The following is a 72,089-nucleotide window of genomic DNA, read 5'->3' on the forward strand; positions in this document are numbered from 1 at the left end:
CAATTTCCCGAAGGAGACCTAAAGTTTTACCTTACCTTTTATATGCATATGTGGGAAGCGTGAACGCTAAAGTTTTGCGTTTCGCTGTTAGATCTTAAAGTTCAACTAATGTGTTGATATAAGTGTGTAAGAATAAAAGATAAAATAAATAAAGTGCAATTATTGTTTTAATATACATTCAAAAAGGAAATTAGTAGCTTAGCTACACTCTTTAAGTGTTTTTTTTTTAAAGATTTATATAGTAAGAAAGTTGCACAAATTTGAGCTTACGTTGTACAATTACACATAATGTACAGTTTTTTGTTGAATTATTAATTAAACTGACATATATCATTAAAAGATGTATTATTAGTATCAATAGACGCATCTCTACTAACAATTAACCTCAATATGAATCCCAATCTGGAAAGATGACCCTGTCTTTGATTTCAATTTATTTTCCAACAGGGATAAAAAAGGAGGATACGACCCAATATTTGTTATTTACTTGTTGAAGTGGTTTAGATTTTAACATTTGTTTTTCTTTTCCGGTCATAGAAACATTTGTCTTTGTTTCCAAACACTCCACCCGGCTCATATTTGAAGTCATCTGAAGATATTCCTCTCAGCCCTCGGAGGAAAAAGAGGATTTCTACAAGGTCCTTTTTTCACTCAACACTCGACTCGCTCAATCACACATCGGCTCCCCTGCTGTGCTGCTTGTCGCTGGTGTGTGGCGAGCTGTGTATTTTTTGAATGTGGTGTGTCATGTGTGAAAAAGAGAATGGGGGGTAAAAGTCAAGGAGATTGATGTCTGCCAACAATTGTCGCGGTCGCGTATACCGACAAAACAAGGCAGATTTTGGGCAACATGGTTGCGTGACGGCAGAGAGAAGTGGATTCATGAGTGAAATTATTTTTAATTTTTCACTTCTGCAGCCTCTCGAAACACACCTTTCATGTCGGCGCTCACTGTCAACACATCACGCCTGGCTATCGTGTCGAGTGAAGTTCAGTGAGGCGTGTGTCGCACACAGTGAAGCAATCTTTTCTGACACACCAACAACTGTGGTCGGTAAAAAAAAGTGTTGTTAAATACTCTTTATATGTCTAGGTACCTACGTAAAGTACTTTTAGATGATTCAGTGTGTTACTTAATAGTTTTATTTTAAGATGTACCTTTTATTTGTTGTGGAATTTCACATTTCTGCTCTGGCAGGGGTCTTGATTTCACCACCATCGCAATACAAGCGTAACTCACACGAGCACATAACCCTTTAATCCGAAACAAAAAGTTCAACTAATATGTTGATTCAAGTGAGTCTAAGATAATTTTGTACTCATCAGTATGTTTTTTGGTACAAAACTCTCTTTTCATTGAAATATTAACATTAGAAAATTTGCTTAAGCCCTGCACACTTTGTTTTTCTGGGGATGGAATCTTGTTTACTCTAACCACGCCCACCCTGCTGTGATTGGTCAATTATAGAGGTTTGTCATCATGGTAATAATTGATGATAGTTATCCATAAATGTACTTTGTTAAGAAACTAGGGCTTGCTATTCCAGCTAATGCTATTTGAAGTATATTGTGGTGATGGACTGATGAAGCTTCATGAAACAGTGTCATGTTGTTTAGAGGTCAGGAGGTGGCGCCATCAATTTAAAAATGATGTGATGTTTTATTAGAGCCATTGTTCAAAACAAATAAATGAATGTGCAGACACCGCCATCTAGTGGACTTTGACAATAATGACACTGCTTCATAAAGCTTCATCAAACCTTCACTAGTATATTGATCATGGTAACCGTTTTAGTTCAGGACTATATGTCCACTGGGACAGTGCAAACTTCTACCAGCTCAGCAGATACGACACTGAATCACAAAATTAAATCTGTGTGTGTCATGATTCTCTGTGAAGATGAATGCAGTGTTTAAATCCTTTACCTGATCTAAAAGTAAGGAAGACGCATTCGTACAAGATGTGGGCAGATTTAAACTTCTGAACCAATTCTTGCTATTTTATCTTTTGCTTTTTTGCATTTTTTTGCATTTTTTTTTGTTGCTTGAGGCGCTTTTCCCCACAGCAGCTTGATAATGAGGTCAGATGAAAGGAGGGGAGAGAAAAAGGTTGCGAGTACCCAGCATGAGGGAATAAAATCCTACTGAGGGAATAAAAAATGAGGATATTCATATAGATGAGAGAATGTTTTGGGTTTTAAGCCGTGACTTATATAACAAGGTACAGTTCTTTAATGCATGCAGATGTTAGAGGCAGGAATATCAACTGAGAATACAAGTGGATTTTTTTAAGATAAAGAAATCACATCAGGAAACGCTTAATGAGAGAATCGGATCAAGTACTTTTCATGCCAAATTGTGTGTGTTTGTGTGTGTGTTTTCCTTGACTAATCCATCTCCATTAGTCAAAGAGGTCCTGAGTGACTAGTGTCCTTTTGCCCTGTCGTCCCGGGAGACGAATAAAACACAAAAGAACCCAGTCAAAATGAAAAAGTTGAATAAAAGTCAAACACAATAGAAACTTTGCTAAAGCAGGAAGGGGGGATCAGGGGGCGCAGCTAAAAACAACAACCAAAAGGACACGCCAATAGACAAAGAAAGGGAACGCGTCTTGACATCACAGTGTAAGTAGTACAACTGGCAGCAAAGCAGCTTTTAAATAATTGAACCGCGTTCCCCTGAGAGCCTTTAAAGGGCCAATTCTCCGCTCGCGTTGTTACCACCTCTGATGTTGTGTATCGATTAGTGGGACATTTACATCAAGGTGAACTCTCAGAATTACACGCTCAGTTGGACTGTTTCTACTCTCGCTGTCCTCTGTTGATCTGAGGTGCTGCTTTAAAAGCTTGCAGCCATTTAAAGAAAACATTTGAGATTCTGGAGATAATATAAAATATTGCACTTTTTTTCATCTATTCATGAGTATTAAATTAAAGTAAAAGATTTTCTTAATGCATTCAGATGTAGTAACGGCTTCCCGCCGCCAGGTCTCAGGTGTTAAATAGTTTTGTCAGCCGTCAAATATTTATATTTATAAAATGCCTGAGAAAAGAATGATAACACTCTGGATTAGGGAACATTTTATATTATTAAATTTCACTATCTTTTAATACGAATAAATACGAGTGTGTGAGGCTATGCTTACGTAAAAATAATCACAGCTAATCGAAGCTTTTAATTAATATTATTATTTTAAAACTGTACTTCCTTATTTATCTGAACGCAGAAAGAATCTTTGAACGTGTCACATAAACCACATCATACTGCAGTTAGAAAGCAGAGCAGCACTGCGCTCTAGTGGTGAATAGGTGATATGACTTTTGGCAAATAAAGTCAAACTGATAGATGATGGATTTATTTATTTGTTGATATGTCTTTACTTCAGGGGTCATCTTTTCTTTTTTTTTGCAACTTTGAGAGATACTCCAAGGACACTATGTGACCCGAAGGACTAGTTTAGTACACACTTTTGAAATAACTTAATATAATGTATAACAGATGATGGATTATTTCTTCTAATAAACTGATCACATTATTGATTCTCGATTAATGGCGCAACATGAAAGGAAACACAAAATCAAACATAATATATAGATAGTTATTGTATGAAAAATATATGTTTGAACTGCATTGGTGTGTTCTACTACACAAGGTGCTCTGAGTGATGTATGGCGGGAGCTGTGACGTCTGTTTTATGAAAGCACAACATTTGTACCGAGCTCTCCCGTGGCGAACCATCCAACTCGATCAATAATTAGACTCTGGAGGAACATTTGCATCATCAGCCAAGACTGGCGAGCAGTCGTTCCTCATCACAACCATCATCTCACACGCTGTAATGGAAGGAAATAAATGAGAGATCCCGTTTAAATGTGGGTTCGATTTATCGGGAACCAGGAGAGCAAAACCAGCAGTTACTCACATGAACACGAGTAGATTACAGTGATGGGGAATCAATGAGACAGAGTTTAGTCAGATAGCCTGATGCTACAGAGAGGTGATTGGTTTCCCAGATGACAATCTATGATGGTAGACTGTCTGTGTGTGTGTGTGTATGACACTTTGTAACGAGTGAATTCAAAGATGTTCTCTTCAAGAGCAGGAGCTTGTTCGCTGATGAAGTCTTTGAAACCGGGCATGTCAAGTCAACATATTGATTCACTATTGTTCTTATGTAACAACACGGGATTTTTAAACTGATGGCGCCACCTACTGACCCCTCAACAACACGACACTGCTTCACGAAGCTTCATCAGACCATCAGTAGTTTAATCTCGTGGCAGTCATGAGTTTTCTCCCCCGGTATGTTGTCCAATGGTCAACAACCGGTTGTAAAAAGTGATGCTTACAATAGCACAATAGCTGCAGTTCATCGAATGTCCACTTGAGGCTTGAGAAAGTGATTATCCATTAGCCAAATATTATTTTATTATAGGAAATCTTTGGACTCCAAATATCTCAAAACTGCTTGTCTGTAATGTACCTTTAAACAAACAAAAACTAAACAAGTCCATATTTTAATCTTGTTTGTAGCGGAACCTAAAAGGCTTATGGGAGGTTATTAACATGATAACTTTATTGGTATTATGGGTAAAGAACACATGAACTGAATATAAAAAACGTGTTCAAATTCCGGTCTTTTGCACTTTATTTCGAAGGGCTTTTTCCGGTTTCTCTCCTAATCATACTTCATAGTGCGGTGAAATGTACGGCGTCACATGTTGACTTCTTCTTCTGACCGTCATGAGGACCTTTGACCTCCTTATCCTCCTATTTTCCTTACTTCTCTAAAATACCTTTTATGGCAATAAAAGACCTGGAACGGATTATTTTTCTGTGGCTTGTCATGTGAGTGATACGGGCAGCAGAGTGTACGGGTGTTAAAAGGTAGCCTCCCCTGGGTTTGGCATCGTTTGTTTTTTTTGGCGTTGGCGTGACATGGAACGGACACTGCCCCATGCTGGGTATTGGTGGAACTACAGCCTCTGCTGAAGGGACATCTGGGGACAATTGTGTAGGTCTCAGCTTACGATCTTTGCTGGAATGTGCTGGATATTTTGGGGAGTGAGGCTCATGCGATGCACGTTTAAGGGTTCTCCTCTCATGATCGGTTGGCACCCGAGTTGTGGCCCAGATGTCTGATTTTTTTTTTTTGGACGTCTAAAGCCAACCTCAGGCGGCCGTTCCACTAGGATATGTCCTTCATCACAATCATGTGTTTTAGACGCGTCTCTGATGGGCTCGGGAAGCACCTCCGGTCAGGCCTGCGTCAGCAGTGTCAGTGTCAAACACATTAATTTGCTGGAGTTAAAGGCTGCGTAGTATGTCCTGCTTTATCCGTCTACCCAGCTGTCACGGTCCAACGTCCTAGTCTGCTGACAGTTTCTTCACTGGGGTGAAGTTAGACCCCCATCCCTCCGGAGTGTGGCTACTAGGACGAGCTGGCTGTGGGTTGACCGTCACCTGCTCACCCTCAAAGCCCACACATAATGTCTAGAGGAACAGCCCAGGACAAAATGAGTCAGAGTTGAAGGAGGCTGAACTCTGGTCTTGGTTGGCCAGCTAGGAGAACTTTGAATCGGGGCCCCCTAAGATTCTTGTATTAATGTGAATAGCGTCCCTGAGCCCTTGGGTCATTCATTCAGGTGAATGAGGGCTCAGAAAACATTACCATTTCTAGGGTGATTGCTTAAGGTGTGTCCTTTTTTTGTATGGGACAAGCTGAGCGACACCCTGGATTGCGTTTGATGGTGAAGGCCCTGGTCCAGTCCAAACAAAGGCCACATGCCTCTAAAGGTTGTTTTTTTTATCCTTGCCGGTGCCTGGACTCGTTCTTGGTTGTCTTGTCTTTCTTTACCTGTCTCCCTATTTGCCCTGAGTGACTTCCTTGGACTCAAGAGGAAGTTGTCCATTTCTTTGCACCCATCCAGCGTTCCATCCGAAGGCTTATCACCTTCTCCTTCCATGCGACAATCCTTTTCAGGAAGCGCCCCCCCCCCACGGCTTCACAGTACCCCAGACCAGGAAAGGCTTCTGTCTAGTGAGGGCTGTGGCATTACAGATCTGTTATGGCAGATGTTTCCCTTGTTTGCAGGCAAATTAACAAGGGCGGTTCCAAACAACGTGTAGCAGAACATGCTAATGAAGCACAACTGCCAGCAATCTGCAATGAGACAACCCTTCAAATACTCGGTGCCCCAAAAGACCCATGTTCTGACTCTCCCTCGTAAGACCTTCTGGATTCGTGATTTTGGTTTATTCCTGGCCTTATTTTGTCAGTTCTTTCTGTTACTCAGTTTTTGTTATTGACTCTTCTTCTTCACACAATTATTTTAGTGGCCGTGCACACACCCTGTTCTAGATTTTTGTTGTTTTTGTTTGGACTTATTGAAAACATATAGACCTGTAAAAGACAAATAACTTATATACTTACATATTGCTGATATCTTGTAGACTTATTAATTATAGTGTGGTTGTTTGTGTAAATTCAATTTTATTTCCTCGTGTTCTCTGCAATGTCTTCCAATTGTGGTATTTTTGTTAATATATCTTGTCAATACTGAAGGTAAGTTGCTTCTTGTAAAGCAATGAAAGGTTTAATTGTCAACACTGAGAGCTCTCCCTTATATTTTCTTTGTTGTCTAGGAGACGCGCCCAGAATAGGTGTCACCTGACGACCAAAATGCTTTTACAGTCGATCAGAGACGGTGTTTTCATACGAAATACTGAGAGACTGTTTCAACTCACCAGGAAGATAAACCAGAACGTGACTTTTATATAATACACGTGAGGTTTGTGATTATAAAAAGCGTAACAACATTGCAGTTACATTGTTCTGACACACGGGGGAACCAGAATTATATTTTATTCTTACGAAGAACTGAATCGTGTGACATGTCCTTATAACAAAATAATATAAAAATATCTTGTCCTGTTTGATCACCAGTCACTCTTTAAATCGCAATGCCTGAAGTTGTTTCTTATTTCTAAGTTGTTCAAATGCATAGGAAAAGTATTACTTTTTATTAAAATTGCTTGTTTCTTGGTCAGTTTTACCAGCCAATGTCAAGCTGTATTTCACCAGTTATAAGTTAAATCAATGAATTACATTACATTCTAGCAAAGGCATATACAGTAACTGGTTTATTATATATTATAAGGATGCTATGCAAACTAGAATTGTGTGCTTTATTGTGTTATTTACTGTGACTGCAGATTTAAAGAATTATGAATCTTCATTTGAGACATATTTACTATGTTCGAGGGGAAATCTAGGGTGGAACGAATATACTTTAGACTTTCTTTTATTGTCATTGCACAGAAAACACAGCAGTGAAACTGGCAAGGAAATGTGTTGCTTGGCAACCGTTAAATAACACAGCAGAGTGAATGTGTATAAGAAAAAGTATAAATATTAATATTAATAAGTTAAAAATAGTGCAATATAGAATAAACAGAATAAATCAAGTTTTAAATATTGCATCTAATAATTAATGTATATAAAAGTATAGTTATAAATATAATGTAGACAAGAGTGTGGCGGATGATAGCATTTTTTGTTTTGTGTGGATCTTTGACACTATAAACATTTTGATGCACACAAGTGTGACCCTGGTTGATGGTTGATCACACATTCATCTTCCAAGGAGCCCATCGAATATAGTAAAAGACAACATTAAATTATTTCAAAAGAACTACTACCTGTTGACTCAGAGCAACAAAAAAAAAGTCGGCTAACGGGAGAAAAACCTCTTAAACACTAGCTTGTTGAATTCCTGAGTTGTTTTTATTTACATTTCAACAGTCACAGTGAGGTTGTTCACTTCTTTACTTCATGGTTTTTGATACAATGCACTTATCATTAAGTAAGTTATTTGTATGTATATAGTGCTTTTCCAGATCAGGGTCACAAAGCGCTTGAACAATCAAACCAATACTCAATAAAATATATACTTAAAAGGTCAAGATAACATCGGGAAACAACACAGGAGTTCCAGAAAAACAAGAAAAAGCCTGCAAAAATAAAGATGTCTTAAGTACTCATTAATTACATTTAATTTATTTTATTTTGTCTTTATTAATTGTTTAATTTATTTTAGTAATTTATGCTAATATCCCTAGAGAATAAAAAAAAAGCGGATCCCCTTTGCAGGATGTTATTGACAACCTAAAAAAGCAACTCGCTAATTCGCCACACGATGGCGCTAGTGTTTCACGTAACGATTTCACACCAAAAATTTTGGGAAACACTTAAAATGTAAATGATATGATGGTTTACGTATGTAAACATTCGATTGCTTATTTATTAGTGAATAATTAATTATTATTATTCTACTATTACTCATTATAGGTGTGGGTTCAAATCTTTTGTTTCACGGTTGGCTTTGGAAATAGACGTTAACGTTCTTCGCGGGAATTGAAACCCTCGCGCGTGCACACACGCACACGCGCGCGTCTCTGGCCGCTGATAGGTCCGTGAAGAAGAGAAAAGAGAATGTATTAAAGCTGCTGCATGAAGGAGACGCGCTCCTCTGACACGCTGCTTCTGCTGGATCTCAACACCAACAGCGTCTCTGCTGGGATTGTTTTCTCCTCAGAACCTCCCTGGACATCCGTGTGCGTGGCCTCCAGCACTGACCGAGATGATGCTCCACATCTGTGTCCAGTGATTTTGGGTTTTGTACAGTTTTTTTTGCAACAATTTGTTGCAGCTCTGTGGAGAAGTGATGGTGCCGGTGTCGCCTCCTCGTCTCGTGTCACCGTGAGAGCGAACTTTCTGTTCTGGGTTTTTTTTTTGTTATTTTTATTTTTATTTTAGATGTTTTCTACTCGGACCGCGATTTTCTGGGAGATAATCCTCCGCTTTCCTTTTCAATTATGTTCACTTTTGCTGCCTTCTGCTACATGCTGTCTCTGGTCCTCTGTGTCTCCCTCATCTTCTTCGCGATATGGCATGTAAGTGTCTTAAGATTACTTTTTAAAAAATGTATTTAAAAAGCATTTTACTTGAAGGACATTAAGGAAAAAAAAAATCAATACTGCAGCTATAATTTTGGGGGGAAATTCTCTGACGCCAGGTGCTCACCTGTTTCTTCGGCTCCTGCTTTTTTGGAGCCAGATTCCTGCAATTTCCTCCCATGTGTGACCTGATTCTTCCTCAATATGGAGCCACTGCCGACTGTATTTAAAAGTCATTTAAAGCTTCACCGTCATAAACTTGTCAGGGGTATTGGGGGGCGTTGACGCTCCATCGTTTTCTCTGATGAATTTACGGCAATATCACAAAAAAAAATAGATTTATGAGCCACAATCCCCTTCTTTTCCGCTCAACTAAACCGGCCGGACTCGACACGGCTGACCGCGTTATGGTATTTTTTGAATAATCTAATTATTTTCCTTCGGCATATCTATATCATTCAAAGACAGATTTGGGTCATGTTTGCCAGCGTAGTGCCCACTGGGTCCGATGTTTAGCCTGGAAACAGAACCTGATTCACTTGGCAATTACGGCTAATAGTGGCTGTATCTACTGGCCCATGTGTCAGCTCAAACAACCGAAATAAAGAGAGACCAGAATAGTGCACTGCAGTCACCAGTGAACTAAAAGGAAAACAGGCACAAAAAAATCCAACCCCCCCCTTTCTTCATCGGCGTCTGCAGCTGATGAAGCAGGACCTCTGTCAGAACTGCTTAATAATTGAGCGACAGAAGCCGTGGCATCAATCAGCGAGAGAAAGGCAATATTGTGAGGCTTCAGCAATAACCAGGTTGTGCGTTGGATTCCCGCCCGAGACAGCAGCGAGGACACGTAATAATAAGCTCCTGCTCTCGGAGTCATCACGTAATATCGGGGAGCAGAGGAAGTGTGCGGCGCATTAACACATGCCAGCTGCCAAAGGCTTGCCCTGGATGTTGGCTGCAACTCTTTCACTTCATGTCGGCCATGTTGGCAGTTGACCATCTCTGTCAGAGATCCTTTTCATCTCCAGGAGCTCGTCAAAGAAGGGGCTGTTCGAGGACCACCTTACGACGAGCGAGAGAATGAATCCATCTTTATCGTTCGCGTGGGAAAATACACACACATTAGCCCCTATAGCACGTAAGATGTCCTCGGTAAACTGACCTGAACATAAAAAATGTTTCACTGCAAAATTGTGTGACCACAGTATTCTGTTGTGCAGTTATGAGTTTGTTAGAATTGATATCCTTAAAGTATGATTGTCAAAAAGTATTGTTCAGGAAGTGTGTTTGAAACTTTTTGATCATAAGGGAAGGTTGTTTGATAAACGCAGAGATAACTAGAAAAGCACTGAGACGTTGCATAACTCCGCCAAGGAGCTCATGCGATTAATATTTTCTTCGTGCCTCGCAAGGTTCACCAATAACATGACAGTTGGTTCACATCAGTGATCGTTATTTTATTTCCTTTTTTTGGGGGGGGCGAGTTCGTAACGGGGAGCATCAGTATTTACAAGAGATTTAAGTGAATGAGGAAACTACAGAACATCACCAGAATTTTCTGTTTCAAAAAAATAAATTCATCCCAGCTACACAGGGTAAGAGGCAAGTGACACGCTGAGTATGTCTCTGATCAGACACTCACACTTATTTACAACGTAGAGCCATAAATTAACCTTTTAGATTGTAGAGGAAATCGGAGTATATAGAGGAAATCCACACTAGAAAATAGGAGTTAGTATGTGGCATCAATCTGTGCTTATTCATGACTGTTTGTCTGAGTTAAGTTAGCTATGATGTTCAATTGCTGCTTGTAATTTAAAAATAAATGGTTGATTTGTTGACACTTATGTTAAAATGGATTTTTTTAACATAAGAAATCAGAAAGCCGGGGGAATATTGATATTGATTTATGAAAAAACAGGATGAGAATCAATGATCCGACACCACGGACTGGAACCAGAAAGCTTTAAGTAGCAGCTGATAGAAGGTTGACGGATTGGAAAGAAAGGAAGAATAACATAACTTTTCATGAAATTTCTCTTTGTTTTTCTTCTCTGATTTTGTTTGTCCTTCTCTTACCCAACGGCTTGTATTCTGGGATATGTATTAATCAAGCTCAAGATAGTTTCTATAATCGATTATTTGAAATTGGTCTTGTTGCGATGTAAAAGCCCCTCTCGTATTGAACTATATTTTTCGCTTGTGTCCATGTTTTATTTTCTTTGACGGTCCCTCACTAAGAGCTCGATATAAAGTATAATGTGGCACTTTAAATACATTTATTTCCCAGTGAAGAAAATAATATAATTGATTTTCCTCCAGTCGAAACAGTTATCGTATGATCTGGGATTCTCGGGATGCTTCCTGGATGCCTTTTCCTGATGAGGCATTCGGAGCCTGTGCGACTGGGAGGAAGCCCTGGGACATACCCTCGACTTCCTGCTGGGATTACGTCTCACTGAATCAGTGTTTTCACTGATGAATCTGTCAAGAGCTTAGTCTGCATTCTGATACTGTCTAAGAAATTTTAAAAAAGAACTGTATTTAACCAACACTGTAGAACAGAGCGTCTCTCCAGTGGGACCACATGTCCATGTTTTAATTAACGTACCCACCTCTGGTGAGTTTTCCAGTGTCACGTACCCACGGTACTTCGAGCCTGGTGGTCTCCAGTGCCAGTGACGCCAAACACCCGCCACACATGCCTTAATGGATTGAAAGAGCCTTGTCGTCGAGATCATTTACTTAACTGTGGTTACATTACATGTCCACAGTTTTGTTATGTTGCCAAGGGAGGCTGAAGGATGTGTGCGGAAGCAGCGAGGCTTTGCTAGCAGCTGCACTAATTGGACAAACAAGTTTATTTTGTAAATATTTCAATGAAAAGAGAGTTTTGTACAAACAGACACATACTGATGATACAATAGAGTCACACATCTATTTAAGAGACACTTAAATCAACACATTCGTTGACCTTTAATACAGAAAGGAATTGCTACTTGATTGCGTAAACATTGGTTTTAATGAAATACGGTCAATATTCCTACCATGACTTTAAAACCACTTATAAAAGTAGGTTTGTTTCAGTGCATTTTAAAGATGTGTTAATATTGCAGCTTGAAGCCGTTCATTAAAAACAAAGGCTGAGCAGAAAAACAAAACGGATGATTCATGGATCAATCCTTTTCACAAATGCAATTGAAGCAATGATTCCTAACCTTTTCATGAGCACATATGTCGTGTCAGAAAAGTCATGTGCATTCAGTGCACATTAATAACGAAAATTTAGTTATGATAATTCAACTACCAAGATGCAGAGTTTGAACTATGTTTCACATGATTTTGGTTTTCCTAAGGGAATGACATTGTTGTTGTTGTTTTTGCACTGTTTTTATTTTTATTATTATTATTATTATTATATATTTTTCCTTCCACAAAGTTTTGTGTATATTGTTTATCCTTATCTATAATCATCAGAGCACTGGCTAGTGCAATAAAAAACATAAAAAAAATGTTGGAATGTTGAAAATTATAGCTTTTTTTGCAATTAAATTCACATAAACATTTATTTCGGAAAAACAATCGCAATATGTGCCACTTGGAATTTTTTTTTGCTTCCACTTAAGATGGTAAATAAAAACGTTAAACAAGCCCATCTTCCTGCCATAAAGTCTCACCAGGTGAAAATCTGGCCAACCGACCTTTAATGAAATACCATGGGAAATCTAGATGATTTTTTTTCTACTTATTATTTTATTGTTGCTCTAAATGATGCAACGTTGCCGCGTCAACACCAGATTGCTCTATAGCCACGGGTTGAAACGGCAGTTGCATTTGTTTCCTATCATTCTGTCATGGCTGAAATACTGAGAGAGATTCTTGAAGCTTCCAGGAAGAAACTCAATCCAAGCCTTTCACTCATTCTGTAAAGATAAGTAGAACATCTTTAAGACAATTAAGAAGTACTGTCTGTCTCATATATTTAATATATCACTCAATATTTAATGCAGGAACACAACTGCAGTTTTGATCAATCTGTTCAATACATCTATCTGGTGTTATTAGTCAGGTAAGCCTTCCTAGACATGATATCAATATTGTTTTAGCTCCCTGCTAGATTCTTACACTTCATTCTATGCAGTCACAACATTTGTCTCTTTTCCTTTTGTTAAGTCGGCCATCATTGATTTTTGAAATGTTGGACGCCAGTCGAGTTCCGTTCATCTTTGTACCAAGTGACTTGGGAGCTGCATTGTGAGGTTCCTGGTGATGAGTTTGCATGATACTTTGACAAGTACGGGGCATTCACAGGTCTGGTGGAGGTGTTGCAGGGAATTATCATTCACAGTGAACAAGCAGATCTCTTCCTCTTCTGAAACTGTGCTGTTAACATGAAACGGCAAATCAAGTTGTTTGAAGAGAGAAAAGACAAGGAGGAAGAAAAGGTTTATCGGAGAAGTCATTACGAGTTTGATGAAATCAGGTTCTTGTCAGACCTAATTTGAAAGATAAGAGTTAACTCCCGATCCTTTCTGGCTATTTGTTTTTTTTAATTCTTTTTAATCGTGAAAGAGACAATTTAGGGATATTGGCAAAAAAAAATGGCAGAATTATTTGTTTTGTGAAATTTGGAAGATGCAGGAGGAATACAAATAAGGCGATGCTTGTAGGCTATATTTGTGTGTGCAGTAAAGAAAGACGAAGACAAATGAAAAAAATAAAAAAATGACAATCTTGTATTGATTCCTGCAACATCTAAAATATTCATGTTTTTGGTAGCAACCTTAAATATTAATGGACTACAATCTACCCACAAGGGGGAAATATTTGGTATTTATAATTTTATGAAGGTCCATTTTCAAAATGCATGATTCTGCCCGTGTGACTCAAATCCAATCCTCTTTAAATATTGGATTTTAATAGAAAAAACTACACCGGATGGGAGTGTAATTTAACAACATTTAAAAAAAAGTTTAAAAACAACCCCAAGTAATCATGTGCCATAAAAAAAGTAATGGTAAATGTTTAATATGAATACAATTATTCCTCTTTGGTTCTTTTCAAGTTCTACAATTTTAATTTTTTTAATGTACAGAGTGTTTCTAATATATGAGCAATATTCATTTTGTATTATTTCAAGATCTTTGGCTACCATACACCACTCTTTTTTTCTTTGTCCATGTGTCTTTGTGGTTCTATGTCGTCACAGTAAAACAATTTAATTTTTGTGCCCACTTCTCTGTTATGTGGTCATGGTGCTTCAAGTGTCTCATAAAGACATCATGGTGAAAAATTGGTTTTCAATTGATTTTAATCTGTGACGCAAACCACCTACAGTCCAGGCATCTGGAGGCTAATAGAGGTGGAGATCAGTGTTTAGCTGAGCTGGCTTAACATTGATCCACATGTGAATTAACACCAGGTGACCTGAAATCCATCATTCTCACCCCACTGGTCCCCCTGTATACATGGTGCATTATAGGGATTGTGTGTGGTGGAAGCTTAAGTCGCAAAAAAGACGTAATTAAAAAGTGTGGCTAGATTGGTTTAGTGCAACGGTTGGCAACACGCATGCGGCTCTTTCTACACTCTGATGCGGCTCACTGAGTTTTTTGAAAATAAGTATAAGTATAGTGTTGGAATTTTATTTAATGTTTCATAGCTTTTTTCCAATGATGCATGAAAACGAAGGGACTTTACAAGGACCGACAAGGAACAGTAACACGCACAACAACAAGCGTAACAGTATTTTACTTTAGTTTGTTACAATTTGTGCAGGCCTAAAAAAAAATCAAGACCTGGTAAACTATAATTTCTTTTAGCCTACATAGAAAAGTCAGTCAGTTACAGACATGCACATTATTACTGTGTAAACTAGGTTAGGTGTGATATCACATCATTTTGTTTTTAATGTCCTTTTATTTTGTATTCTGCATTGTTTAAATTATAGTAATAGTAATAATAATATAATAATGCTGATGATGAAACACATATATTAATGTATATATGACCCTCCAGAGTCACATAGTGCTTTACATATTGAAGGGAAAAACAACCATGACTCAGTTAAACAACTGCAAAGAAAATATACATAAATATACATAACAAAATATTTTTATGATCATTATCAATACTTATAGTTTAAGTACACAATATTCAAATTTTAACGTATTTTCAAGCGATTTAGGCTGCAGTATGGAGGTTTTTTCGATGAAGACGCAGACAACTTGGCTCCAGTTTCTACATTAAAATGAACATACATTTTTGTCCATTACTCTAAAAATGAACAAATTACTCTGAAAATAGTCCCAACCGTTAGTCGACATGAGGTTGAGTAGTTCATGATTGAAGTTTGAATTTTGAGTGAGCGTTCACTAACAAACATTTTAATTATAGTTTGTTTAAATATACCATAAAGACAAATGGAGAAAGTGAACATTATACGGAATTATATTTAATTGTTAAAATCAATGGGTTTTGCGGCTCCTAGGGTTTTCTTTCCTTTAGGAAATGGGTCCAAATGGCTCTTTGAGTGGTACATGTTGCCGACCCCTGGTTTTGTGGTTATGGTTATGGTTAATATGGCACACGATATTCACCTTGTTTTTTTTTTTAGTGTAATGGCACTTGACGGGTTAACTGTGCAACCCCAACAGGGACTTCCTTCTCCGTCCACCGCAGAGTGATACAAATGTGTGCTGACATTCTTGAGAAAAAGGTCAAAAGCCAAGTTCCATCAAAGACAGGCAGTCGACCCAACAGTGACAGGGAAGTTCCTTTTACTGCTAGGTGGGAAATCCCAAAGTGAAGTGAATATGTCAGTTTACACTGAAAAACAGCTCTTACCTCTTTTGAAAGTCGAGCCTTCTTTTCCAAATTCAGTTAGCGGTGTTTAGCCAGAACGTTAAACTGTAAAGGTACACAAATACATATGTAGAGGGTGAAGTTCTGTGAGCCAACACATGTCTTAAATCAAATATCTTATAAGCTCAAATATTTATCTTTTAAATGTGAATTATTATTAGTCTTTTTCCCAGGAGGATTTTTTTTTTAGGGGACTAGGTTTATAAAGTGTTCTGACCAGGAAGACCAGTATCGTATAATGTTCCCAGCAGCAAGACCAGTATCGTATGATGGTCCTAGCAGCAAGACCCCCATCAGAAGGTGGACCCATCAGCTAGACCAATATCAAATAATGGTCCCACCAGAAAGACCAACATCAGAAGGTGGTCCCACCAGCAAGACCAGTATTGTATGATGGTCCCACCAGCAAGACCAGTATCGTATGATGGTCCTAGCAGCAAGACCCCCATCAGAAGGTGGACCCATCAGCTAGACCAATATCAAATAATGGTCCCACCAGAAAGACCAACATCAGAAGGTGGTCCCACCAGCAAGACCAGTATTGTATGATGGTCCCACCAGCAAGACCAGTATTGTATGATGGTCCCACCAGCAAGATCAGTATCGTATGATGGTCCCACCAGCAAGATCAGTATTGTATGATGGTCCCACCAGCAAGACCAGTATTGTATGATGGTCCCACCAGCAAGACCAGTATTGTATGATGGTCCCACCAGCAAGATCAGTATCGTATGATGGTCCCACCAGCAAGATCAGTATTGTATGATGGTCCCACCAGCAAGACCAGTATTGTATGATGGTCCCACCAGCAAGATCAGTATCGTATGATGGTCCCACCAGCAAGATCAGTATTGCATGATGGTCCCACCAGCAAGACCAGTATTGTATGATGGTCCCACCAGAAAGACCAGTATTGTATGATGGTCCCATCAGCAAGACCAGTATCATATAGTGGTCCCACCAGCATCATATTCTGGTCTGACCAGTAAGACCATTGTATTATTGGTCCAACCAGCATGACCAGACAAGTTTATCCATACATTTCTATAATATATCTGCAATACATTTGGTGGGTCTTCCTTTGTCCATGAAACTGCACTCTAGGGGTTTTTCCATCGATACTGGATAAGAATAAGTGCGACAGGGTGATGAGTGGCCGTGCGTGCCAAGCATGTTATGTGTTGTCAAGTTCAATAATTGCTGAAAAGGTTCATGGTGCGTCTGATAGAAGAGCGAATAGGTCAGTGTAACCAGGTGTATACATTAAGTCAAGTCAAGTTCTTTTATTGTCAAATATGCATGTATTAAGACATACAGCATAACATAAGCTCTTTTCATTGTACGTAACACTTCAGCTGATGCTATTGATAATAGTAATTTTATATAGGGTCGTAATGTCGAGGGGACTTAGGGTACGAATGTTTGCTCAAGATGATGACAATAAAGATGTCATCATTATTGTCGCACTTTTTTCTTACTATCAAGTCTGTAGAAATGTATATGTTGGACTGTTATATAATAGTAGAACAAAGCTTGAAAAGGAAAGGCTTTTTTCAATGTAATTGTTTGTTTTATTATGGAAACAATACATCATGGAAAATAATTGTTATATCAATCAATAAAAATAGAAAAAAATACTACTTTAAATTGAAGGAATCTTAAAGTAGACCTAATTTTAATAAAATCAGTTTTTTTTCCTTATTTAAAAAATGTAAATCTGGGCTTTTGTACTCCGGAAAAATTCTGAAATAGTCATTAACATCCCTCCTGTCCCCCAAAGAAATGAGAGATAAAAAATATATAAGCCTCATTCGCTTCTTACATGTCTGTACGTAGATTTCAGCGCGAGCTGCTGCTCTACTGGTTTCTAAACCACTCGCCAGAGGTTGGTGAGGAATGGCTGTGCAGGGAAATTAACCAGTGGGTTTAAATCCTAATGAATAATTCAGACTTAACTTTAAATAATTCAAAAGGAGTGTGTAGTTTGAGTATGCTGTGATTGTTGTCTTTAATCTTAATTAATTCCATACTGATGCCTCGGGACTGGTTATTGTTGGGTCAAAGCCTGGTGCAAATCAGTAAAAACGAGCGGAGATGTAGCGTTAAGAAGGTAAAAACTACACAAAACTGTAATCGTCCATAGTCTGCACAGCAACTGCACACGGTTTATACACAATTCCCCATGCCAGGAAAAAACGGAGGGTGCCAGTTCGTTGGCTGTCACCACCAGCAGACCTTGACTTCAAAGTATTCTCTGGGAGCAAACATCCATATCAACACTTCCAGCTTTGCAACAACAACAAAAAAAAACAGTGGTTGCCAGAGGGTTTTCCTCAGGAATCACACATCGAGGATGACACGGATTCGTGGTCTGCAGCTCTCAGGCATGTTTCAACTTCTGATCATCATGACTGTGATAGCTTCTAAGGTATTTAGGATAAAGTAGAATTTAGTTTTGGGGGTGTACTTTCCTTTAATGGGTCATAGATGATAACCTTTTTTTATTATAAGACGTTTTTATTTGTTCAGGCTTTTCCTTGATTTTCTGGAACTCCTGTTGTGTTATCAGTTTTATCTTGACCTTTAAAGTATATACTTTAGTGAATATTGTTTTGATTGTTTAAGCGCTTTGTGACCCTGGTCTGGAAAAGCGCTATACAAATAAAAAATACTTACTTACTTACTTACAATGTGTTTAATATTATTATTCCTGAACTATTGTCATGAATTTATTTCACTATCTACTGCTCATTGCATCACAATGTAAACAAGCTACTGGATCAAACAACTCGGAACATACTGTACGTATATAGTTGAAAAATGATCTACTGTACATGGACATGAAGCTTCTGTAACTCACATTTCTGGCGTCTGCACGAGTTGTAACGTTCGAAAACTCCATTTGCCTAGATTAATGTCTCCATGAAGGCTGTATATGTGATCCCATCACCCATGAGGAACATGCTGGGAGAGGCTAACACACTGGAACGGGGCGAGGCAATGAGCCAGGATTGTTGTTTGCATCCGCGGGGAAATAACATGTAAAGCGCTGCCTGTCAGAGCGGAGCTGTGGGAAATAACCCGCGATCGCGGCGAACCTTCTGATGTTAATTCCCATCCCGAGCGAACCCATGGACCACAAACGCAGAGATCTCAGCGTACACATTGCATACGAGGCGTGGGCAACGCTGTGATCCAATTCCTTTGACTTCCTTCACTTGCGCACACATTCAGTGTTTCTCCCACCGAGCTATCCTCATATCTGGCTGCCTACAGAGGCTAAACCGCTGGGATGATGACACCTGCCTGGGTGGTGCAGCTGCCTCCGCCGCATGACTATCAACCAGGGTTTTGCACCTCATTTTTACTTGCCTTTGTTGGTAATGGAATCCCACAATGCAACAGTAGAGTGAGTGCGGATGAGAGAAGCCATAGGGGATGGATTCCCTACTATCTTAAATGATTTTTCTCATTTTCTACTCACCGTCATGTCGCCTAAAGGTTGGGATTCTTTTCACAGAAATGTGTTCCTTTTTAGAGTTAAAGAAAAAAATGTATGTCCATTTTAATGAAACAACTGGAGCTCAGTGGACGAACTTCCTCCAAAAAGACGCTTAAAAACATCCATATACCTCCGTCCTGCTCAGTAAAGTAACCATTTAAAGGCAATCTATTCCAGATGAGATTTAAAGAAACTCGTCATTTTTAGGACTTGACATTTCACATCCCGACATTTAGGAATCTTTAAATAACTGTGTGTAGTCAAGGCCTTGTCATTATTTAAAGGATATATGAAGAATTCAGTTTGATATATTATAGGCTGTATTAAAGTACTTGCAGTAAGTGCAGGCAGAACGCTGACCCTGGACTGAAACAAGATCCGTTTGCGGTACATGATGTCTTTGCTGTGCGGGAAATGGAATCTGTGCATTTTATTGATCTTCGAATCCCTGGACTAGCAATTAAAACACTGTTGGCAGATCAAATACTGTTCTTTCAGCACTAGAGGAGGTCTGGTCTAGTCAACTGATCTGTCTTTGCTTTTTTTATTATCATTATTATTTTTTTAGTTTGAAAATGAAAGCATGAACAGAGATGATCCTGTGCCCTTCACACTCATAATCTCTATTTGCATTGATTTAAATTCTGTTTTTAATCTTGGTTGGTGTCGACGTTCGTCCAATCCTGTCTGTCCGGGGGCGCTTCTTTTCTGAGCCCATCAGTGCGTCACTGTTTCTGTAACTCAGCCAATCATACAACGCCGCAAAACATAATGGTGTTACGGCAGTTTGATCCTTACTCTTGACAGTTTAATTTTACTTTTTCGTTTATGATCGTTTTGTATTTGCAGTGTCTTTGTGATGAGTGGGTAGAGGGTGTTTCTGATGGTGCAGAGGACATGTTGTTTATAGTGTTCCTCTAGTTTTGTCAATAATTTGGTTTATCCTGTATGATGCATGTTACTTTAAATGTATTTTTTACTAAAAAAAAAGAAGCATAATAAACATATATAGTTATACATCAATAGTTGTCAAAGGGTTGATTTCTACATGAAAGTCTACTTTTCGAACGTTTCTTTTATTGGTATAGTCTGATAAATGTACTGGAAAAGTACACTACTTTGGCAAGTAGTGTCATGGAATCGCTTTTGGTGTGAACGCACAGTAAGAGTTGAAGATGCACAGTTTGTCATTGAGAGTGAGTTGAAAGAAAAGCACAGGGAGGAGAGAGATAGTAGACATGTGGGATGAAGAATGTGTAAGATGGAGAGACCAGTTAAAAGAAAGGTGAAGAGACAACAGCAAATGAGGCTCACAGGGAAAGGATGAGTAAAGAGGATGATAAATATCGATTAAGGTGGATGATGGTGGATTAAATGGCTGAGAGACGATCTCAACCAAACAACATATCTAACCTATATCAATATATCCGGTTGTTATGGTTCACATATTGGATTGTTGTGCAAATGTGAGTTGTGTTGCTCCTCTCATCCAAAAACCAAAAGGGTGTCATTAGAATTTGTGTTTTGCTGTTGTGAGTATTTTTCTAACAGATGAATTGGTCTTTCAAGATAATTTAAAATGATCTAATAATGTGATTAAATAATCCTCTTCTGAAATGATTTAACCAAATGATTGTGAAAGTGCTTCTATCCAACCATCTCCTTCATCATATCCCTGATATCTCTGTTGTTTTTATTCAATTGGATCTGAACAGCACTGGCACTGAGGCTGAAATTAACCTGGCCTTTCTGTTCACTGTCATCTGCAGATAACAGCTTTTGATGAGCTTCAAGCAGACTTCAAGGTGCCCATCGATCAAGGAAATCCACTCCACGCTGTAAGTATTGGTTCTTTGTTAAGGCCAGATTTGTCATCTATTGTACATTAAACTTCAGTTTATTGTCTAACCGCTTATGGTAATGAAAAGAAGAACAACATATCAGCCTCGACTCCCTGAGATGAATAAATGAATGGGTGAATGAAAGAGAAAAAACAGTCCACATTACTTTTCCATCAATCCTTTTCTCTGCCTTTATTCATTTTCCAAATATGGCAGCTTCTAATTATGTTGTGTACTATTTTTCTTGATGAAACATCTGTTGTTAACTAATGCATCTCTAAATAAAAGTAAGACTAAGAGCAATATATTCCAGCCCAGGTTAAACATGGATCTGCTCTTGTACTAATGCCAAAGAAATATATATTCCAGGCATGTCTAAACTCTGGCCTTTGAGCAGATTTCATGCAACCCACCAATGATAACTGTTTTGTTCAATAAAATAAAATATTTTTTAAATGTTTAATGTGTTTAAAAGTTTTAAACTGTTGAGTAACATTTTACAGCAAGACCATTTGACAACTAAAGACGCCACAAAGTGTTGATGTTAATTCTTGAATCCTGTTAATATTTTTGCCATATGTACTTCAACACATTCTCATTTCTTTGTGGAACTAGTTGAAGATTTAGATGCTTTATATCGTTAGCATTTTTTTTTTTTCTATGATCTGCAGGGTGACAGGAATCTGAGGGAGAGTTCATGTTCACCAAAACCTAGATCAGACATCTCCAAAGCCATACCTGGGGGCCCCAGATTTAATGCAGCCCAAGAGGGTCACTACAACACAAGACACAAGACATTTAAAATGTTTTTGTTTTCTTGTTTTTCATCCCACGTAAGTGAACCAGATGGAAAACGTAGTTAATCAATCAAGTGTTGATGCTAATTCCTAAATTATTTTTCCTTCCCATGAATAAGTTCGACCTTTTGTGTTGAATAGTGTTAGGGGTTTTGTTCCGATGAACCGACCCCTCCCCGGTATAGATACGTGGTGGTGGTAAAGAAGGACACAGACACAGGAATAAGTTTAAGAGAAAATTATAGTTTAGCAAAAGTCAGAGAATAACTTACATGATCATTGGCCTTGGCAGAGCAGAGATCTATTGCAGAGACGTCTTTCATTTCCAAGTGGAAAGTTCTAACGAAATGCTAGATCTTTTATAGTATGGTCAGTCCTGCTTGTGTCATTGGACAGCAACTCTAAACAATTGGCTTCTAAGATGCCATGTGGTCGTTGTGGAAAGTGACCGCATTTGATCTCTTTTAGAGAGAATCTGTTTATCAGTTGACTTATGCAGATGTCTGTCCTTGAGCAGAGACTTGCTGGCAACATCTAAAGATTTGTAATGGTTCTCTCAGTGTGTAGGCTTGACCTGACAGCAGCTGCCTCTTATTTTGAAAAAGAAAATGTAATACACAAGCCCTTTTGCAGCCCTTTTTACTAACAACGTGTGAAGAGTACTAAAGTACTCCTTTAAACAATATTGAATCCAGCATGCAAGCGTTGTCCACATCTGGAGCACTTAGCCATGGGTGATAATGTATTAGCGGTATGTATAGAAACCTTTCTCTTAGTTATCCAACAGACTTTAACATTTAATGTGCACAGAGTCGTTTCATTTGATTATGTATGGAAACAAAGTGGAAACTATTGAATTTTAAATTAGCATGTTTTCGACAAGTCATGGGTGTTAACGCATTAATACATTCTCATACGTTCAGCTGAGTGTGTCCTTTAACTTTTCCTTCCACATCATTTCTCAAATTCGTCCAGCAGAGTGTTCTCTTCTCTAAAATTCAAATACTTTGTGGTTTATAAAAAAAAAAGTGTCTACAGCAGCATTTGTAAGAATAAGAGGAGAAAAATGCACATTAGTGTGTGCCAGCGTTGGGAAACAGCCCTCAGTTAAGTTGTTTTAGGAGAAATTCCAGCCCTCTAAATCTCTTTCCCCAAGGTCTTTTGGGCTTTTACTAACACAGCAGGCTGTTAATAATACATGTGGCTATAGTAGAGTGTGAGCAGTCCGTCTGAAGGTGACTTTGACTTAAGAGCTAATATCTGGATTGACTTCCATACATCCTGGAAGAAGAAGTGAATGACCGAAAAGTTGGTCGAAAATGTGTCATTGACTTGAAGGACGGGTGAGGCTTAAGTAAAATCTCAAAGAAACTTTAAAGATGGTGAAACAAAGCGCAGTGGACTAGATAGAAAAAAAACTTTTATATTTTGTTTTTTTCGCGTTGAATTATATAACGCACAAAAAAGTGTCACAAAACCCAGCAGGGTACTGCTCTTGAGATTCCCCTTCTGGTATTCCTTTTGTCTTTCTAATATTTTTAACATCCCACATATCTTAAAAAAAAATGCTAACAGTTGCGGATGTGCCTCTACTATTAGTCTAACTGTGAGAGTTAACAGATTTCCCATTTGAGTCGTACAATGGACAAACAGAAACTCATAGAAGTCCAGTTCTCATTTCAGTTTTAGAAGAGGTCCAATTAACTCCATAAAATATAAATAAGTAAGTAAGTAAGTAATTTATATTTGTAGACCGTTTTCCAGACCAGGGTCACAAAGCGCTTAAAGAATCAAAACAATACTCAATAAAGTATATACTAAAAAGGTCAAGATTACACAGAGAACAACACAGGAGTCTCAGAAAATCAGGGAAAAGCCTGCAAGAATTGACATGTCTTAAGATGTTTGTTGAAGGAGTGAGTAAATCAATCAAGCGCAAAGAGAAAGAAAGATCGTTCCAAAGCGTGAGAGCAAAAGCCTGGAAGGATTTCTCTCCTCTGGTCTTGAACCGTGTTCAGGAACCATCAGTAGATTCTGATCCACAGACCTCAGAGCCCGAGCTGGGGTGTAAGTCTGGATCAGATCAGTGAAGTAAGGAGGAGTCTGACCATGAATAGATCTGAAAGTAAGAACTAGAATTTTAAAGTTGATCCTGAAAGAAACTGGAAGCCAGTAAAGAGTTTTAAGGTTCGGAGAAATGTGAGTTCTTCTACTAGAGCAGGACAGAATTCTCGCTGCACAATTATACAAATTATTCAATTGTGACCAAAGCTATGACATGTGTGATGATATGAATACTAAGTAACTGAATCTGGAGTTACTAAATTGAGCAGAATAAAACTGGATTGTACAAATAAAAAAAAACGTCAAGATTTTGACAAAATTATAATAAAAACATGCCTCATTGATTTAAAATATTTGAAACTGAATATTAAAGGTCATAATGATTTAATATTTTGTTCAATGAAATCATGTCAATTAAGCGGTTGACTGAATCCAATTAGAAATACTCTGTGATGAACCAAATGCTTTTAGAAGTAGTCTCTTTATTGAAGAATTTTTGAAGCTCTTCCAGTCTCATCCAGTGGGTTGAAAACACAAGCTGACTTAAGACCCAATGGTTGAAACTGATGGGTTTATTTAAATGTTTCCAACCTTGCAAATAACTGATATGAGCAGAATTAATTTAGGTTATTGGTTTTTCCTTTTCTCAGTCTATTTAACTCAAAGATCCTCCAGATCGTGGAAATGCATTTCCAGCGTTGAATCAGTATTGAAGCACTGCAAGACCTCCTACATGAGCTCCAGAATCTGAGAATGTTTGGATGAGTCAGACCTCTGCACGATGTCCAGCCGCAGTGACGGGGAACTGCGGAAAGATGCAGACTGGACGAGTGAGAAGAGCAGTTCAGCTGCTGCCTTAGAGACAAAACAAACAGTTTTTGATTAAACATCAGTTAATACGTGAGTTATTGTGCAGTAACGTCGTTGATACTTGTAATTCATGTTTGAAAAAAAAGGGCTGAGTTAAAAATGCATTAAATATAAATAACATAAAATAAAAACTTTTCTCATCATTACTGTGAAACTCAGAGAGCAAACTGCAGAGTAATTAATTACTTACTTAGTCTTTTGGTAGAGATGGTTTAAATATCATAAACACTAACTAGTTCGCTGCAGAGTTCTGAATCAACTGCAGGCGAGACAGCTCCTTGTTTAGACATGAAAATAAACTGATACAATAGTCCAAACGACACAAACGCATGAATTATAAGCTCCAGAAAGTGTTGTGACATCATTTTTCTCAGTTGAAGGAAACAGTTTATGATCAGTTTTCTGCAGTGTTGAACTAGATGCGTGTCTTTGTCAAATACAACACCCAGGTTTCTCAGGCTCAGTTTGACAGACTGACCTAAGTCACCCAAGTACTGACTCAACCCTGGAATCACCAGGCGCAATCATCAGAGTTTCAGTTTTGTCCACATTTAGCTGCAAAGTGTTTTCACTCATTGTTTGATTTCTAGCAAAAAATTGACTAAGATGTTCAGCCTCTGGGGCTCAGTTGGATCAAATGAGCAGTAGAGCTGAATGTCATCAGCAAAAAATGTGGTAAGAAACATGAGGAAATCTCTGAATGATTTTACCCAGGGGAATCAAGTACAGCAAAAACAATAAAATTCCCGAAACGGAACCTTGAGAGACACCACACAACATACCAGCTGATTCAGACCTTATTTGATTGGCTGACCACTGTAACATAGACCCCGACAGACCTAACCATCCATTATTATTAATATTATGATTAACCACAATAATCATAAACTACATTTTTGGAGACAGTAATGAAAAGGTTGACCTTTATTTGATGCTAAAACCTTTTTCAAAGAGTTGATGTTTTACAAGCTCAAGTCAATATCAGAAAGTTTTAAATGGCTAAATAATCCTAGATTTTCTAGATATCTACTCAAACAATACAGATACAAGGTGTTGTAAGGAGTGGCAAGTTCCACCTCAGAATGACCTCAGCTAGCTAACTTAGCACCTATACCGTTTGGGTTTCCTTTATTTATTTCCTTTGCTTAAAGTTGAAAAATCCTTTCTTTATCAATTTTGAGTCACATGTGGTAAAGATAACTGCTCTATCTACCACCGAAAAAAAGCAAACTATTAAAAAGGGTTGTAACTTCATTAGCCTACCCCGTCAATTTAACATCAGTATAAACCACCACCTTGGTTTCCTCTCCTGAGTCTCTCCCCTGCTGCTGCCTCTCTCAACTCTTGTTTACGCTTCCAACGCTGCTCCTGCGTGTCAAGCACAGTCTGGCTGAGCAACATTTCAAAGAAGCATCAACCTAATTGCTTGTTAATGACTTGACAGTCGTGAGTTTGTGTGTAGATAAACTCACGAGTACACACACCGGCTTCCTTCGAGCGGAGTGATCGGTGTCCTCCTTGAAGGGCCAGATAAAGGCGACAAGTGCACGAGTCACTCCGGACTAAATGGTTCTTGGACTTGATGTAATGTTTTGCCACTAGACTGTGTTTGTGGTTCATATGGAGGACATGAAGGATGGTTCATTGTGTCTATTACTGAAACACTGCTGTGAATTTAGATCCTCACTTTGCTCCTCTGAATTCCTTTTTGTGTCAGTCCTCAGCTGCAAGTGACTCTCACTTCCTTTTTAATGGCTTCTCATTTTAGTTTGAAACAAGTGGGATAATAAAAGATAAAAAAAGAAGGGTTTTTGTTATGCTCTTTTGCTATTAAATAATCCTCATGTGATGTGTTGGATGAGTGGCTGTTGTTTTTTAGACTCACACACAATAACATAATGTTTAATAAAATTGTTTTCGGAATTTTGCCTCTTATTTATCTTTGTGTTATCTCAGGGTCAAGGTGACCCAAAGGCCCCAAAAAAAATGTGTTTGAGGTATCCCTTGTGTTGTCTCTGGGTCAAGTAGAACAGCTTCCCTGGCTTCCATAAATACATATGCAGAGGTAGAGATCGTTAAAGATGCTTATTATCTAAAGCATGAAATGCAATTCAGCACAATTGAAAAACAACCTCATCTTTGCATATTGTTATTAAATCAAGACAATGACATTATAACTACCTAAAACAGGGGCGTCAAACTGGTCCACAAAAGGGCCGAGACGGTGCAGGTTTTTGTTCCAACCAGTCAAGCACACACAAGTTAACGAATCAGGTTTTGGCTTAAACAAGCAACACCTGACTGACAATTAATTGATTGCTGTCTTCAGACGCCTGATTGGTTCAACTATATGTGCCTGACTGGTTGGATCCAAAACCTGCACCGTCTCTACCCTTTTCTGGACCAGTTTGTACACCTGTGACCTAAAACATGAACAAGTGCAAAAAATAATGACTTTGAAATGCTTTTATGATCTGAATAGGAAATAAATCTTGATGATTTTCTGACTTCATTTTTAGGTTTGAATAAAACGAATATCACTAGACACTATAAACAAGCGATACATGTGCCAGGGAAATATGATGTCATACAATCATGGGAAACAGGAATCAGGTGAGACGAAAACACAGGTAACACGAATCAGGGCAATTAGGTCAGGAGCACGGGAGGAAGTTTACAAGACGATCATGATTTTCAGAATAAAACCAGGAAGTGAGACCAAAGGAAATAGAAATGACTGGACATGACACATAGATTGGCATCAAAGTTAGCCACATATTATCATTATTGGTCTAGACTGTACAACATGTCGCAAATGTTTGAACCATGTTTAATGAAGATAAAATCAAGCTTATATAAGCTTTACTTAAAATACAATAACCTTGGAAACTAGCATTAAGTCAAACAGTATATTACCATTAAGAAGCAAAACAAGTTGATAGTTGTAGCTTTGTATGATATTCAACCACTTGCATGGGATTTATTTCACTGATAACAACATAATTGACATAAACAATGAGCAATTACGGATAATAGTAAAAACATGTATTAATAATTGCATGTAAAATAACATTTATATTTATTTGTGGATTAGCAGATGTGTTTGTCATAGAGACAATAGTACTAATGGGTACTAGAATATGAACGACAGTTACAGGCTAAGAAAGTCTGATAAAATCAGCCTTTACTGGCATCAATTGTTTTATAAATTTGAACGACAATCAAAAGTTGTAAAATATGCTAAGTATTTTAAATGTAAATAATCCCAATACTTGAAAAGAATCCAAAAATGTAGCATAACCTGAACAGAAAATGTGAATTCTAAGTGTAAAATCAAGTTGTTGGCTGGATAAGTGCTGCGAGGAGCAACAATATGCCAGGAGAAATATAGATCCTGATTACTGTGTGACTGTGTAAATGTGTTACTGTGTGCATCTGAGTGTTTCTGGGGCATCTGCTGCTTTTATACGTTACATTTTGACACATCGCTGTTTCTTTCACAGGTCTTATGCACTGTTGTGAATCGCTTTACATTTTCTGGAATATTTTAATTCAGCTGACTCCAATTCCAAGTGCCTGCAAACTAATTAAAACATATCAACATACGCAGTTAAATTGAAAACTACAAAGAAATGTGGGTTATTAAAGCTTCTATTCCGGGTAATATAGCAACAAAAGAGCTGAGAATTATCTAGCGTATTTGGGGCAATGCATTTTCAGTTACAGCTTTGATGTTCTCCATGAAGATTTGTATTTTTATAAAAAAAATATAAATATCTTTAATAGACTCTGGAAAGCATTTGTGTCTTGAGCACGAATGCTGGGATAAGAATGAGGCGTAGAACAAGCAGTACACATCTCGAGCGTAATGCTATAGGAATTTGTTAATATTTGATGAAGATGTTAAAAGCTTTGGTGAAAAGGTGGCTGTCAGCAACGTGGCAAGTGCTGATTAGAGCACTTTATCGCTTAATATACAAGTCGAAGCCTTCGCAAAATAAAAAGCACAGCACCGAGGAGTGTGGCGATTGAGGCGAGGTGTAGTTACGTGACTCAGGCTAGAGATGGGATCAGGCTTTTTTTTCCATGATTTGAGTCATTTTTTACATGTATCATAGACCATTGACTCATGAAATGAATGTGTTTTATGTGACACTTGGATTGAGGCAGACATGCTACTGCATTGTAATCTCGCTGAAATTCTCAGTTAAAAAGAAATCCCCTCCATAATTATGACACATCCAATGAGCAATACAATTGAAGTGTGTTCAGGCTATTCAGCATTTCATCTAGAAACTCGGGTTTGCGCGGGTTTCTTCATCTTGCGCATTTGATGCAAGTCTACACAAAATTATAAAAAACGTTATTATTTATCTTGATTTATTGATTGTATGAAGGTCAATTATTGATTTTTCTTTTTTTAGCCGTCTCTGTCGATCCTTTAAACATTGTGACATTTCTCACTTCAAAAAATCCAAAGAATGTCTGCTCTTCAAAGCAAATTTGAAATGTATTTATTTTCTATTAAGAGAAAGCTGTTTATTACTGAAGCTATTAAAAGTTCTCAGAACTTAAGAACGACTCTCTCTTTGTCAATTGCTTGAATAAAATCAAAATAGGAGAGGGAACAGGAACTTAAATATCAATATAGGAATGGGAAAACATCTGTAAAACTCAACAGAGAGTACAGAAACAGCTATGATCTGCAGGGAATTTGGGTGGAAAAATAAGTATAAGGTGTTATTTTAACTCCCAAAATAAAAAGCAAATCTGACGAATCAGGTGATACATGTTGGAGGATGTGTGGAGACAAGGATGCCCATCATGCTTACAATTTCTAGCAATGTACAACAATACATGTGCTACATAAATCGTACAATTGGAACCTTTCTTGGCTATTCTGTGCCAAACACTTTTAAAACGATGTACCTGGGAAATACAAGCGATTGTGTTATGTCATGTGATGTTTATCTAATGCAAGTAATGTTGGTTGCATGTAAAAAAGCTATACCGAGAAACTGGTGCAAAGCAGAAGATCCTGATTTGGAGCAATGGATGAACATTATAAGGGAAATACGACTCATGGAGCAATTGACCTTTAAACTCAGACTGTAAGAAACTGTGTTATATCTCCGTCCATTTCAGTGGTTTTTGGAGATTTACCAACCTGTAAAGTGTGGAAAACTTAATAAAAAGGAAAGTATTAGTTCATTAAAGTTCTCAGAACTCTTCATCGGAGGCTGTCAGATCTCATACAAACCTTTCATCTTCTGCCCATTTTAAGTAACATTTCCATGGTTTCTATAGGCTGCAAACTAAGTGTGTGCCATAACACATTTTGTTTTTTAACTCAATTAAGGCTCTACATACAGATGGATGTACAGATAGATATTCTCACTCATTACAAATGCTATTGCTATTGCAGAAATGCAATTATTCACAATTGTGTTGGTTCTTTCCGAACTTGGTTAACTAGAGTATAATAGGTAGTGATGTGCTGATGAAGCTTCATGAAACGGCGTCAGTCTCAAAAAGTCGTGATGTTTCTTTGGAACAGTTGTTCAAAAAAAAGGAAAATATTGCAGAGACCGCCATCTAGTGGACTCTGAAAACAAAGACACTGCTTCATGAAGCTTCATCAGAACATCACTAAAAATAGGTGTAAGTGAATTTGTCACATGACATGTATTTTACTGACTAGCACGAGGATTTATAGAGTCAGCATTTTACTATCAACTACCGTAAACATTTTATAGTTAAACGCATCATCCGTGGAGCGATTTCCATCTTATCCTGATCCATGATTATTCCCGCTCACTTTTGCTTATCTCTTTTCAGCGGGAGAGACTGCGAAACATCGAGAGGATCTGTAACTTGCTGAGAAAGGTAAGGAAGTACGACCCACACTCATAGTTCAGAGTTTTTATTACCCATCAATATTTCTTAACCAGCACTTAACCATCTGTTCTTCTTGTAAATTAAATAACAAGTTCATAGTTTTCCCCTGTTTCTTCTTAAGACTTCTGCTGCTTGAAATAACAAGTGTGACGAAGCACTATTTGGATTTATTTAATTATAGCACTACATGTTGTTGGTATTAATAGCAGGTTTGCACAGGAGAAGAAATGTCAAGATCAAGACAAAACACCAAGTTGAGTGATTACTAGGAGATAAGAGCTGCAATTGGATTACGAAGAGGATTCTCTTAGACCCACCGCTGCACTTTGCTTTTCGTTATAGAGCATTCGCTCAAATCTCTGTGGAGCCTCCCTGCTGGAAGGTAACTCACTGTGGATTCAAGCCCAGAGCAACACAGCCCTCCCTGAATTTGCAATATGTCATAAATAATCATGAGGATTGCTCGGTTAACCGCTAATCTGTGTTGGGACGCGTTTGACAGAGTAAATCTTTTGCTTGACATAACGAGGTAAATCAACTGTTCTTTACCTCCAGGTATAAATGAATATTAAAGATACTGCTGTGTGTGTTTTCAGTTAAAGTGATAGTTCACCCAAAATTCAAACTTCACTCATTTTTCTACTCACCCTAATGTCGATTTAGGGTTGGGATTATTTTAAGAGTAATGTGATCCTTGTTGGAGTTATAGACTTGAATGTTTGTTCATTTTAATGTAGTGACTGGAGCTCAGTTTATTTGTTTTATCTTCGTCTAAAAAGACACTTATACCTCAGGGGTGCTTGTCCTTTATTGCAGCTTCGACAAGAGGAATTGCTCTGGAAAAACTGAATTGTTCCGTAAAAAGATTAAAATAAATCAGATTGTTTGTAGCAAAAGCTTAAAGAATAATGAGCTATACAGAAAGTCTAAATAGTGGTAAATATCGCTTCCAGTGTAGACTATATGCGATCTGGATTTATATTTTTGACTATAGCTCTAAAATAAAACAGATTACTGAGAATAATCCCAACCCTTAATCAGCATGAAGGTGAGTGAAAGTAATTAAGTAATTTAAAGTAATGCAATTATTTTTCAATTCCTCTGAAGGTATTCCCGATGTAACAAGCAAAACTTGTCGATCCATCTATAAATCATCACATGATACACGACTATCGTCCGTGTGTATATATGCAGTTTGGTGCAATAATCTCAGGGGGTGTTTTTCTATCCCTTGCCTCCTGATTCCAAGGTCATTTTGATTCATGTTCTGATAGCCAATCAGGTTTCAGCAAAGCTATCAGGTGAACCGGGCATGCGGATGAGGGGGGGTGATGGTGGTGGGGTGGGGGGGGGGTCTCTTGTGGCTTCCATCAGGCGTTTGAAGTGTCAGTACAAAGGTTCTCCTCATCTCCTCCCACTGTCTCTTTCTGACTCATTTGTGTGTCCGTCTTGCTGGTCACATCTCCGTCTGCTTCTGATCCGCCTTTCATCCTCCCCCAACATGAACCACGCACGTATGGATTACATGGACACAGGGCGGCCATGACGCCGGCGACGCCTGAATAGTCTGAGATGTGTCCACTGCAAAGGATCGCCCTCTTCGATTCAAGTCGTTCAAGTTATCCGAGAGAAGCAGATGGTGCCTCTGATCTCGCCGCTTCTTTCCTCCCTTTAGATACGCTTCCTGCACTGAATTCCCCATCCATGAATTGGATGCTTTTATTTGTTTGTGCAGTGATCACACTTGATGATGAATGTCCTCATCATGCTTGACAGGACGCCGTTATGTCGGGTGCTTTTCTCAGCGATGACTTATTTTAGTTCTTTTTTTTTTTTTTTCCGGGTTGCTTAATTGACCAGAGAAGATGTGAGTTACAGTAAGACACACCGAGTCAAATGTTCCTGCGAGCTCCAGAGATGAGTCATTTATGAAGGCGATGGTCTCGGAGGACTGGTTCTGGAGAGCATGGTAGTGGAGCAGCATAACATGATCGCAATATGACTGGATGATGAGATGAGTAACTGGGGAGAGCCACGGTGCCTTGAAGCGTCTACTTATTGTAATGAGCAGGGGTGTGACGATACCATCGCTTTACGAGGGTAGAGACGATATTGAGTTCAAGAGAATTAGACAAGAAAATTAATCTAAGATGAACTTTTTTATTTCACAACCCAGAAGTATATACTTATTCTACCTTCCATCTATGCATTATCTGTTCACTTCTGGACCTTAAATGTATGTATTTATTTCCCTTTCCCTGAAAATGGCATCAAATCACAGATGAAAAGTAAGTAAGTAAGTAATAATTTTTATTTATAGAGCGCTTTTCCAGACGAGGGTCACAAAGCACTTAAACAATCAAAACAATATTCAATAAAGTATATACTTTAAAGGGCAAGATAAAACTGATAACACAGAAAGTAAGTAAGTAAGTCCTTTATAAGTCTCTTAATCTGAACTTAAGAACCTGTAAACTATAAGAAATACATGTTTCCAATATGCTATTTTAGAGAAACTTCAATGTAATAAATATGTTGACCATTTTCAATTTTCACAATTGCACGTAACAGAATGCATCAAGGTTGAAAACACTATATTTGCAATTCTACACAGTCTGCTGATGAAATAGCAATTTGTTGAGAAGTCGAGAGGTATAAAAAACGGAAGAGTTATAGTTTTTATTTATAAACTTAAATGGACAGAGATGGAGAAGAGAATGCAGACGTGGTTAGCCTTTGGTATCGCTTAGAAAGTAGCAGTTATGTTTTGAAACATGACAAATGTTCTCAATCTTCATCAAATATGAACAAAAATGGCATAGTAAAGATAATTCGAAATATAATAATTTAAATAATAATGTAACATATTTGAATAAATTAACTTGAGTTAAGTAAAACAAAGTATGATTTAGTGTAATTTTGGGGCTAAATGATATGTTTGAGATTTAAAGTGTGAGTCTGTGATTCACTAATATGAATATTTTTTTTAATAAATATTAAACGTTTGTATTTTTGTGCCGAAAATGACAACAAAACTCAAATTAGAAAAATGTTTTATGTCAGAACCCGATCTATTATTGTAGTGTGAAGGGTAGTGGTGGTCTGGTGAAGCTTCATGAAACACTGTCATGTTGTTTAGAGGTCAGTAGGTGGTGCCATCAGTTCAAAAATGATGTTTCGTTAGAACAGTTGTTCAAAACAAAGGATAATAGTGCAGAGACCGCCATCTAGTGGACTCTACTGGAAATAATGACACTGCTTCATGAAGCTTCACCATCACTAGTTGTTGTTGCCGGGGAAATTGTGAGTTTTCTGGAAAAAATAATAACAGTTCCATGACATTTATCTTTGGAAACCATCTTTTTTATTTTGACCCCATTGATTCAGCCCTTATACCACAAGGCTACACTAATACACCCCTGACTCCTTGTTGACTTTTGTTTAAGGGTCGGTTAAAAATAGTGCCAAAGTCCGAGAGGTATCTTTCCAGACGGCCCTCAAACACTTGCAGTCCCGCGGTCCTCACCATTGCACTGGCTTAAAGTCCTACTGATGTTGTTTATTTTTCATATGTACTTTGCCCCAGTGACCATCATCTGTTCCGAGCTGAGGGCAAAACAGCACATGTCGCCGCTCACAGCTCCCCATCCTGGAGTATTTGATGTTAAAAAATACACCACAGCCAGAGGCGGCTGTCCTCACAGCTCATGTGGAAAGAAAATTTCATCAACTCAATTGCGAAAAAAAAAACACATTTCCAATTTCATGCCTATCATATCTGCCTCCGGGGGTGAAAGGGCATCAGGCGAGTGCAGCTGAATACGAGCTGGGGTAGGTTTAACTCAATAAGGTATTCTAATATTAGAAGAAGATTTTGCTCGTCCGCCAGCACGAGATGAAACGTATATGTATTGAATTTCCAGCTCATTGTTGTATCTCTGTATCTTAGAGAAACTGCAACGTTACGATCATGACCTTTATCATGTTGGCAGGAAAGGTCATGATTGATGATCTGTCACTTGATTCTGTGCCGATAACAAAAAATATTCATTCAGGAATATACATCTAAAAGTGGATCAATATGGAAAATACTGACCACGTGTTTCAAGGCCTGTTTCCAGGCAGAACTTGAACCAAATCTTTTTTTGTGTCACTGTCTGAAATGCAGGATCTGCATCCCGAGGTGAGGCTTGAGGAAAATATAAAATGTAGGCATGTTTAAATATGGTCATAAACTGTTTGCAAATGTGATTTTTGAGTGGTTGACTGTCACTGTGTGGCTGAAAGATGGACCTTCCAAATCCTCTGGGGCCTCTTCTTAGACCCTCACACTATGGAGCTCGAATAGATACAGAATAGTTAAAAAATGTCTAGTTTGCCACCAGATGATGAAGTCACGCTTTGCAGTTGAAAGTATTTTGAAGTTAAATGTAACAAGACAACCTGATTGGCTGAAGAGTGTCGAATGTTATGAAGAAAAAAAAAAGAATTAAGTTGGGATTTGTTTGTTTTTTCCTGAATACAAGACAACAATCAGTTATTAGCCAATCTGGTCCTGTTTCTACTCAAGCTAAGGTCAGCCCAATTTCTTACGTTTGTTAATATAAATGTAAATCAAAAATTCCCTTTTAAATATCTGTTTTTCAATTGCTATTAATTCTTATTTTTATCTATTTGTATTCTGTGATTTTGTTGTGAAGAGACCTTGAGTTTTCCCTAAAGGTTCTTTTAAATAAAATGTTTTAATATTTATTATTATTATTATTTGACTTGATTCTGGGAGTTACACTGCATAGTGTGATGTCATCTTAAGGTGACTGGACGGACGCATCCAGTACCAACATCAACGAAGGCTTAAATGGTTGTAAAAATAGTCATTGATCATAATTCACAGTAAATATGTGAACTTTGTTTAATCGATATGTCGTTTAATATGAGCATCCAAGCAGAGTTAGTTAGTGCTATTTGTTATTTTAAAATATATAAATATACTTAAAAACGAAAAACAAGGGCATTTTGCTTAGACTATTGAGAAGGACGTCATATAATTTTACTCCATACGTCATGAGATCTGCACATCAGAGGCAGTGGTGAGAGGTTACAGAGAGGATGACGGTGTCATCATCGTCCGCCGCAGAAACTGGCGCCGACTGCATGAGGAAGTGAATGAAAGAGAGAATTATTCAGCTCCTCTACAAAGGGACTCCACCAATCGCCGACTTCAAAGTATGCCTTTAAACATCTGCCGTATGGAAGCAAAGATGAAGAAGATGGAAATGAATGAATGTGAATCGTAGTGCAAATACATCAGATATTTATCTGCACATCTTGTATAAATATCAAATAAATATCAGCTGTCAGTCAATACAACAGATATCATTAAATATAGATTCAGCACTATATTGTTTTTACCGATAATGAATCACATGTAAAATATAAATTGAACACCAGAGTTGTCGCACAGCACTTCTTATACAGAAGGTTGGATACAACCCAAAAGAGGTTCCCACTTAACACAAATTTTGTATTGTGTCGAATGATTTATTGATTTTATTTGTTTCTTTTCACTGCCTTAAAAAACATCACGACATAACTCGACAGGTCTGTCTCATCCTCTCCTTCAAGTTTTGAAAAGAAGATTCATTTTTTTAATTGACAAACACTTTGGATCCACCACAATGGATACTAAATATTATAAGTAAGTAAGTAAAGGTTATTATTAAATCGCCTTTCTAGACCAGGGTCACAAAGCTCTTTAACAATCAAAAACAATACACAGTTAGAATATATACTTTAAAAGATCAAGACACATAAGACAAACACAGTAGTCCCAGAAAATCAGGGAAAATCCCAAAAGTGTGTGAGGAACCATCAGTAGATTCTGATCCACAGACCTCAGAGCCCGAGCTGGGGTGTAAGTCTGGATCAGATCACTGATGAAAGGAGGAGTCTGACCATGAATAGATCTGAAAGTAAGAACCAGAATTTTAAAGTTGATCCTGAAAGAAACTGTCAGCCAGTGAAGAGATTTAAGGATCGGAGAAATGTGAGTTCTTCTACTAGAACAGGTCAGAATTCTCGCTGCAGGGCTTCGTATTAACTGCAGGCGAGACAGATCCTTCTTGTTTAGAGATCGCTCCTCACCAAGAAATTCCAATGTCTCAGTAACTTTTTTCTAGTTTAAAAGCATCAGGACACCAGCAACCGTGAAAATGAGTTTGCCCTCCTGGCTGACTATGCTTCTAGTCATGCGTCACTTTGACGTCTGGGTTTAGATTGGCAAATAACACTGTGACGCTGTTATGGTTTCACCAACAACCCTTGCCAGGTTACCCGGGTCTGCGTGTCCAGAATGTCTTCAGTAGCACCAGAGGACCAGAGAGCCAGGATGTAGCACCATGAACTCAGCGAGGAGGCAACATTGAAAAAGAAGAAACAGGAACTAGACTAAGTTTATTTCGTCTTCAAAACATCTGAAATCCAACACTTCCACGCTGGACTGTAAGTTTTGAAAACTGAAACGTGTGATCTCAGATCCATCATTTTAGTTCTTTCGTATACCTTTTACAGTAATTTGCAACCACTTCAAGAACAGACCCTTCAAACCAACACCTGCCTCCCTTCTTTTGTGAATCGCCTTTGTCTCGTAGAGACTTTTCTTGTAAACCATTAGCTTGACACGTTCGTGAGATCCTCCCCAGGAGTACAAAATCCATAAAGTCTCATAAAACAGCCTCGCCTTGTGACACAAACGAGGCTGTGTTTGCAATCGTTAGGTGTGATTCGCTCTGGAATTCTGCCTGAAAAAAAACCTTTGTTTCGTCACACGTTTGTGTAAATCTGGTCATTTAAGTTGGTTATTTTAAAGAATAACCGATTTCTGACAACAAGTGGCTACAGTGTGTTTCCTTCAAGGTGTTTCATTGTGTATTTAGGCCATTTATTTTTTAAATAAACTTCATCCCTCAAAGGGTTAGTTCACCCTAAGTTCAATGATCATTTCATATTTAATTATTTTAAAATGTTTTGCATTGTCAAAACCAAAGTGACTGTTGAGTAGATTTAGTAAAAGGTTGAATGAAATACAAGCGTCTGTGAATGTGCATCAGTGTTCCAGTGGTGCAAGTGGTGTGGATCAGATGGATGTAAGGGCGTCCTGGGGGCACGACAGCCACAGAAACAGATCTTCAGTCCCAGCGGGGACTCTGAGCTGGGTCCCAGCTGGGTCCCTCTGAGGACAGCCACACACATGCACAACACTACAGTAGAATTTGCAGACAAGAAAACACTTTCTTCTCCACTGGCATGGAACGTGAAGCATGACGCTCCAGTACGCACTGACGAATAAATCACGACGTATTAAACACATTTAATGAGCGAGGGTTGTGTTTTTCAAGAATGAATGTCTTGACGACAATGACGACTGCGGTCTGGACAGGGTTGACATTTTAGGGACGCGGTTTGTTTGTGCTTATCGGTGGTGTTTGAGCTTTGTGTAATTACATATGGAAATGTCACAGCTGTTGTTAGTGATAGGCTGGAGTCCACATTCGTTTCCTGGACAGAGTCTCCGGGCCAAGAGTTGGATTAAAGGAAAACTGGACATTGTTTGTTTCCTGGCTTAAGCGCAGACTCTGAATGGATGTTCCCATGTATTTGGATACTTGTATTCTGAAAACTAAATAAATGTAAGGCAGTTTTCCCGTATTAGATTCTAAATTAAATAAATCGTAGGAGGCTCTAGTGATCATATAATACTGAATATAATTTTTTTTTAATGATTTTTGTACTTATTTGTTTCCATAGTGTATTATAATTGTGTGTGATAATATTAAAAACATATTTTAGCAAGACGTTCTAGCAATTATCTCACTAAAGATAATTCAGTGCATAAAGACTTTAGACTTCCTTTATTGTCATAGCACAGAAGAAAACAGCAGTAAAAACTGGAAATTAAATTTCGATGCTTGGCATCGTTTAAAAAACACAGCATAGGGTGACTGTATAAATATAAATAGTTATAAATAGTGCAATATAATATAAACAGAATAAATAAATGTTTGAAATATTGCATATAATGAATGTATATAAAAGTATAAATATAAATAATTAAAAAATAGTGCAATATATTATAAATACAACAAATAAATAATGTTTGCTCGAAGTTTTATTGCATTCAGCAGTCTGATGGCCAGAGGGAAGAAGCAGCAACATAAGATATTGTTACTTTTTTTTATACCCCCATGTTTAGAACAACTTAATTGCAAATTATTACAAAAAAAAGGAGCAATGAAACTCATTGGTCTGCAGCCGCCCCATTCCACATGAATCTTTAAAAAAAAAAAAAGAGTCAGTTTTCTATTCTTGTAAGCTCCAAAAAGTACTCTACGTACTTAACCATGATGGATATGAACGCAACTACCGTCTCCTCCAAGCTACTACTTTGAAGCAGCTCAGTGGTCATGTGAGTAGTGATGGTCTGGTGACGCTTCATGAAGCAGTATCATGTTGTTTAGAGGTCAGTAGGGGGCGCCATCAGTTTGAAAATAATTGGATGTTTCATTTAAACAGTTCTTCAAAACAAAGAAAATGAGTTTAGAGAGCTCCATCTAGTGGACTCTGAAAATGATGACACTGCTTCATGAAGCTTCATCAGACCAACCACTACATAAAGGCCTGGGCACACCGTTGGGATTGTCGGGCGTCTGACGCCGTCAGGCAATCTTGTGTGGTCTGACGTAGTCGGCCCCCGTCCCTCGGAAAAAAAGCCTCGGAACACACCATAGAGATTGTCGGCAAAAGTGTACGTTCTGCGCATGTGCGACACCAGTGATCTGTGTTGACGACACAAAGAAGTGAAAACCGGAAATGCTTTGAGACTAGTCGAGAACAGTCGCTGTTTTCACAAAAGTTAAAATAAAAATAAGATGGATAACGACACGAATATGAAGCGACTGGCATTGTCAGCCCTTGGAAAGACGTCGCAGAAAAAAAACTCTTGGATCTCACGGCGGCAGCTCCGAGGGCTTTTCCGTATGTGTCGCGCAAGATATAGGGAAATAACTGTGATGATATAGAATGATCATTAAAGTCACATCAACGATATTGTGTATCATTATCAGCACAAAATGACCATGAATCAGACACGGCGATAATGTACAAATGTTGAGATGAAGGTGACTCGCATGAAAGGATGCATGTGAAAGGACCAGATTACCATGTCTAGAGTGCATCGATCTGCTTCATTCACATGATAATATTGGTGTGAAGTTTTCGATAAATCGTAGTTTCATCCATCGCTGCTTATCTAGTGTTTACAATAGTCACTTCCGTTTCATTGTCCTGCACTGATTCGCTAGCACTCGACCAATCAGATTGACCATTGAGCCCGACTGAAACATGATCATCTCCCATAGATCAGAAGTCAAATGGGCCTGATACGCTGCCAAGAAAATATATCTTTCATCTCATTCATGCTCTTGTTGTTGTATTTTTTATAGCTAAAAGCTTCAATTATAAAAGCATGTTAATGTGTGTATGTTAGCACGTCTGGGTGAGAGTCCCCGCTATACGTGTGAAGGCAAATGGTTATATTTAGGTTTAGCCGCGTTCTTCTTCCTCCCCCGCTGCCGTGTGAAAATGTGTTTTCTACTATCATGAGGCATGTAGCCATCTGAATAATACATCCCAAGCAGATTCCAGTGAATTACATGTACACAACAATGTTGAATACCAGGCGGCGAGGATCAGAAGTGTGTTGTCGACTGTGACTTTAATTATACATGAGGCGTAAAATGGATTTCTTGGAATAACAACGAGCGCGGTGTTTAAACGCCGCTATAGATTGAAGTGCATTACAACGTGTCGTATTCTGCAACGCCAGCACTTTTGTCCAAACATGACAATTGTGCACCAGACAACTATTAAAAGATCATTTATTTTTAACATGTTCTTTTGGGAATAACTATACAGAAGTTATATTAAAGGGTTCGTATTTTAACACAGTTAAGTGGCCTGTCTTGACAATAAAGACATTTTTATTGATGGGTTTTTATTTGAATGATAAAAATGCTGTTAATAATATCTATCGCTCTATTTATCCACCTCTTTCTGCTTCTTATTCACGTCTCCCGTTTTCACATTGTTGTTAATGTTAATTGATCATGTTTGTGTTGCTATTGTACCCATGACAACAATTTGATGCTATTTTAAGCTATTCCAGATGTATCACCCTGATGTGGAAAACAAACATGTGTGAGCAAAAAAAACGTTATTAAGATGTATTATTTAAGTAGCCTCTCACTCTCCTGGATGCATTTTAATTTTTTCTGGGGGTGGGTTCCATTTATGACACTTAAGACACAGACATTTAAAGCAGCCAAATCAAGATCCAGACATCAACACAATTTGATAACAATCACTATTTTTTCTTATTATTATTATTAGTAGTAGTAGTTGTAGTATTACTACATGCATCAGTAGTAGTAGTAGTAGTAGTAGTATGACTTAATGCAGTAGTAGTATTAGCAGTAGTATTACTTAATGCAGTAGTAGTAGTAGTATATTACCTAATGCAGTAGTATTGGTATTACTACATGCAGTAGTAGTAGTAGTAATAGTAGAAGTACAAGCAGTAGTAGTAGTAGTAGTAGTACATGCAGTACTAGTAGTAGTAGTAGTAGTAAAGTTCATCTATCTATCGATTACTACATGCAGAAGTAGTAGTATTACTACATGTAATAGTAGTAGTAGTAGCAATAGTAGTAGTAGTAGTAGTACATGCAGTAGTAGTAGTAGTATAAGTAAATGCAGTAGTAATAGTAGTATTACTTAATGCAGTATTAGTAGTAATATAACTTAATGCAGTAGTAGTAGTAGTATTAGTTAATGCAGTAGAAGTAGTAGTATAACTTAATTATTACATACACTAGTAGTAGTATTACTGCATGCAGTAGTAGTAGTAGTAGCAATAGTAGTAGTAGTAGTAGTACATACAGTAGTAGTAGTAGTATTAGTTAATGCAGTAGTAGTAGTAGTAGTATTACCTAATGCAGTAGTAGTAGTAGTATTAGTTAATGCAGTAGAAGTAGTGCTATTACTTAATTACTACATACAGTAGTAGTATTACTACTACATGCCCTAGTAGTAGTATTACACTACTATTATTATTATTATTATTATCTTTACTATTTTTTTATGTTCTGGTTTATTTTTCAATGCAATTTAACATTTTGAAATATATAAGTAACAATAAAATAAATCAGAAAGTTGACGTTGAAGTTTTAATGATAAATAAAATCAGCTTTCATTGTTTTCTATTTTGTATAAACCTCTACAAACACGTTAAAACATCTTATATTAAAATAAATGTGTTTATTTATAGTCTACATTTATATATTATTTATCATAATTTTCTTTTGTGCAGGCTTTCTCTTAATTTTCTTGGGTCTGCTGTGTTTATCTATGTTGTCTTTACCTTTTAATGTATGTATTTTAACTGTATATTGTTACTACTTACTTAAATAAATTGTTTATAACTTGAGAAAGAGTCTCATACTTGGAGCAGATACATTTCCGGGGACAGCACATGACAATAACGCGTCTAATATCCCGCTGATGGAATTTAGCACAAAATTGGCTTTAAAATCCCACTAAGTTTGCCTCCAGAACGTCATTAGCAGCTTCACGATTTCATCGGGAAAATTTGGAAGTTCGAATCGGGTGAAACGATGAAGTCAGTTAAGGTAAAAAACTTCAGATGACCCGGTAAAGCTTCTCTCAAACTTTTTTTTTCCAGCTGCAAACAAACGCGTCTGGCTGCGTAAACAATATGTCACACAAATTACCGGCATCACCGTTTGCCAGGAGGCTCGTCTTCGCCTCGAACACGAGGGTCGACGCCTGCGGTTCTGATGATAACGGTGGCTCGCGTCCACCAGCGCTGCCCATTGTCGAAGCTAAGCTCCCCCTAATCTTGATGGAGGAATTTAGTTTGGAACCCTTGCAGATTGGCCGATTTAACATGGCTAAATTTAGTGGAAGGATTTGAATCTTAATGATGCAGCTTGTTGTGTTCCCGAAACACCTGTGGGCAAGAAAAAAAAAGTGTGGGGAATGTAAACAGCCCCGTGGAGGAGTCGAGCACTTAAATTCATGCGGTTTTGAACAATCTGAAATAAGATCCAACTCTTGACTATTTTCTACTGTTTTCCTCTTCTAGCTGGTGCTGCCGGAATATTCCATCCATGTGCTCTTCTGCATCATGTTCCTGTGCGCTCAGGAGTGGCTGACCGTGGGCCTCAACATCCCGCTGCTCTTCTACAACACGTGGAGGTGAATCATGTGGGAGGGGCTTATGTGGGAGTGAGTGAGGCAACTTTTACAACGTTGATACAGTTAAAAGGAAGTACTTTAAAATTTATAGACTCATTAAATTTGCTCAAAAAGATAGGTTCATCGGATGCTTAAGAATATTAAAACTTTTTTTTTTTTTACTTTTCGTCCATAGAGAAAATCTCAGTTTTATTAGTTAGTAAGTAAGTAAGTAAGTTAGTAAGTACTTTTTTATTTGTATAGCGCTTTTCCAGACCAGGGTCACAAAGCCCTTAAACAATCAAAACAATATTCAATAAAGTATATATTTTAAAGATCAAGATAACACTGATAACACAACAGGAGTTCCAGAAAATCAAGGAAAAGCCGGAACAAATAAAAACGTCTTAAGATGTTTCTTGAAGTCGATGTAATAAGATATAAATTATTTTATGTTTGGCCCCCGTTCGTTTTTATTCAAAACAAATTGTGGCCCTCTTCCTAAAGTGCTACATCACTGACTTGAAACATCAAATAAAATATTATTAAATCATTAAAAAAAAAAAAACTTAAGTTAAACAGGAAAATTACATTAAACCACAGAATAATAAAAAATATTATAAAAAGTCTCTTTTTGTTATTAATACAATTATTTCTTTCTCACCAGGAACTACTTTTTTATTATTTTTTGTCTCGTCTGAAAATAAACATTTCATAAAATAAAACAAACCTGAAACATCCAATAACGATAAAAAACAGAACAAGAACAAAGTGCAAACAAAAGAACTAAGGGCAAGTATAAAGAACATAGATCAAAAGGAATTAAATCAAAGAAATAAATGATAAAAAGATTAACATTAAATAGAATAACATGATTATCATGTAGTTTCAACTAATTGTATTATATTTTTATTACCAATTCAATTGTTTGTTCATGGATTTCTTAAGTACATAATAGAGAAGAAAATTAAAAATATTCTGCTCGTAACTATCCATCCAAAAGAAAGAAAAAAAGAACTCAACTCTGGCGACCTGAAACCTCAATAGAAAAAGGTTCTAAAAAGGTGTGTAGCATTAAAGGAAGTTGAGTGACGGGAGCATCTATTGTTCATCCCTCTGATGCCGGTTTGACACCGACGGCTGACAGCCTGATGGGTTTGAGCTCAGCTGGTTGAACCTCCGTAGACACATGAAGGGAGAAAAAACATCTCATTAATTTGGAGTTCATGCCTCGTGGCTACAGAAGCTGCTTCTCCGCTCAGAGAGATGAGAAGACGGGGAATAATGGGCAGCGAGAGTGTAAGGGAAGGAAAGAGGAGATGTTCTAGAGTGGCATCTCATATCGATGTGGTGATTCAGGTCAACAGCTGGACGACCCCAGTGAGATGGGTTTCTGGAGACTGTGGACATTTCTTATTACACATGATCGTCCATGATTAGATTTTTCTCAAAATTAATCTTATACTAATTCTTGAGCTGGTAGAAGTGTGTCAAAAATGATGGTCAGGAACAGAGCTCAGTTTTCTTCGTCCATAAAGACAAACTTAAAAACATTCAAATACCTTCATACTGCTCGTCCGTAACGTCCATCTTGTATTGAAGCCTAGACATGAGGAATTGTTCATAAAAAAATTAAACAAGTCCATATTTTAAGCGTGTTTGTAGCAAACGCTAAAAGGCTAACTTGCTACACTGACTCAATGAGCACTACATTAGAGCACTAGAACAGCCAGAAAATTGAGTGTGGATCGATAAACACTTAGCGGCCGCCATCTTAGTGACAGAGATGACGCTAAAAGGAAGTTATTGTCACTGATACCGGCGTAAGTATCTTGAGAAAACACTTATTTTACCACAAAACAACACAACAACAATAATAACACAATGAAACAAAACTTGTTTCGATTGGTGAAAAGTGCTGTAAAGAGTTTCAACGGCTGGTTGCGAACGGTGTTAATAAGTAGTAGAAGAAGAAGCTGTCGAGTCATTTCCGTTTAGTGTGTAGCGACAGAGTTTGATTTGACACAGTACTACCTTGTCCAAATTTGCACACTTGGCAAGTAAGTGCACTGTCTTACAGTGTACTGTAAAGTGCACTTGGAAAGGTGCGCAATTTGAGACACAGCACAAGTGTCTACACTGCATGTTATAGCATGTTAGCCTTTTAGCATCTGCTACGAACTAGCATAAATATAGACTCGCTTAAATCGTTATTGAACAATACAAGAGAGACATTACAGACGAGCAATTATTATAATGAGATATTTTAATGTTTTTTGGCGTGTCTTTTTGAACGGGGATTATAGAATTTACGGTATATGAGCGTTTTTGCCTAAACTCCCAAACCATAGGAAATAAATATATAATTCATTGGATTGTTTTTCTGTTTCTTTTAAAACTATTTAAAGCTACTTAAAAGGAGAGTTACAAGCCTGTCCTTTTTATCAATTCAATACATAAAACAATAAATGAATCATTAACTTTGTTTTGCTTTCGTGTGTGAATGTTATTATACGATTGAAGGTTTGCTCTGATTGAGGATGACATCTATAAATGTGGTGCTTGATATGACATGGATATACACTCTGAAGTCACTTGCATCAATCACAAACCTTTGTGTCTAAATCCACACATGCATGTGTTTTGTGACCATGAACACGATGCATAAATAAATAAATGTACATCTAACATGCATGATTGATGTTCACTGTCCACCAATCACAGCTCAAACGCTTTCCCTGCATGACGCTGTCTTGTCCCGCGTTACAAAACCTTTTTTCTTTTACACAAAAGAGAGAGATGAAGCCGTTACTTTCTCTCCTCACGTTTTTTTTATTTCCCAATTTGAACAGCCCTGGAGTGAAGAAACATCCCACAATTCCCCAAACACATTTTGAAAACTGTTTATCACGTCCAGGTTTGCTGTTTTATTGACTCAATCTGCTAATACCCACAAGTTTTTTTTTTTATAAATACACAGCAGTGGCATGAATTCATTTGGGAATGTTTCTTGGAATTTTGTTATTATATAACTTTTAATGCAATTAAGCAACATGATGTAAACATTGGCAGACTGGATTGCGTCACATGTCTTAAGTCGTCTAACCAAAAAAAAACTGCCGGAAGATACGATTGTTACGCATGTTTGTCCAAATGTTTGATGTTTAATCGGCTGATGCTGCTTCACAAGCTTGAATTATAAAATAATAAAATTAATAATTACTTTTTTGTTCTTAAATCATGGCAGCTGACGCCACAAACTACTAGACTAGCAACAAAAAACATTAAATTAAATCAAATTATTGTCTATTTAATGTAACTGTTTTGTCTGTTATTGTATTTTAAATATTTGACTTTTATCCGCTACAAAAGTCTCAACATTTCATGTGATCTCAAATACTTCTCATCATAGTTTGTTAAGTATCATAGTGAACGGATGTAAATGTTTATCTTTGATCTAATAATTTGGCACCAAAGTTGTCATTTTAGCTTCATTTTATATATTTATGTTCTTATTCTGAAGCAATGTATTCAACTTGTTATTGACCTATTTATCATAAATATAGGTAAAACAAATCTAATAAAAATATCATCCCTGCCTTTGAAATGAAGATTTAAATTCAAGTACAAATAAATACTGTAAAAAAATATATAATTAAAGTTCCTAGATGTTCTATGATAGTACATTTTTAATTAATGTATATTTTCTAGTTAATTTATTACTTGACTGATCGATGTGCAACTGTTTGCCGGTGACTCATTTAGTTATTTAGTTAATTGTTTAATGATGTCGTCTTTGCTTTAACGTATCGATTTATCTATAAAACAGTTTTTTGAAAAATGATGTAAGTTCTTCTACCGCCTGTTCCAGAACAGATTTAACACTTATACCAAAATATAAGGCTGCCTTTAAATAAATAGTGTTTTAATTTGTTAAAAAATGTTTTTGCCTCTGACTGTTTTCAACCCTTGTGTTATATCAGGGTCAAGGCGACCCGAAGGCCTGGAAACAAATGTGTTTGTGGTATCCCTTGTGTTGCCTCTGGGTCAAGGTGAATGACCTCCCCGGCTTCCATAAATACAAATGCAATGATGGTCGTTTTTTTTCAGGTCTTCGGGTCACTTTTACCCCGAGATAACACAAGTGTTAAATAATACTTAAATAATACTATAGTACTTTGGTTACGAAGTATCCTTCATCGCGCTTGTCCATCGACATTTCTTCCCCAATGCTTCCATGGCATGCATGATGCAGTTCTGTTAACTCATCATGCCATATCTCTCCATGTCATCTTCCTCCCACCCTCCTCCCATCAACCTCCCCCCTTCCCTCATACCCTCTCCCTCCCTCTGGGTCTGGAACGGGTCAACTACCCGCGGTCTGGTCTTTGCCCTCTGCGGTAGGTACTTCCACTCCCCGACCGACACCAAGGAGCTGCTGTACGACCCGGCGTCGGTGATGAACGGCGACACGCTCAAGTTCTGCATGAAGGAGGCGTGGTGCAAGCTGTCCTTCTTCGTCCTCTCCTTCTTCTACTACCTTTACTGGTGAGCATGAGGAGGTCCTGCTGGTGTCACAAAGACAGATTCAACTCACCGACATAGTATCAAAACGGTCTTTTTTTTTTTAGATATAAATCCCAGGTTAGTTCGGCGACAGCATGAGTGCAAATCACTGAATAAAGTAACCATTTCTCTAGCAATCACATGCATACTTCCACCAGCTAGAGTAGTCAGGATCCGCACGCTAATGCATGTGATGTCGAGAGAACTTGATTCTTTACTTCATTGACAAGCACCACGAGGAACTGACATGTCATGTTTCTGACTTTCTCTGTGCTGTTGTGTTGTCTCTTCACGATGACATTAATCACTGCGGATTCTTGTTCCATGTGGGTGCGGCAGTGTGTGGAACCTGGATATATCCCTCTAATAGCTCTTTTCAATGGGAACACTGAAAGGTACAATCCTTATCTTTTTTTTTTAAGATTTTCTTTTTATGATGCTGTTTTCATTGTCCTTTCATTCCTGCACAATTCCTCTTGGTTACTGAATTCAGCGTACACTGGATATTGAAACTGTCAAACTGTTTAATTGCAAAATTATATTGTTTATATTACTGTTTATCTCTGATTTGTAGTGTTTTTCTGTGCTCACTTCCCTCAGGAATCCAGATCAGGACATTAGTGTCCCAGCACTGGACATGAAAACCACCAAAAAACATTTTATTTAATAATTGTGTCATAAAAATAACTGAAAGTCAGTTGTTAAGTCACTTTAACTTGTGTATAAATCGTGTAGTGACAGACAGTTCAGCACTACTGTATCACATATAACATAGATGTCTTTATTTCATAACACTCAAGGAAACAATAATACAAAGTTTTTTGTCTTAAATAACTACTATTTATATGTACAATAGCTTTTTAAATTAGATATTGGTCTTAAATACAATTATTTTTACTATCTCTCTCTCTCTCTCAATCTCTCTCTCTCTCTCAATCTCTCTCTCTCTCTCTCTCAATCTTTCTCTCTCTCTCAATCCCTCTCTCAATCTCTTTCTCAATCTCTTTCTCTCTCTGAATCCCTCTGTCTCTCTCTCTCTCTCTCCCTCTCTCTCAATCTCTCTCTCTCCATCTCTCTAGCTCTCTCTCTCTCTCTCTATCTATCTCTCTATCTATCTCTCTATCTATATATATCATTTACTCATTCTAAATCACATCTTAGAATTTAGAGGGATTAGTGATGGTCTGATGAAGCTTCATGAAGCAGTGTCATTCTTTTCAGAGTCCACTAGATGGCAGTCTCTGCACTATCTTCCTTTGTTTCGAACAACTGTTCTAATGAAACATCACATAATTTTTAAACAACATGACACTGCTTCATGAAGCTTCATCAGACCATCACTAGCGGAGATAGTTCTGATCCCAACTGTAACTTCTCAGTGTGAGATCGATATGTGAACTTGATTGTTTGAGTAACATTTCAACTCTGTTATCATTGAATATTAATTTGGTAAATATCACTTGTCGGTGTTTGATGACAACAGTCGTTGACTGACGGCTCACATGGAAGCGTCTTTGTAGAATTTATTTTTGTCAACCTGTGTCACCCGTCACAGCACTCTCCCTCCTGGCATAGAGGTGAGGCAGATCGTAAAAAAAAAAGGATTTATTCTCTCATGGCTCTTATTATCATACCGGCTCCTACATCTCACATAAAAGTCAGTTCTTCGCGGGCGACTCTTGTAATTGGAGTTCTTCTACCATCTGCTGCGTGACAGGCTGTGTATGGACAGATTTAAGAGAGGGTGACAACAAAAACCCAGTGAGGCTTTACAAACAATTAGTTGGTTTGTATAGATGTTGCTTTTTTTGTTGTTGCTTTTTTTCAATATTGAAACCATTTTGCTTCTTCATTTCACTCCATCCCGCAGCTCCAACTCACACCCGGAGTCTTCTGCTGCACCGGAGGCAGCAGCATCAGCAGTTAGGTACCAGCAACGTGTCCCACCCTGCAGGTCGAGGGTCCTTCACTTTCAACCGCTGCCTTCTTACCACCCGACACTAGACTGTGAACGACACCAGATCATTGAATTCTGAGCAACCCTGTAGCATGATGTCATCAAAAAGATACTTAGGATAAAGTCAACTAAAAATGATTAGAGCCGCTCCGCTACTTCAACGTTGTTTATTTGAATTTCTGGTAAAACTAAAAGTTTACAAAAATGAAGACGAGACGATAATAGTGTAATTTAAGAACTAATACGTTCCATGTTTGCTATAATAACCACTTTATATCAATATTTATAACATCATACTGTTGAGAGTTGGTTATTCTTTATTTCATAAATACTGTTATTATGCATTTCCTGACTTGTTTATGTGAAGAATCCAGAGAGGGTTATTTAGAACTGTCACTATATCGTTCTAGACTATCTTTCTCATACAGAACCCATAGAGCAGGGATGTGAAAGTCAAATACAGCAGAGGGCCAAAAAAACGAACTAACTTGTTAAAAGCCAAGGGCCGGACTGGTTACATTTTTATTAAAACATATTAAAATGATTTCAAATAACCTATTGAACCAAGACCTAATGCAGAGTAACGTATATTATTTAATGATTAAATGAAAAATCCAATATTTTTTAAGATTAATGAAGCCGAGGCCTGCTTGCAGCGTTGCAGCGAGTCAGCAGGCTTCCATTGCATTGTGGGTAATGGAGTATTGGTGTGTGAAAAACACCAAAACACCAGCGATAATTTGGCTCTTACGGGAAAAAGTTTGGTGACCCCTGTATATATTTTCAGAAATACATAAATTCCATAATATTTTCCTCTGTAATTTTGCATTCCATTAGTCGTTGTTCTACTTCTACTTATGAACACAATTATTCATAATAGCAACACAATATTTGCTTCAAACTGAAGTATTATTTCAATCTCCCTGTTATAGAAAAGAGAAGAGGAGGTTATAATCCATATCAATCACAGCAGAAATGGTTGAAAATGAAGTGACCTAAAACCTGCTCCATGTCTTTTTGCTTTCCGGTAGAACCCAACCAACCCCACCTCCCCCAAAAAAAAAATCCTTTAGTCTTTTGTGCACCTGTCACCTCCAACTGCTGCTCCAAGTACGACCACGTATCACTACTACAGACACGTAAAACGTGCATGGCCTCGCACGAGCACGGATGAACACACAGTTAATGATGATCTGAGGTCGTTTTGGCCTTGTTTAATGGAGCCTGCCCAACACAGATGATGCCATGTTAAAAAAAAAAAAAAATGCCATTTCACTATTTGGGGTTAATATTGGAAGTTTGCTGTTGATTTTGAGGTCGTACAATCTAAAAAAAAAAGTTACTTATTGTTGTTGATACGTTATTTTAGGAGGGGAAAGGTATCAAAAACTTTTGCCCAAGATTAGAAGTCATTTTAGGATTCAAAGACATCATTTTTCTCCCCGGATATGTCTCCTTCTCACCTGCTCCCACCGTGATGTATGGTTTTGTCACAGGTTTGCGATGCACTGTAGGAACAACTAGTGAGACTCGTAAGACGGATGCGTCGACTCTGTCAAGCATGTGTGACTTTTAGCTTCTCGTTTGTGGGTCAAACACTTTGAAGCGTACTTGATGTTATTTTTCCCTCCTTCCAGGCATGAAAATGTGTTCAACACACACACACTCATTCACACATGTGTAAAGGTAATGGAACATGAAATAAACAACATCTGTTACTTGATATAAACTATCCTTCCCTGACAGAGAAATGCGCCACGCGGCAGGGAGTCCGTAACAGCAGTTCCGAATCGTGAACATTATTGCCATATTTTATGACGTGAGGTGCACTAATAGAAAGTAATTTATTGAAGAGACTCATGTGATAAACGTATAATGGGTGCTATTTAGCTCAGATATTATCGGCCGGTTGACGATAAAAGTATTTTTTCAAAAACATTTCATGTTCATTTGAAAACGGTTGTGATAATAATGAGACACTTTCACGTTTTTACTGTCACCAAATGTCACTTTTTTTATATTTATATTTTCTAATGAGCTCATTAACACGCATGCTACTAAGTGAAGGTCTCAGTAATGGTGACGGTCGACCTGTTTTTCCCAATTAATGAGGCTGATACAAGCATAATTCAATTGACAACAATATCAAAATTTAAAACTACTTTTATTTTTAAATGAATGTAAAAATAATATTCAGATTATCCCACGTGCAAGTAAAAGGAAAATAAATCATTCGTTTTAAGTTTATAAAAAAGTAGGATATAATAATGAAATATGTATTTACATTTATTTTGAATTTTTTAGAAGAACAAAGTGCTCTTGTTACTTATAAACACTATAGATTTTTGAGCAGTAAACAATACAACATTTAAGTGTCGAAGTATTCACTAATAAATGCAAATAATTACTTAAACGTGGAAACTGTGCATTTTCATTTATAGATAATTAAAAAAAAACATTCTCAAAATGAGATGATATTTGGACTTGATAGATTGATTGTAAATACTTTTGAAAAAATGTCAAAATGAGTAGTAAAATTATTTGTTTGTTTTTTTAATTCATGGATGAGAAAATCAACTTGATGTAAAGAAAAATGACATTAAAACATAATTAATGAATAAAAAATGGATTTTAAATGACGTTAAAATGATCCTGATGAATATCTTAAATATGTCTTTTGTTTGTTGAATATTTGAGTTTAATATCACATAGTAAACAATGAAGCCAGTTCCCGGGAGGAAGAGCCGTGACTTGACTCTTCACTCTATTTCTTTTCCATATTCATCAGTCGCCGGCTGCGTCTTTCACAGGCAGAGATTAATGGAGGTGTTAGCAGCCGCGATGGCCCCCGAGGAAGAGTGCAAACATTTGGAATCATTAGTTACTGTCAGCAGAGGTGGTGAACTCCTCTTGTCAAGTCAAAACCCAGCGAGACAAGCGTAACATCCTCGCGCCGCAAACGATGCCGTCGTACTTTCAAGTAATCCATTACTCTCCACTTGCAGGTGAACTCGTCGGATAACTTCTCCGATCGCAATGAATCACAAATGTCTTATCGCGCTCATTGCATTTCTCATCAGCGACTGCTTTTTTATTATTTTGCATTCAGAATGTGAACTAGCTTGATCATGCCAGGAAGAGATTCTTGTATTTCTAGGTCTTGGTAAGAACCTAAAAATACAAATCTCTACACAAGACCTTTGAAAATGACAAACAGAATTGACATCCAGGCGAGATGTATGTATCCAATGGCTGCAGGCCTAAACGAATCACGTTAAATCCATCCTCGCTCTCTTCTTCCAAAGTAAAGCATGAATTTCTCGACACACAGTTGGCGCCGTTGTGAACTGACCGTGGAGTTCAAATGGCCACATGGCTTGTCTTCGGTCTGTTTACTATGAGGAGGCATGGGTTGTTAAATCACGGGGACGTCTGCCCTCAATAAAAGTAGGACAAGTTCAGAGGACGAATAATGACCAGACATTTTTAGAAAAGAAAAATGTCCTTGTACTTTCCACATCTGCTTTTTCCCTATTCGTACACATGTTATTATCTTTTTTTCTACGTCTACTGTGTTTGATTCAATATGAAACTGCCAACTTCAAATCCATAAACTCATTTATCTCTTACAATAATGTTTGTATTTGTATTAATTCAGTTTGGTAGCTGCTGTACAAGTCTTTTGCTGACATACTGGAGTGTACATATTTATATAAAAATTTGCTAAACATATACATTTATTACATCTTTTCTGTATATTTTCAAGATCTTAGACGTTTCAGACTTTTTACTCAAACGCTGTTTTTATGAAATGAGTGTAAAGTTTTGGTTAAAGACAAGATGCTGTTTCTTAGTGTCACTAAAATCTGATTAAAATCAAAATGTACATTTTTTTTTTGCTAAAAGATGAAAAAAGAAAAACCTGTAATGTTTGCGGATACAAGGTTTTAGGAGGTGTGTTATCATTTGTGTTTTTACCTAAGCGTTAGATACTGTGTCAAATTCTCAATATTTCTGTAAAAACTCTAAGTGTAACATCATTACGTGGTTGTTTGTCGACTTTGTGTTAGTGTTACTGTTAGACCTGCAATTGCTTCAGAAATTGTGTAGTAAGAAGGAAGTGTATAAAGATTAGTGATGGTCTGATGAAGCTTCATGAAGCAGTGTCATTATCGTCAGAGTCCACTAGAGGGCAGCCTATGCACTATTTTCCTATGTTTTGAACAACTGTTCTGATAAAGCATCCCATCATTTTTAAACTGATGGCGCCACCTACTGACCTCTAAACACCATGACACTGTTTCATGAAGCTTCATCAATCAGTCCATCACTAGTTAAGATCAATGAATGCATCAATAATGATTGATTAGGAAGTGAAAGTATAAATAGACTCTGATCGATTCAATCTCATTGTGAGAAATAATGGGCTCCTGTTGTGTCCTCTTGTGTTGCAGTATGATCTACTCCTTGGTTACCTCATAACTCGTCTGCAGATACTGTAAGAGACGTTCAAACGACTTCTCCTGACCAAGAAGAAGAAGAAGAAGGATGTGCTTCATGATGATCTGAACTGTTTACAGGTTTTCTTGTCATTAGGAGATTTGACTATATCACTGCCTGGTTTGTACCGCACACTACCCTGCACACACACAAATCGCACACACACACACACACACACACCAAGCCTCCTGGACATGATTCAAAGTCCAGTAGCAGCGACAGTAGCCGGGAGGACGGAGAGCACAGTAGCGTTTGCACAGTTTGTCTCAGGCACAGCAAAGGTGAAGCACTGACCGGCCGCACCGCTCACCGACCCTCCGTCGCCCCCCTCAGGCCCTCACCTGTCACTCACAAAACGAGGGACGAACCAGCCGGACGGATCACACTGTACAGAAAAACGATCTCTGCTGGGCCTTTTCTTTCTATGAGCATTAAGTGAATGGCTTTGTGACGTGTGCATTTTTGGTGTACTCTGAGTTACGGAGGTAGTCTATACAGCAAAAATGCCTTCTTAGTGTCGTCCTCTAGTGTCGTTCTATTATGGGATGCTTTTCTGACGCTCCCGCTGAACTGGAACCTTTTTCTATTAGAAGCACACATTCCTTGCACAAGTAGAGATTGCACAAACCTAGAGTAGTCGAATGACAAAATAAAAAGGCTTCCGGTGTGTAAACGACAACAATCCAGCCCAATTTAAAAACAGGTGTACAATGTGAAAGTTTTATAGCTCGATTTACAAAAGTGGACCAAAATCTTTTCAGTATCATGGGTCCATGTATGATGTGTGGGTGTCGCCCAGCAATTATTTATCCGAATTCCAATATTTCATCTAGATCAAAGAAATGCTAGTTTCATTCCCACTGGTTGGTTTTTTTTCTCCAAGTTTGCTCAGAGGCACTGAGGCAGGATGAAGAAGTAAAAGTGTGGATCATGGGTCTATGTGTAGCACAGTTTCTGACCACATCTTGTCACGTCGTCTCTAAAAGGCTCGCAATTCTTCTTGATTTCAGTCATTTTGTATCCTCGTGTATGTGACAATTATGATTCAGATATTTACGAAATAAAGGTATTTTAAAACCGAATATTCCGCCTCCTCATGTTCAATCATTCTCTGACAAAAAAAGAGGAACTCTAGACCCTTAAACAGAAAAATGCTGTTGTTATGTTGGAAAAAAAAACTTCAAATGTCTGACTTCACTGTGAAGTAAGAACTGTTTCGATTGCATCTTTATACTCCATCGTATGTTATTGATTATCCGAGGCACAAGAACAAAGTTCACAACCTGAAAAACACAGAGAGGAATGAAAAGTTTTGTGTTTGGTGTTTTTCAAGCGATTTCCCCAGATTTAATTTCCAACTCAAACCAAGCAATCCTTTAAAACACAAGCAATGACTAACATGTTGATACCTGTGGTTGAGCAAGCACACTAGCTTCGTATGTTTCCATCAGGTTAGAAATGTATATATTGTATAGTATAGAATCGAGATAACTTAAATCTCAAAAGAAATATTAAGGATACCAAGTGTTGCAGGGTTATACTTTAACCTCAGAATCACAGCAGTTAAGGTAGCACTGCTACCTATTAGCTAAACTAGCATAAAAACCATTGTGTTCCTTTAAAACTATTTGCGTTTAACAGTTAAGTTGAGAAACTCTTTTCCTGATAACCTTAATATGTTGGCCTGTCGCAGGGAATTATTATTTAAGAATACTTTACATTATACTTTTTTATTTAAAAGAAAAAATACTATAATTTCATGGGCATCATTTAAAATGAAATGAATAAAGATTTAAAAATGAAAAATGTGCTAAAATGAAGTGCACATAAAAAGGAGCTCAAATTAAAGTCATCCAATTTTTTTTTTATATACATTTTGACAAATTTTGACTTTTGAAAAGACCTCATGAAATTTGATACTCACATTTTATATATGTAAGACTTGGTTTAGCTTCATTGATGCTCGCTACAAGTAGGGAAAAGGAAAATGACAAAATAGCAACAAAAGAGAAAAGAGAGAGAGGTATTTTAAACCAAAGGCTAAAATCGAATAATGGAATTTATGTTAACATCATAGTAGCAAGGTTAAAAAAAAAAGGTTAGTAAGAGTTTCTCATTCTTTCACCGTCTCCACCATGCTAGCTAAAGACAAAATAATGTATTTACATTTATCTTTACAATGATTTGAATGATTCTGATTATCTCTACAACTGCATCTCTAAACGTGTGTTTTAGTGTGAAGGCAGGAAGATATATTTACCTCGAACTGTAGAAGCATTTATGTGACCACGGGGGAGAAATAAATCCTCATAAATGTCAACATCATCCTTCACTTTCATCATATGAATACACACCTCGGGCTAAACTGACTCTAGAAAAGACCATTATATACACAGAACACGCTCATCCAAACTCTGCTCCTCTCTTTTTAACTCATGAATGATTTCATATCCTCAGTCACGAATCCATCATCCATGCCCATCACGTATAGAAAAACAACCACTCGCACCAAATTAATGCTCAAACAAAGACGAGTAAAGGAGTCCATTTTTGAGCATTTTCCTTATTTCCGTCTCCTCTGCTCCTTCCTTGATGTTTCCATCTAGTCCCTGATTTCACTCCAGGATCCAGCTTTTCCTCCAGAAGCCATAAAAAAATGACACTGAGCTCTTGTCCTGCGGCTCCGTCACACTGTGCTTAGCCGTTTGGAACCTGAGGTTTGTTGCTAAAACTGTCTTTCTTTCAACTTTTTCACAGCAAGGAAGCCAACCCCATCTGAATCACATTCCTGTTTGTATTTTAACATGTATTTTTATTTTTGCGTACGACTCTCATTTTGAGTAATTTCTAAAAAAGAAAAGAAAAAGAAAAAGGTTTTAAACCGATAAATCACATTTTATGTCAGTGACTAAATGTTTAATTTAGAGTTTAAAATTGTAGCTAAAAAAATCAATTAAATAATAAAATAAAACATCATTCAATTGAAGAATTGTAAAACAAAATAAATTAATACAATTATTAAAGAGATTTAAAATAAATAAATTATTAGGGATGTGAAACTTGAGGGCTGTCTGCCATATCTAGTCCATTCTACGATTATCCCAGTCCTCAGGATTTCAAAATATACTTTTTTTATTGGCTGTTCTGACTGACTGACTGAGGTCAAGGATACGTGTGTGAATTCAGAGTAAAAAGAAGGTCAAGGATTTTCAAGCAAGAGCAGACGAATGAAAAGTCAGTAGAAATAAAACAGTTTTCTGAGTCAAGCATCCAGAATGATGGACATAATTAATAGCGGGTGGTGAAGAAGAGAGTTCAGGCAAGGTGGAGATATTGTCATCAGTCATCTATCAATGAACGATTAACAGGAGGAATGATCAGTTGACCAGAGCCAAAGGAATCATTTTCTTTATATGAGCTTTTCCCTCATTTTCCATCGAGGTCGATAATGTGTCGTTATTGCTAAAGATGTCCTGCATCATCCTCCACGATCCGTGGTCGTCCCATGTGAGCTTCATCTGCTCCGACTGTGGAGGAATGGAAGGTGTGGGAGGTCAGAACATGGACCAGCCTCATATGCTGCGACCATCCAGCAGTCGTGTCACTTTGTTGTGCGCATCAGATGGTCCGCCTGTCAAACCGCATTACCCAGAAAACCACCTTCTGAAAAGGAGACTTCACCTCCATTCAACCTCTCCTCGCTCGACGAAACCATATTCTTGCACTTTCACAAGTCACAGACGAAGATTCTTTTTTCTCTGCTGTTGCTATTCCCTACATTTCAGGCTTTTTTCCCCGACAACTTCCTGTAAAAAAAAAGAATAACCTCAAGACAAGTGTTAAGTCGTTTGAGGTAAACTGGGAAAGTTTTAGACCAGAACTGTTTCATTATCTTCCACTTGTATTCAGATTCTGCTTTTCTTCTGGCATTTGACATTTTATTTGACCACATGAAAATGCAACTAAATTCAGAGTTTCTCTTAAAAATGTGGCTTTAAGGCGACAACATTCAAATAAGCCACTCTCAGAGCAATTTTTTACAATATGAAGTTGAAGGTGAAGTGGACGAACAAAGTACTTTTATCTTTGTTTATTTGGATATTTATATAGTAGCGTATACTCTCACAAAGTGCTGTTTATATTAGTAAATGTAGGTTTGTTTCACAAAAGTGTTAATATTTATGCATCAACTTTTATATTCTTTAAACATGCTGAAATGCTGAAAACATTAACTATATATACTGTATATATACGGCATACTTTATATATATATATATATATATATATATATATATATATATATATATATATATACTGTATATATATATATATACACAGTGTCATGTAGCAGTGCAGCAGTGTCCTGTGGGCAAATAAGGTTGCGTTACAGATGCGTCCACTGAGGGGAACATCTGCTGTGACACAGGAAGGTCAGAAGGATGTCGTCGTAAATGTGTATGTAGCCTACAGTCTTCTTAAGAAAGATCAACAGAAAGCGAGAGTAACAAAGGTACTGTGTTATGACTGCCATTTGTTAATTACAATATTTTACTAATGGTTTATATGTATACTTATGTATGTACTGTGCATGTTTATATTTAAGTGCGATTCATCTGGAGTGACAGTTTGACTCATTATATTCTCAATAGATTATTATCTTAATCATTTTAAAAAAAAAAGTAAGATCAGTGACTTAAAGCCTTGCAGGAGTTTCTTCACAATTTGCTTAGATAGAGAGGGTCCATTGACCTATATAACCGCCTCACAACACATAAAATATACAGTTGTACTAACAACGAAAAATGACCATCATGTCATATTTAATACATTTAGAAAATGTAAATTCCTTTAATAAATGATTAGATAGTAAACCTATTGGGTGTATTTTATTGTTACAGTGGTTAACATTAATGAATCTACAAAAAAAAATGTTCTCTCAGTGTAACCATCTGAATCTGATAAAAGTATTATAAATATGTGGAATAAAAAGCATTAATTCCCTACAAAGAAGGTGCATTAGGTTTGTCAGGTTCAGCTTTTATTTTGGATTTATTTTGGATTTGTACTTCCTGTCACTCCTCATCGGCGTGCCTATTGGCTCGAACCTGGAACTAATGAATCAATCAAGACACCTGAGTAGAGACCCTGGAGTTCCAGTGCTGGGTGCCAGATCCACTTCCTTCCCATGCTGGTAAATTGTCTTTCTTCCTGGTTTTATCGCTCTGTTGTTCCCGCATGTTCCTGTTTCTGGTGCTTTAGCTTGATGTTTGTTTTATGTCTAAGATTGTATTGTCGTGTCCTTGAGCAAGACCCTGATTTCTACTCATGGTGAGCGGCCTCGCTGCGTAGCAGCCTACTCCCATCACTGTGTGATTATGGGTAAAAAAACAAATCCTTCTCTTCTAAAGCTGTTAAGATATTTGCAAAGTTATTTTTAGGAGGGTATCTTGAGCTGATGGGGTGAAAAAAAAAATTGTTTCATGACGGCTCACAATTCAAGGACACATCTGGATGAAGGAGACCGAGGTGGTGTTGACGGAGGCTTCAGTGATGCGGGTCTGTACACAGACGCTGGGCTCGCGGTGGGAGTTCTAATTACCAAAGATCTCTTCATCTCCTTGAAGCACCGCTGACCTTCAGCCCTGTTGCATTAACCACAAGCCGGAGCTCCCACTCACTCCAATATGAACGTCTGTGAAATACTGCCGAGCTCCTGCGACCACAGCCTTTGACTGATATACGGCTTGTTTTTCTTCCGCCTCCTCCTGCTGACAGCAGAGAGACAGAAAAAAATAGTTGCTAAAAAAAGACTATTTGAGTCTCACTGTTTGTGCTTGAGAACTCAAGGTTTTCTCTTCTACGCATTTTTTAAGTGATAAAATGTGTCACAATACATACAATCTGATTAATATTTGTTTTAAATCGTGATCTTAAACCAAATTAATCATACAGAAATCATAATGGTTAACAGCCATGTGTGACTCTTGAAATAATGGCCTCCCGCCACTAGATGGCAGTGTTTCAAAAAAATGCACAGATTTCAACTAGTGAGTGATGGTCTGATGAAGCTTCATGAAGCAGTGTCATTATTTTCAGAGTCCACTAGATGGCGATCTCTGCACTATTTTCTTTTGTTTTGAACAACTGTTCTAATGAAACATCGATTCATTTTTAAACTGATAACGCCACCTACTGATCTCTAAACAACATGACACTGTTTCATGAAGCTTCATTAGACCTAGATTAAATGTATCTATTTTAAACGTATCAATTTGGCTTCAAACCAAAAAAAGATTGAAGGTAAAGTCCAGCAACAATGACATTTTTTTTAAATTTAGATAAAAATGATATGAAATAAGGATAAATATTTATTTTTGGGTGTAACATAAAGTATGAAAAACATATAGAAAACAATACATTATATAAAACTATATAATAACCTATTCAGGAAGTATTTCAGGCTGTTGATGTTTGTATAGTACCTTTGAACAGTCCTGACTTGACCTGGACGACAGAATACACATCATGACTCACACGACGACACACTCGTGCCACTTTAATAGGATTTGTGAAAGACTTTTTTTTCTGTCGACCCCGACACCATCGCACTGACTCTCCATCCGCTCTCCAACACTGTTCAAATGCCATCAAGCCTTTGATTTCTGAAGCAGAGATTGATTCATTGATTTAAAGTGGGCTGGCTTGAGACGTGTAAACGCTTCAGAACAATAATGATGCAGGGGGGATCAAGGTCTCAGCGCTAACTATTAGCTGTAAACCTCAACGTCATCACTTTCTTGGTTCTTATCATCCACTACTCTTTCTGGGGCAACGCTGGAGTAATTAAGTGGTCGTCCATGGACGATTAGACGGAGACGCTGAACAAATCTGTGAGATTAGTCTGGAGGAATACATAGTTTGAGGGCTGTTACCACTAGTGATGTGTTGATGAAGCTTCATGATGCAGTGTCATTGATTTTAGAGGTCAGTAGCGGGCGCCATCAGTTTAAAGATGATGTTTTATAAGAACAGTTTTTCAAAACAAAGATAAATGGTGCAGAGACCGCCATCTAGTGGACTCTGAAAATAATGGCACTGCTTCATTAAGCTTCATCAGATCATCACGGTTTACCACGATGGCTAACACAACAGGAAGTAGGAAAAAAGAGCAGTGGACAAAAAAACTAAGGCTGAACAATATTCTGATCAATATCGAAATACCTTTTTAAATTAAAATCTTTCCCTGCCGTTTAAGAGTCAGATGAGTGTCATGTGACTCCTATATGTACTGCAGGTTAAGAAAACTATTTATAAATTTGACTTGTAAACATCCTAAAAACATCTTTGGTCCTTGTTGCCGTTTTACTGCCGGGTTCTCCATCTTCAGGAAACTTGATCAGAGCGTCGATGATAGTAAACATCAAAACACATTCTTTCATCTTTTCTGGGACCTTAGATTGTGTAGACAACAAAATAATCTTGTGTTTTTCTGCATGATTCCACTAAAGAATTACGCACAATTTAACTTTTGGTTTCACGATTTTAAAAATTAACTCTGCAGCGAGAATTCTGACTCGCTCAAGTAGGAGAACTCACATTTCTCCGATCCTTAAAACTCTTCACTGGCTTCCAGTTTCTTTCAGGATCAACTTTAAAATTCTGGTTCTTACTTTCAGATCTATTCATGGTCAGGCTCCTCCTTACATCACTGATCTGATCCAGCCTTACACCCCAGCTCGGTCTCTGAGGTCTGTGGATCAGAATCTACTGATGGTTCCACGCACACGGCTCAGGACCAGAGGAGAGAAATCTTTTCAGGCTGTTGCTCCTAAGCTTTGGAACGATCTTCCTCTCTCTTTGCGCTTGATGGATCTACTGACTCCTTTAAGAAACATCTTAAGACGTTTCTATTTGTTCTGGCTTTTCCTTGAATTTCTCGAACTCCTGTGTTGTTCTCGGTGTTGTCTTGATCTTTGAAGTATGTACTGTTTTGAGTATTGTTTTGATTGTTAAAGCGCTTTGTGACCCTGGTCTCGAAAAGCGCTATATAAATAAATATTACTTACTTACTTACTTACTTACGATTTGATACAACTAATGTATCTCTAGGATCTGACGAAAGTATTTATACACATTAATTGTGACTATAATCTCTTGTCAAACCTATATGACATCATGGAACTGACTAAATGTTATTTTCTGTACATTGGTTTAGTGTATGTCTATATTTATGTTAATCAATTCTTATCTTTGATTGTCATTAATCCATTAGATCAGTTAAATGTTTCTGAACATTTATAATTTTCCGTTTGATTTATCTTTAAATTCCAATAATAATAAAAAAAATCCATGTCAGGGTAGGACGGTCGTGGCTGAAGTGAAGAGACTTCCAAACCTTCTCCACTAAAGCTACTGACCTCAATGCACAAAGTCAACACTGGACGTGACCCATAGACGCACATTCACACAAGCGAACAGGAAAATGTCAACATTTACATTGCATATTTAAAACACCCCTGGGTTATATTTTGGCAAGGTGCAAGACTGGAAAAATATCCAGGAGGCAAATATCCATATTAATATCTGCATCTGTTTTTAGTGTCCAGAGCCTGCAGGAGATTTATACTGGTTTTGAATGCATCACGCGGCTGTTGAGCGCAGAGAGAACAATAAAATAGTAATATTTGAATACTATTTATGTTTGTGGTATGAGTGATAGAGTACAATTTTGACACCAAGATGGTCTATGTAAATGAACAACCTTCTCAGTTTAATCTTTTAAAGATGACATGACGTACTCTTTAAAGGGCAACTCATTTCAAACTCCAACTCTACTGACAAATATTTCAAATGTTCTTCCAAGATGCAGTGAGTCCCTCATCTTGATGATGTTTTGAAGCAATTAAATTATAAAGTTCTCCCCCCAAGTCTCAGCGAACGAGAGGTTACGATAGCGCATTCCATTTATGAAGTCATAGTGGAATTCACTCCTCCTCCAGCCAGCTGTAATCACGCCCCGCTTTGTTTATACAACGAGTCCCTTGGAGGTGGACACTTGTGCCGTGAGAAACCTTGATACTTGACCAATCACAGCCGAGTGGGTGTGATTATGGTAAACAAGATTTAATCTCCAGAAAAACGAAGAACTGTCAGCAGGGCTTAATCACATTTTCTAATGTAAATATTTCAATGAAAAAAGAGTTTTGTACAAACAGACACATACTGATGATACAATTGAGTCCAAAATCTATTTAAGACACACTTAAATCAATACATAAGTTTAACTTAAAGGTTAATTTAGAAAACAACATGAATCATTTTGATTTGGATACATTTTCAGCTTCACAAATGCCACCATGCATTATACCCACGGTTTCCTCCCACATTCCAAACAACATAAAGAGGTCGATTGAAACTTGTACGTCTTTGTCTGCCCTGGGACAGACTAGCGTCCTGTCCAGGGTGTCCCCCGCCTATCGTCCGGAGAAACTGGCATAATCCTCCCATTAGGAAATGAGCGTCAGAGAATGAATACATGAATGAAACTCCACTATTGGGTACTAAGTTTTAAGCTTTAGTGCACAACAAGAGTACTTCTGTTGCCGAACCTCTGATAAATAAATGAATGTGCGACACGACCCAGTCAACCTCTGCTTCGGGTTTTCTTCTTGCAAAAGTAATCAGGGATTTGTTGAGGACTGCCAAGCAAGTTGTACAGATTGTTTTTCCCTCAGCACTGGGGTGTGGCAGAGGAGCATCTCCAGTGTCTCTTCAGGAACTCTCCTGCCCCCCAGCAACATTTCTAGATGGATAAACAATCTTTCGCACTCAGACGACATGGAATTTCACTACACGCTTAAGTGTGATGCGCTGAGTTCTTCCAGTGAGCTGCCTCCAACACTGACCTGTTATCCAAAATGTGTTAACAGGCTCCCACCAGGGGATTTATGCCCTTTTAGTTAGAAACTGTCGAGCCAACTGTTTTATTTTTTTCTCCTACAAAGTAAAGCTATTTCAAAAGACTGACTGTCAGCGATTTTGGGGTTACAAAGATATGGGAACGGTGGATAAGGGGAAACTTGAAAGGTGTAGCGATCCAGATTGGGAAGCGAGGGAGGAAAAGAGGGAGAAAGTAAGAGACGGAAATGAGGTATAAACTGTAAAGGGAGCTTTTAAAAAATGGGAAATGGAGCAGCGAAGGAGGCATCGACAGATAGGCTGGAGTTGCTTTCACAGAAATAGCAAATTGTGCAGACACCTGAAGTAACGGCAGCGGTGGGTGGTGATTAGAGGAGAGAGAGGACAGGAACATACTTCCACACCTTTAATGACTTCCATCACATGACATTTTCATTTTGCCAATTTAGCTACAATCATTATTTCCAATAATGAAACCTGTTGGATTCACTTAGTTGGCTCTGGTACATTTAGTATGAATGCTAGAAACAAACAAAACAAGGGTGTTTTTGTTGTTTGACACACTGAGTATGAAACAATATTATTTTCTTCAATAGCATTGACCAGCCAAACATTCACACAACATTCATAATTGCTTTTATTTTGTTGATTTAATGTGTGAGACCGTGAAGCTGCTACATCAACTTCCTGGTTCCAGGCGGCAGTGTCAGATTGTTTTTTTCTAGATTTAATCTGTAATTGTGTTTGTGTTCCTTCACACGCTCTCAGTTTCCACTGGTATTGTTCTTCTCTGCTGCTGCACGCTTGCGTTGACAGCTACGTTATTTTTGGTTTATCTTTTTCCTTGTGCGCGTTCAGCCTGTTTTCTTCTGTGATTTTTCCAATGACTGGTTCTAGTCTGTTCCAAGTGATACCGTTGATTCTTCTCTTTAGTTGTTTTGTATGTGTCTAAATACATTGTGTACCTAACCCTAGTGTTATCTCCGGGTCAAGGTGACCTGGTGGCCTGAAAAAAATGTGTTTTTGGTATCCCTTGTCTTGTCTAAGCCAAGGGATACCACAAATACATTGTTTTGTGTTAATATGCTTGTGTCGAGTCTTCCTGTCTCCATCTTAATTGTCTAGTCTAAGAAAATAGAAAAAAAAAACTTATATCTATAACGTAACATTAAAATAAGTTATTTAAGGAATTCTGGGCGCCTTTGAAGAGGCAGAATGAGGGAAAGATGAGCGTGGATGGGGATGAATCTAAACTCGAGTAAAGTAGTTTAACTTAACCAACGTTCTCCTGAGGTTTGTAAATTGAAGCCGAAAACCACAGTCTTGACAACACGTACAGGGGTTTTTTTTAATCTAAGATGTGTTTTAGTACAAGATGTGGCAGCAGTGAGAATTCTAAATGAGAACTTTTACAATATGAAAGACATAAGTGTACTGAATAAACATAGTCGGTGTACACAGACATACTCTAAATACTTAAACTTTACACATTCACCGTAGACAACCGAGTGTTTTTCGTAATTTTTACGTCTCTATTAACAAAGAAAATTCTTAAATTTGTTGGTTTTATTCAGTCTTCATTCTTGATTTCAGTCTTGATGTGCAAAGGATTCCTAGATACCACTTACTACCAAAAGAAGGTCCCGAAGAATCTCAAAAGTGAAGAAGGTACGACCCTCACACACACGTTCCTCATTCCTCAACTTTTGAGTATTGGAACAGCCCTTGCTCGATGAACAAGAGAAACTTCACGTGAACATCATCTAGTTCTGTTCTACTGTTCTTAAGTAAGACAACTGGAAAAGACATATCAATAAGACAAAAAAAACAACTTTTCTTTTTTGGAAAATGGCACTTTTTTATCCAGAAGAGCCACATGAGAAATAACGCTTGAAATTTAATTTATGGGGAGACAAGGCAGATTAGATGAAAGAAAAAAAAATGAAACTAATTTGTTCCATGTGGGATTTCTCAAGTATAAAAATCGAGAGACACGACTATTCCAGGTCCGCTCAGAGCTGCTGCTTTGTTACGAAAGAAGACGAGGACAAAGAAGCCAACATGGGACAATAAAATTGTGTAAGCCAATAAATCACTCCAAAATAATTTTTTAATTGGACGTCTCCAAAGGGCAAGAAATAAAGAATCACATGTATAAAATTATAACTGATAATAGTTGTGGAGACTGAATTAAAGTGACATCAAAAGGGGTCGAAAACACAGAACTTTCTAAAGTGAGAATGAAAAGTGGGAAACTAAACTGAGTAACATTTTCTACATCATCAGATTTACTCTGAGCTCTCAAGGTTCAGTTAAGGTCCAGGTGCAAACATCTGTAATAATGAGTTTGTGAGTTCACTTTTTTGGAAATACTTTGCTTTCCAGGAGGAGCTGAACCCTCGTTTCTGGCCACAACAAAACACTGATGCGGACTCTAGTTTTCAGCATCTCTGCAATCTCACAGTCAGCGACATATGCCGAGGCAGTGTCCTCTCTTGTTTATGCCTGCTGGCTGTTTAAAGTCTGCTCTGCTGCCTCCCTCTCCCACTCATGTGTCTATATCCTTTTCTTTCTGCTGCTCTCCTGCTGTTGTCCTCAATCTCCTTCCTTGTTTGCTCCTGCAAAAGTGAAAGGCGGCCCAGTGAGGCAGTGGAGTCTATCCACGGGTTTGTGTGAGGATCAGAGGGTCTTACCTTGGCTTCCCCCCTCTGCATGTTTATGTTTATTCAGAGCCAACAAATGAAGTCCCATAGAAAAAATATGGTCTCGTCATGCCCTGAACACCTCACCAAGGAGGCGTCCTGGAGGTTTCCTTGTCAGATGTCCAAGTCACCTCAACTGACTCCTCTCAACTCAGAGAAGCATCTCCTGGATGACTTGATTACTTATTACTTCTCACGCCACCTCTAAGCAAGAGCCCAGCCATATTATGGGGGAAAATTCAAGCGGGTTGTACACGTTATCTTGTTCTTGCGGGCACTAACCATCGTTCATGACCATCGGTGAGGGTAGGGACGTGATCGCCCTTATGGCTTAGCTCTATCTTCATGCCCCAATCTGCCTGTCAATCTCTTGCTCCATTCTTCTCTCACTCAGAAACTAGACCCCAAGGTACTCCACTAGGGGCAGGATCTCATCCCCAACCCGGAGAAGGCTCCCATACCTTGTTTTGACTGAGGACCATAGACTCTGATTTGGAGGTGCTGATTCTCATCCCTGCCGCTTCAGACTTGGTTGTGAATCTTTTCAGCTAGAGCTGAAGGGTCTGATGCAGCCACTGACCCAATCCAAGCCCACGACACCGGACCCCCTCAACGGCCTTTACCTAGAAATTCTGGCTCTAAAAGTTGGGAACAATGATAATTTAGATAAATAATCAAAGAAGACCGTTCCAAAAGTATTACTATAATTAAGTACTCTGATAGAAATACTTTTTCATGACCTCTGGACCAATGAAATTCTGGCAAGCGGCGGCATGTGGCCGTTGGCTATACATTGTCCAGTCCAAGTGTCTGCATGTGTGCGTTAATAGTTGCTTGTCTAAGTATATTTGTGTAAAGAAAGAACAGATAATTACACAAAGTAATGTTTGCTTGACTTACTCAAGTGAGGGTGATGGTGTTTTTCTTAAATATTAACCTCAATGAACTCAAACAGAGAGCTTGTCTACAGATCTGAATGGATGAACTCTTGTTTTAGGCTTCAGAAATACTCCTGCAAGATAGCAAATGGCCAAAGCAAAAACTTAAAATGTACTGTAGCTCAAAACCAAATGAGTTATCTTTCTTTTCGTCTCTTTCTAATTCTGGTTCTGTTTGGAATCTTGAAACAGTGGTCACCAACTATTTGATACAGCAAACCTCTCAAATTATACTTTAAGGGTTACAACCAATTTGATTTTCACGTCAGAAGCAACAAAAGGTGGATTAGTACAGGCCGAGAGCGTCTCTCAAGGTCCCTGGCTGTACAATATGCAACCAACATGTCTGATTCAACCGGCCAAACGTGTAGAGAAAAGTTGTTTAATAGAATTTCAAATTTTCTTTGAGTAGGATCTTGTTTGCAAGCGTGAAGAAATATTTATTACTGTTATTTACTAGCTTTAGGATTTTCAACTTCGATAAAATTTTAGTTTTTTCAAAAGGGGGTACACATCAGTGGCCTCCTTTTTTTTTTTCGAATCTCACAATTCATAATCACCCTACTTACTGTTTCCCACATTAATCTTCTTAGTTCCATTCAGCTCAGACGTCCCCTTCGCTGCCGTCGCACTTCCATCTGGAAGGATTTGGCAGTTTAAGTATGCTCTTTCTGAATTCTCGACGAGACTGTCTTCAGAACACGCGTCTACACAGCGGAGAAACCATCCCCGCATTACTTCTTTATACGGCACCTCACCGCGGTCCAGACTCCATCAAAATCTGTGAGCTTGTTCCGCATGAATATTCATCTGGAGGCTGAGGAGAGTCTGGTGAGGCAACACGGAGGAGGAAGTTGCTACAGACGAGCCTTTGCATCTGCTGCTTGTTTGTGAGGATTAAATGAGAGGGAAATGTTTTTACTTTGAAAGTCTGGAAGAATAATACTGATTTTTAGATTGAGGGTTTTAAGTGGAACAAGGAAATGCTGGTGAGCAGTGGAAGGTAATTTTACTTGAATAAATATATATATATATATATATATATTTATATATATATATGTATTAAAACTCTTGATTTATACTTTTATCATGTTATAGATTATGACTAATTGCTTTTTATTGACGATTATAGCCATAAACCAAATGGTGCTAAAATTTTGCGAATAAGTTATTTCGATGTTTCCCTTTTCAATTTTTTTGGACATTCATTTGTTTTAGCCAATCATTTTCCTTTTTGGTGCATCCCTAACAGATATTTGATATATTTCTACGTTTTTACATCAAAAACTAATACTATTGTACGGACAAAAACATTTCTTATAGATATCTTCTCTGTCCGTTCACATGATACTCTCATGAGTTAATACCTTTATTTAAAAGAAAAAAGTTGGCATTGTAATTTTTGACATGGCAATACACAAATAAGTAATGCAATAGTAAGTAATACTTATGTTACTTTATTTTTGTCTGCGTATTTGTCTTTTATTAGGAAACATATGCCACTGGAATTTATATGTCTAGCCAATCATTTTTGGGTTTATCTATCCCAGGTGTTCCTAGTTGCTTATCAATGTTTAATTGGGATCATTTGTGTGGCGTTGAATTCAATATACTCAAGATCATTAATTTCAACTCAAGGCAGGTGTATTGTATCAGCAACATTTAAAAAATCACCCAAAAATGACCAATATTTAAAGATAAAGTTAAAAAAATTCCCACTTTAATTTGACTTGATAAGAATAAGCCAAGCATTGAAATGATTTCAGAAAAAGTAGGCAAACATATGGCTTCATAATCAGTGTGTTTCATAACTGATTCAAGTTCTACTCTGAGGACATGGTTAACCTCTATCTGGTGTTTATAATCCATCAGCTGCTTTATCCAGGCTGCCGGGATTTAAGAAGCCGTCTGTTTAGCATGTGCAGCAAAAGTGTGTGCGGACAAGATAAAAAAAAAAAAAATCCAGGTATTATCTCACGACAACAGCCCGGTGAGGTCGGCGACTCGTGCTTCACACACACCTCCTGCACACAAACAATGTTCCCAATCCCTGGGCTGATGCGAGTCATTAGCATCGCTCGGTCCACTCTAATTAATCCCTCGCTACTTGTCTCTGTGTTTCTTTCAGTCACTCGCCCTCCTGTCACTCAAACCCATCCCCTCTGTGTCCACCACCATCCATCTCGTTTCCGGTGGTGACCTATATGCCGACACTGCTAATCTGAGAAGCAACAAACTGTCAATAGTGCTCAGTCAGAAGAGGCTCTTCAAAAATGAGTGAATATGACATTTGTGAGCGAAGTTCAACGAGGAGGGATGGAATCCTGAAAGGCATGCGGATCATTAAAGGATGAGATTTTTAAACTCAAACAAACCTTGCCTTCGCTGGAATTTTTTCTTCCAGTTTCATTTATCTTGAATCATTTGCTGTATTTCAAGGTACATTCAAGGTCAAATGACAGTTACCATGAGTTATGTAAAGAAGATACATTTCTATAGTGATGGTCTGATGAAGCTTCATAAAGCAGTGTCATTATTTTCAGAGTCCACTAGATGGCAGTCTCTGCACTATTTGCCTTTCTTTTAACAAGTGTTCTAATGAAATATCACATTTTTAAACTGATGGCCCCGCCTACTGACCTCTAACCCTAACACCATGACACTGCTTCATGAAGCTTCATCAAATCTCGCTAATTTTCAGATAATATATACCATTAAAAAAAAAGTTTTAAAAGTAAAAGCCATCCCAAAAAATTACCAGTCATGGCCGTGTTGATGCCATTTCAAACCCAAAGCCTACATCCAAATCAAGATCGAACGTTTCTTATTCATAATCTGACAAATCTTCATCCAAAATATCCTTCGTAAAGAGCTTGATCGTAGTCATGTTCTGTTTAATATTTTCTCTAAATTTGTCATTATTTCCTAGAAAATGTTATTTTTATTTTCTTTTTGCTGTTAGTTATTGCCCTATATATCCCCACATGACATCATGACATTACTCAGTTTACTCCCCAGCCTGTGGTGATACGTTCTTGATCTCAAATGCTACAAAATTCCAAATACTAGCATCAAAACAAACCCAAATAACCAACCGTATTTACTAGTGACTGTCTGATGAAGCTTCATGAAGCAGTGTCATGTTGTTTAGAGGTCAGTAGGTGGCGTCATCAGTTTAAAAATGATGTGATGTTTCATTAGAACAGTTGTTCAAAACAAAGGAAAATAGTGCAGAGACCACCATCTAGTGGACTCTGACAATAATGACACTGCTTCATGAAGCTTCATCAGACCATCACCAGTATTTACAAAATCAATCCAATTAAAAATTAAAAATTATTTTCCGGCTGAAATGCCTCAAGATTGAGATAAGATTGGGTCCACTCATGGTACAAGATGAAAACATCTTCATTGGCTACCACTACTGCAGGTGACGTGGAGACTCAATTTGAAATTCATGTATTTTGCACTGTAGGAGGAAACCGGAGTGCCTAGGGAAGATACAAAAAAGCTTCACACAGAGAGTTTTTTGGTGTCAGCAGTAATTCTAATGGATTCATGTTTGTCAGCGTATATGTTTAATCTTTCATGAGGTTTGAAAATGCCAATAGAATGCAAAAAAATGGCTTGAAATGTAAACTTCCAACAAACAGATACAACTGATGAGTCATATACTGTCATAGAATCTTTGGGTTACAAATATTTTAGACTTGCGTTACTTTGAAGAGTTCTTTATTGAGAAAATACTTCTCGTCTACGTGAGTCCATGAGCGATAATGGCACCATTAGATTTCTTCATTAGCCGCTCGCTGTGTTGTTGTCACCAACAAATAATTAGAGAAGAGTTTAGTGGCATTCACAGTCATTTCAGCACAACTGGGAATTCTCTGCAACATTTGGTACAATTGCTCTTTTGTTTTTCACTTTTTGTTCCTTTGTCTTCTTCAACTAAAGTCGTATTTCAGGCATATTTTAACTGCAATAATTTTTTCTTCAGCTCTTCAAAATGTCAAAGTCTTGCTTTTATCTTGACTTTTCAATGAATTCCTTTTTTTTAATAATGTACCAAAATGAAAATCGTATTCTTCGTTGCCATAATAAAATAGATATTGTTGAATGATAAGCCAAAAATATTTGTAAAAATTTTAATTATGCGTTTGACCCTGTCCTTGGCAAGTATTTATCATTATTATTTGGATATTTTAATGTATTTGTGGACCATAACATTATTATTATTATTTTATTTTGTGTCTTGTTGTTCCAGTCACAACCCACTGCCAGTAGATTGGTCAGTACACAGAGAGCTTTTCTTTAATACATTTGTAAATTAAAATTATTGTTATACATTTATATATATTTAACTCCTCGGATTTAAAGCTGTGATGAACATTTTTGTGTT

General features: G+C 37.7%; 1 protein-coding gene across 4 annotated transcripts; it reads left to right on the forward strand.

Moving 5' to 3' along the window:
- Positions 1–8,537: 8,537 nt before the first annotated feature.
- Positions 8,538–55,204, forward strand: cnih3 (cornichon family AMPA receptor auxiliary protein 3). Of its 4 annotated transcripts, none has more exons than XM_087806023.1 (7): positions 8,538–8,955; positions 21,097–21,165; positions 30,738–30,785; positions 43,018–43,130; positions 47,514–47,657; positions 48,015–48,070; positions 54,087–55,204. In XM_087806023.1, exons 1-6 carry the CDS (start codon positions 8,878–8,880, stop codon positions 48,040–48,042), a joined length of 480 nt encoding a protein of 159 aa, XP_087662149.1. In that variant the 5' UTR covers positions 8,538–8,877; the 3' UTR covers positions 48,043–48,070; positions 54,087–55,204. The 4 variants fall into 4 exon arrangements, with proteins under 4 accessions (XP_087662149.1, XP_087662147.1, XP_087662150.1 ...); XM_087806021.1 differs by having other exon boundaries at positions 43,018–43,129; positions 47,510–47,657; XM_087806024.1 differs by lacking the exon at positions 48,015–48,070.
- Positions 55,205–72,089: the final 16,885 nt, after the last annotated feature.

Source organism: Callionymus lyra, chromosome 13 (assembly GCF_982586985.1).
Source record: "Callionymus lyra chromosome 13, fCalLyr1.hap1.1, whole genome shotgun sequence".
In the NCBI taxonomy this organism is placed as follows: domain Eukaryota; kingdom Metazoa; phylum Chordata; class Actinopteri; order Syngnathiformes; family Callionymidae; genus Callionymus; species Callionymus lyra.

Coding starts and splice junctions, on each gene's coding strand:
- cnih3 (XM_087806021.1), top strand. CDS start 8,878: ATGTTCACTTTTGCTGCCTTCTGCTACATGCTGTCTCTGGTCCTCTGT. Junction 21,166..30,737: donor AAGGAAATCCACTCCACGCT/GTAAGTATTGGT, acceptor ATCTCTTTTCAG/CGGGAGAGACTGCGAAACAT. Junction 43,130..47,509: donor GCTCTTCTACAACACGTGGA/GGTGAATCATGT, acceptor TTGCCCTCTGCG/GTAGGTACTTCCACTCCCCG.